Source organism: Melanotaenia boesemani, chromosome 6 (genome assembly GCF_017639745.1).
Source record: "Melanotaenia boesemani isolate fMelBoe1 chromosome 6, fMelBoe1.pri, whole genome shotgun sequence".
Classification (NCBI taxonomy): domain Eukaryota; kingdom Metazoa; phylum Chordata; class Actinopteri; order Atheriniformes; family Melanotaeniidae; genus Melanotaenia; species Melanotaenia boesemani.
In genome coordinates this window covers 25,191,123-25,263,211 of record NC_055687.1, presented here as the reverse complement: position 1 = coordinate 25,263,211, position 72,089 = coordinate 25,191,123, and the positions used below count along the sequence as shown (strand labels likewise).

Sequence of the window (72,089 nt, the reverse complement as noted above, 5' to 3'; positions counted from 1 at the left end):
TTTATCTTGAGCTAGAATATACTGGAAAGTAACTATAACATCAGGATCTTGTCTAAATTATACCCAGTTGGTAGGAACTACTTTTTCTTCCGCCTGCCATAATCATATCTGAAATAAGGCATGAGTCATATTTTGGCTAAATCGTTATATGTGTTTAACTGTACTCTCCTAGTATTCCTGATTGACTGTGCATCATTGCCTATAAAACCTTAAAATATTACTTAGGCAACTATGCTAAGAGGCTACCAATTTGATATACTTCACACAATCAACCACTCATTTGTTGCGTCTGACATTGTGGTCCACGCTCCTTACCAGTTGGTGTTGTGTGTGCTGCTGGCCAGTGCCTGTTTTCTGGCTCATCTACCTGTGCAGCTGAGTTATGTGATGGTACAACATCACAACATAAGAGGGGGGAAGAGGAGCAAAGTGTGACCACTCCACGCTGTGACAGAGAGGCACTTTAGAAGTTTTGGGGGCCATCTTCTTGCAGGGTTTATCACACACACACACACATACATACACACACTTTAAAGAATCAGATACATTTTGATGCACTGACAGCTCATCGGAAAAAAACCTCAAATATTCTGCCCTCTAAAACAAATCAGATCTCAAATGTCATGCATCCTTCACTGTGAAAATTCGCAGTACCTTAGTTGTTCATCAAGACCATTATTTTAACAGAATTTTATTAACCACAGAAAACCCATGTTGTTACATGTTCAGCGTAAACACAGCCCATGTTGCAACACCTGTCTTCCTCAGTCCATGTTACATGGACCCAGTGTGAGTTAGAAGTCTCATGATAAAGTAATGCAATATAAAACATGCAGGAACTGCTATGATATTTTGGGGCTTGAGTAGTTTGAGATGGCAAAATTTTGCTGATTTGGTAGCCTTGCTCTGTGTAGCTTTTAGCTAGGGTGACCAGACGTCCTCGTTTACCCGTCCTCTTTTTGAGAACAAAGAAATACATCAGGCCGGAATTTCAAAATCATCAGACAAGGATCAACATGAAAGGGAGGGTTCACTTTACTTTAGTTTAGTTGATTGTACAGCAGTACTGAGAGGAAAATATGCTTCTTACCAGATTGTAGGTCTAATTTCCATCTGCAGTCCCTACAACTCACAAAAATATATCATACACAGAAAATGCAAACCATATATACAGATAATAGTTTTTAAAAAAGTACATTGTATAGTAAAATACAGTTTAAAAAATAGAGAACATTCAATTAAAAAAGAAAATGAGTAATATAAGCATGAGTTTCCCATATTTAACCTTCCGTCCACCATACTTTCCTCATTGTCCCATGAAGTAAATACAAAAAAATATATTACAGGCTGGGACATTTACATTTACAAGATACATGTTTTGCACTGATGGCTTTGACAGCTTGGGGAAGAAGCTGTTCAGGAGTGTCCGGTATCTAGTAAACATAGAAAATGCTAAACTATAAATGTAAATTCATGGATAAACTACAGAAAAAAATGTCATGTTGGAGGTGATGCATTAGAAGCTCAGTGCATGACGTGCAAAGCAGAGTACTAGCCTGGTCTTTAAAACAATGGGCGCAATAGGCTGCACACATGCCAGATCTGTTCCCTCAAAAGCAAGGTACATAAGACATTTGCAACTCTCAGATCCACCTACTGAATGGGATGTTTGGTAGTTAAAATTTAAATGGTAAATGGTAAATTAAGATTTACTACAACAGTGTCTTTTTTATTATAATGATCAGTTTTATTGGTAAAATCAAGCTATGCCTTGGCCACCTGATTAAAGACACTTCTGACTCACCTGAAGGTTCCATGTATCAGATGTACGCACTTGCTCCACATTTTAAAAGGATGCCATAACAGGTACAAATTTACTTTAGAAACTTTAGAAGGTACAGTATGTAAAGTGAGCTTAAAATATATTTTATGGTGTACCTCACCAGTACACCACAAGGATGTGCGTCCTGATGCATTCATGGGACCAGGCTGCAGGCTTTCTGTCTAAGTTCCAGAGTAATTACTTACCTGCTTGTACATAAACATGCTTGTGTGATTATTTATATTACATTTATTTATTTATATACATTTTTAGAGTTTTACCTATCCTGTGGAAAGTAGAGCCAGCTGGAGCGGGCTTTCAGCTTACAGTGATTGGCATTCGCCAGTCTAAAAAAAATATATATCTTATAATATATCTAGAGAAAAAATATATACCATTTCACAGTATACAAAGACACTGGTGAATCTAACATAGTGTTTTAATAAAAAGAAAAAAAGAAAGAAAAACTCTTCTGTACAACTTAAAAACAAGTTTAAGAACATTTGTAAAAACAATGTTGGTGAATTACACAGATGGTTGGAGAAATATCCTTCACTGACACTGACATAGTTAGTACTCATAAGTACCATGAGTAATAAAAGCAGGACTATCTTTTAAAGGTTGTCTATGCAGTTCGCTGGAGAACATCTTTTTTAGAATATATACTGAATTCAGAGTTACTATAAGGTCTAGTAAATTTGATAAATCTGTAATTATTTGGTCATCTTGCAAGGCAGGTTGTTCGGTTTGAAACCTGCGCTCTTCATAACCAGTTTTCCTACATTTTGCTGAAGCATTGCTGTGTTTGCATCAGCACCACCTGTTCATCAATGGAACCTTGTGAAACCTTTTCTTGTGAATACGTGTGTCATCATGCATATTTACAAGAACAAACAAAACGCATATAAAGGCTTTGCAGAGATAGTGGGTTCCTGTTCAACCTTCAGCTTGGGTTAATTAGTGCATCCTGTCCCATGCTGACTTTTATATACCAAAATTGTAGTAAAATCAAACTTAAAAGTAATAAAATTATATGGTTCAAGTCTGTTACTGTGTCTTAAATGATATTAGAGTGGTGAAGTATTTATTTTTGTGCATAATAATAAATTTTCATTTTTCCTTTGATGAGGGACTTGAGATGAGAATGCGTATTGTTTTGTATTAATTACAAACCGAACTTCATCTGTTTTTCCATTTTTTCCCCTCTTTTGTTGATAAGGTAGCCTGATGCTTTCCTCCAATCCCCCACACACACGCACACACACTTTTGCATATTCAGTCCATGTTAAATTGATGGATTAAGTTATCCCTGGCTCAAAATCAATCGTAGCTTGCTTTTCCTTATTCCTTTACACTGGACCACAATGCCAGAGAAAGGGAGAGAGGATGCACTGAGACACTGATAAGGCTCAGTCCCATTATATGTCATTTTAAACAAAGAAGCAAAGCAGCCTGTGGAGACTCCCTATCAGCTATTAAACAGAGACGTAGCATGCAGCCTGAGATTGATGATTAGCATTTTCTCCTGGTAGAATAAAGATGCTGGCCTGGACCAGCGATAACAAGGGAGAGTAAAAAAGAGACGCTTCCTATTCCCCTCCCTCGTTTCCTTCTTTTTCTTCTAATATTCTTTCTATTTTCATGACCTCATAAATATCCACAGCCATAAGTGATCATGTCTTATAGCTTTTTTCTTTTTTGCTCGTTACTTTTTTTTTTTTTTTGCTCTTTTTTTCTCCCCATCCCATCAGCTTCTACACTACCGCCCTCCTTCCTCTGCCTACAGAAGCAAATAAATACATGGGCTGTGTTGCTGTCCTTTTGTCTTGCATCCTTGTGTAATCTGTTAGGAGTGGACAACTTGGAATCCCTTATGTCACAGTCGGAGACTTGTAAGTTCTGGCCAGATACAAGGCAGAATGACATGAAATGAAAGCAGGGTAAAGGAGGGGTTTAAGTAAGAGTTTGATGGGAGCATGTAGAGTCATTGTTTTCTTTGCAAGACCAATGTCAGCCATTGTGCTGGGACAGTTATAACAACATGGAAGAGCAGCAAGACTGCTTGATTTTAGACATGCAGAAGCCATGTATCTGCTTCATAGACTGCTTGATGGTGAACATGCTGACCCAGTAGAAAATCTACTTCTAAAAAAAGGTGTTTTTATTACTGTCATTATTGTTGTTGTTGTTATTATTATTATCATTGTAAATATTAACTGTTTAGTAAAAAGAAATGGTGAAAATACTAAAAAAAAAAATGACAGATTTTTAACCCTAACCCTAACCCTTAGAAATTTGAAATTATGATGACCCAAAGTCATTAAATAAAAATGCTTCCTGCTGTGAGTTTTTAATATTTCTCACGTAAATCCTATACAAATCCACTTTCTGCACATTTATGTAGCAAATATTAAACCATAAAGCAGATACTTAAAGCAGAATTACATTTACAAAACATATGGTGGTGCTGATTGGTCTTCCAGCACAGGACAGTTGCATTAAGCGTGGCAGGCTTGTAAGTTACCCATGACGAGCTTCTTCTATAACTCTTTATGCTGTTTTCACCATCATCATTTAAGGTCCCTAAAGCTCATGGACTCCTGTCATTCTCACCCTTTTATCAACTTAAAAGATAAATAAAAGAAGGATCTCTTTACAATTTCTTTCATTTTTCTTGCCGTTAGAAAAGTTAATGGTGCTCATTGTAATTTGCTTTATATTCTTATTCCCTGATTTAACTTTTGTGCTTATGCCTACACATTTCAATTTATTGCTTTGCATCTTATCTGTCTTGTGAAAATATAAACATGGCTATGTGTTTGACAGAGCATTTATAAGTTCTTTGAGGCTTATTTTACAGAAACAAAATATTGTTTTTATGGGTGTTTTTTCCCCCTTTTCTAACTTAGACACACGTGGTAAAATTATTGACAGTTAAATCCATACAAAGCACATAAAATAAAACTTACTCAGAATTGTTGCAGATGCAGGTGCAAACATACACATGCAGTAAGAGGCTTACACACACATCCGTGCAGCTGTGAAGGTTCATAGATATAGATGTGGTCCTCCCAGTGTTCTTTCCAGCTGGTCAAAAGAACATCACTAGAGCTCCTCCATTTGCTCACAGCAAGTACTGCAACAAGGGAGAAACAAATATCCTGCATGACATGTTTTACTGAAATCTAATGCATATCTGTTTAGATATTCTGACATGAACATTTTTAGTGCTTTAATTATTACAAGAAATCAACGGCATGTCAAGCCAAAGCAGAAGCAGCTACCCTGTTAGTTATGTGCCAATGAATGTTTACAAAAGCTGTTTGATTTACCAGTATGATGAATCCAACTGGTTAACCAACATATTTATCTAAACTACGTTGGGTTTGGGTCACACTGCTACAGAGATTTTATATGATTCCACAGAGAAGATAGGAAACACAAAAGCAGAGGCAAGAAAAGCTCCAACTTTAAGAAAATAACATTCAAATCCTATTACTTTGATTTCTTTGTCATCTCTAAAGATGGTCAGTTAGACCAAAGATTGTACGTCTTACAGAAAAGAAAGTGTCAAGAAAGTCTGAGAGAAAAAGTCAATGCATTCGGCACAGTGTTGGCAGATGTGGAAACAAGAAAAGATGAATTCTTCCAAACCCAAGATGTTTTTTTCCTTTTCATTCCCTGACAATTGTACCTATCAAGTACCTAATTATATTTTTCTTTTATCTTTTTAATCTGTTTTTCATGACAGGAATTAACCCTCGCTTTATCTCCAATGCTGTTGACTATTGTCTTGATTTGATGGCATAATGTCTGCACTGCTCCTCAAATGTGTGTTTTTTTTTTTTTTTTTTTTTTTTTTTGAGTCAAAACTTTTTTAAGAAGCTGATTTGTTGATGCTTTAAAGCGAGTGATGTCCTGTTATTTACATCACAGCTGATGTGATAAATTATTTCATTTACTCCAAAACACCTGATTCAGATTAATGGATCTCTTCAAGTGTTTTACAAACCCGTTAATAAGCTATTAATTAAGTACAGAAACACCTAAAACATGCAAGGCGGTGGGTCCTGAAGACCAGGATTAAGAAACACTGGTGTAAAGTATGCTTTAAAAGGAAGATTTTTTTTAAAAGAATCCAGGGGTGATTTGGGATTGGTAGTTTCATGCTTTTTTGTTTTATCTCTTTAACTTCTTTCAGTTGCTTATCGAATAACCTTACAGTGATTAATCACAACTCAAATTATTCTTCTAACTGGTACATAATGCTACTAATTTATAAAGAGGAAAAAAGATGCATTTTAACATTTTAAATCTCACTGAATCATGAGCTGTCTCATTAAATGGAGGCTAAACTTTTCATCTTTAGATTAGGGAATTTAATTCTTTGCTATCAGTGGCCAGACAGCAGCAGGAACTAATATCTTGCAGACAATAAAACAATTAAGGGGCATTTTTAGAATCATACATTTGAAACAAAATCTTTTTTGCAGTTTCTTTCTGACTGTACCTAACACAAAACATATGGTGTAGACCTCTGAAATGATGGGTTTGCCTCTTTTTTCAGTATAATTTTAAACAAAATCATATGCATAATGCATTATTCCTTTTAAATTATGGAGCACAACACCTGCCACACCACAGTGATTGCAGTGTTATCTTAGTCTTCCGAAACCAGAGGGATGCTTGTTGAAAGATCATGTTTTTAACTACAGAGCGTTGATCTTCAGAGCTACAAAAATGATCCCAGTCTGTAACTCCTACGATGCCATCCAGAGGAAAGTCTTTGGATTTTAAAAGCATCTCTATCTCAGATACACAAATACACACACAGACACAGGTCACCCATGTCTCATTGTCTTATCATGGGTTTAGCACTGAGACACATCACTGGTTTCTGTCTACTAACACTCCACCTTTGATGATAGCAAAACAAGGTATGTGAATTTCGAGTGTGCGTTTGTGTGTCCAAAGTCATTCAAGAGTTTATCTGTTTTCTCTTCCTGCTTTCCGTCATCAAGTCGCATTCCAAAGCTATGACCTCCGTCTTCATTTCCAGACCCTTGACCCGATTTATTGTCCATCTCATCACCTTCTGTGGCTTTCTTTCAAGTGCATAAAATGACATGTTGAATATCTTGGCAACCTTTCCCAATTTAGTTTTACAGTTGCAGTGAAATCATCTCCTCATCTGAGATAAAACTGGACTGTTTATTTAAAGGATACAACCCTTCAGGAGTAGGCACTCAGCAGCACTTACCACTTCTTTAGAAAGAAAACACATGCTTGTATAATCTCTCTATATGCCCTTCTTTTGTTTTCACCTGTGTAAAATTACAGTGGTACAGGTGTCCAGTCTGCAAAACAACGCTGACAGACAGGCATGCAAGAGGACAGCCAAGCACTTGTGTTCACCACAAAGATCTTGCTTGTCTTACAACTGGCTGTCCTGCCCAACATGTGGCTTTGGTTACAAAACCTGCTCCTCTAGCAGAAGCCCCCCTTGATCTCTGCAAAGAGCACAGAGGACGATGGAAGGTGCTTTCCAAGATGAGCAGCGAAGTGGCTTCCTTTTTCAAAGGGCTGTGGATGTACATGGCTCACAGATTCCTGTGTTAGCTATGAGATAGCGCGGCACCTGGAGAGGCCAGACAGGAAGAAAGGACAAAAGACGAGAGGGGAGAGATGAGGAAAAAAAAAACAGAGAGAAGCCGCTTACATGTCATGCCAGAGAGGGGACCAGCAGCTCTCTCAGATTTCAAACATTCGTTCTCTGAAATTGTGGTTTCAAACGGTTCCAATCTCTGCCTTCCCACCCTCACCCCTTCATCCTGCACCCATCGTCAGCAGATTATGAAATGTGTAGATTGGCTCTTTCACTAAAACCTGCTACACTGAGACAAGTTATGAATTCCTCTTTTACCTGAAAGCTTTTCAAAAAAAAATCTGTGCAGTTTTGTACTTTTGAGAGCTTTTTTTCCCACCTTTTTTTTTTTCTCTGAGAGCCAAATGCAAAAAGAAAGACAGAGAAAAAGGGAAATTTAATGTGTTTGTATTGCACAAAGACAAATCTTCTTGAAGCTTGGGACAGGGTTAAAAACAAAGGGCCTTTTGGTGATTGACACATCCAGAGAGTCCCCTGCCAATCTCAGGCACAATCCATTTCCTCAAGCCAAAGTGTTCTCTTTGTGTGTTGAATATGTTTTGGAACATGCCGACCATTGATTGACACAGGCGCAAGGGCTGGTAAAACATTTCTGTGGTGTGAAGCAAACAACAGAACGTCTCTCACTCTGCCTCAGATGTTTGGCCTGGAGGGGGGTTTGTATACTGATATAATAGCGGTACAAAAATCTGGACATTGCCTCCCGTGTTTTCTCCCCCTCATTTGCCTTTCCCTTTCCCTCATTCTAGCTGCTTTGGAACTATTATTGCCATTTGTATTTATGTCCTTGAATTTTATTTCATCTCTTAGCCTGGCAATGAGCTGTGGTATGTCTTTTTGTGCTTTCTTTTGTTTCGGAGTGGCCCACTTGTTCCTCCAGTTATCATAGTCAATATCCATGAGCTAATTCTGCCACATGCTTAAGGCTACTTTATATCAACCAACAGCATTCAGATGCTCCATTTAAAGGGAACTTATATTTTTTCTCACTTTTTTTTTTGAGAGGTGAACCAATCAACTTTTGGCACATTTCATGATGTTGACAATAACTCCTTAAATTCCATGATAACTGTCTCATTGTCAAAGCACATCTCATATGCAGCATTTCAGTAAACACAATGTAAAATAACTGACATATTTATGCTTGTGTAGGATGTTGAAGTTTTCCTTTACCCCTGCAAACAGTTGGAAGGCATACTACTGGCACTCAGTGCAAGTCACAACCTTGCACCTTTCTATTTCCAAATAAAAACAGGAAAAAAGTGCTGTGTATATAAAATGTCCTGATAGTTGTGTATTTCCAAAATGTCATATGGATTGATTCAACACCAGCATTACAATTTTAATCAGTGGTGTAGAACCAGGTGTTAAAACGCATGCGGCAGCCCTCCAGGCCATAAGAAATTGGACAAGGCACCAGGAAATTGTCTCTCCTCTAGAAACAAGTGTTTTGTGATTGTTTACCCCATGTCTTTAAATTGCATTTCTTCCTTTTTAATTTAAGCACCACAGCTATGGGATTGAACGAGGGGAAAAGGAGAGGGAAGGGGTTGTAAGAGAGAAATGGGGAAAACCTTTTCCACATGTTTTGTTCTCTTTCTATCTCTCCATCCTCTTCAGCATTAACCCTGTCTGATGTGATTCCTGTCAAATGCAAATGTCACGACCTAATATGGTCAGCCCTGGGGGCACTTTGACTACATGCTAGTCCACACCCAAATTAAAACATGAAGTTGAATAGGTGCATGTTTGCGTGTCTGGCTGCAAAACGTGCATGCTGCATGCTTGTGCATGTGTGTATATTTGACTGACTGTTCTTGACATTCCTGCAACTGTAAAGCGAGTAAGCAGAAACATGATTGTTATGAGAACAGGGATATATTCAGTGTGCTAAATAAAGCCTCCAACACACAGTCTAGTTTTTCCAGCTATGCTTGAGCACCTATGCAAACATGCAGTTCGATCAATAGGCTTGCAAAAGAGGAACTTTTAAAAGTGCTGTGCACACACAGTTTGACTTATGAGGAAACAAGATCAGCATGACAGGAAGGATAAATGCTGCTTTTAGACTTTGCTAAATCACAACTCCATTTGTATTTGCTGTTGTCTTCAAAATTGTTCATCTCCAGATGTTAATAGTTGGATTTAAAGTTGTCCAATTAAACTATACAACTTCAGCATGATCTGCCGCGCATTGTGCATGGGCTGTTGATTAGTAGGCTATATATAAAAATAAATAAATAAAAAAAACTTAAGCACTTAAACATAAACTAGGCATTTGTGTTCTGTCACAAATTACCAAAACAAACAGCTTTATACCCATTTTTTTTTTTTTTTACTTAGTTAAAGTTAGATTACTGCAGTGAATGCCATTAGTACAGTATTTACTCTTCATACCATTTACCATGAACATAGGTTTCTTGAACACATGGTTATAGTTACCAATTTCTGTTGTATACTAACTTCCTGTATGTTGCTGTCATGTAACTTGTATTGCCTCTCACAGTGTGATTGCCTTAATAAATAGCTTATTTTTTTCTTTTTGTTCATTCTTTGTTTCATTTTCATGTATGTATATATATATATATATATATATATATATATATATATATATATATATATATATATATATATATATATATGAATCTGAATATATATGAATCACAAAAGACAAGTATGTGTAAACACCTGCTGAGAGGGTTTAATATGATAGTGCTTGCTTTGAACTACTTTGAGAGTATTGTGAGGCTTTCACCAGTAGAGGGAAGCATATTATCAGTTATGCAGAACCATCAGCTGAGCACTCTAGACCACGGACCTCGAGAGCTACTGTCATGCAACTTTTAGATGCATCCCTTCAGAAAAACCCCTGAAACAAATGAATGGCTCGATACCAGGCCTCTGCAGAACTGAATGACATGTGCATGAGGGAATTCAGCCATTTGATTCAAATGTGTTGGAGAAGGGATGCATTTAAAAGTTGCAGGATAGTAGCTATTGAGTACTGGACTTAGGTACCCCTAATCTAGAGTTCGCAACTGATGGTCTGGACCAGGGATCACCAACTCTGGACCTTTTGGGTCAGATGTTTCCTGCTACAACATGCCTTACTTAAATCAGTGGGTCATTAAAAGGCTGGCTGTTGGAAAACAATTTCATTTGAACCTGGTGTGCTGCAGCAGGTAGAACCTGCAGGACACCGGCCCAAAAGGTCCAGGATTTGTGATCCCTGCTCTTGAGTACTGGTACTGGACGCAATTCTAACAATGCCAAATGATGGGACCTAAATGATCAAATACCCTGTGAATTATCAGTCATTCTCCAGGTACGGTCACATTTCGTCTGGAAGATCTTTGGAAAATCTATCTCATGTTGATGTGTTTTACTTCTCCATTATGTATAGAGTGTGGTTATTGGCTGAATGTGGTTGTAATGAAATAATTTAAATTAAATATTTTTGTGGTTTTTTCAGAGGGTGGAGTCAGACCACAAAAAGAGGTTGTTTGCAAATAAAATTACTAATATATGTTTTTTGAACACTTAATGTAATTTCAGACTTGAATCTACTCAAATGTATAACTGTATTTATTTGAAGCATTTTAAGGATAACTATTTCCCATTTTAAAGATGACTCACACTGTTTAACTGTTTTAATTAAATCTTTCAGTCAAGTTCTTATATGATATAATCATGAATTTTTCAATACTGGAAATGAATTGTGACCAAAATTCCAAAATATTATTAGTGAGACTGTGTTATATTTATTTTTTATGAGTTTTGTGCAATAATATGTGTTGTGACGGAGGTGATACTGAGATAGAGTGTGCTGGAAAGGACATATGACAGAGAATTTCTGAACAATGTTCACTATTAACTATGTATTAATTTTTTTTGTAAATAGAAGGGACTACATGGTATCTAAGTGATATAGGCCAAATGTAATGCATTTAGAACACTTGTCGTTGTCTTTTCCATCACAAAAGGTCTTTTCCATCACAATAAACAAAGTGATGGATATGACTTTTGTGGAAATGATAATGTGATTTAATCTCATATATTAGCATGCTAATGATTTCATTGTACAGCCTGCACCTGGGGTCCTGCCTGGTGTGGTAGATCAGGCCTCGATGGCTCTGGTGCTCAAGGCTTACTCCTGTGCTGCAGTGATTAGTGCCTCTGTGCTGTCCTTCAGTCCAGCCCTCTCTAGCATTTGGTAGGATTTGTTCATATCCGCCACTTCAACTAACTGTTGGTGGTACATCTCATGCAGGGGTTTTTCCTCCCTTGATGTTTCCTCCGACTCTTTCACCTCCAGTGACCACTGCCTGAGACATTCACTAAGTACCTCAACGCTTAGGGCCATCTTCCTGATGTATTCATGGAGCTTGGATGTTTTATCTTAGATAGTATCTCTGAAGCTCACTAGTCCTTGGCCTCCGTCTTTGCACTTAGCATAGAGCCCCTGGACACTGGAACACTGGAAAATCGGGTGGAATCCATGGTGAGCATCTTCCTTGTTTTAACACCTGTTGCCAGAACATCCTGTGTGTGTATGTGTGTGTGTGTGTTAAACATGATTTTTTCTTATTGTGTATTATCATATGAATATATTTTTTTAAATACAGGTTTTATATAAGTTCCATTTATGTGAATATGTCCAATACTTGGACATTATAAATACTCTAAATACTGAATTCATAATAACACTTTTAAATACTAAAAAATAAATAAATAAATAACACTTTTAATTTTTAAATAATATTTTAAATATAGTCATCCCATCACTGGCGTTTAGCTTACCTCACGTCACTTATTGAATTTTTACATCCCATGTTTCACTGAGGTTTACTCTTGCTCATTTTTAAAGATATAAACTTAAATTTTTGCCACTTGTAGTAATGCCATATGTGGCTATGGAAGAAGCAATGAATTAAGGACATATTTTACTGCAAACTAGGGCAGGTTTTAATCCAAGAACAGCAACAGTGTCAAAATATTTTTTTTACCAATCTTTAAAAACAAAGAAAAAAAAGAAATATTATTATTATTATTATTATTATTATCATTATTATTAATATTATTATTATTATTATTTCTTTTATTTTGTTATTGTTGTTTCTTATAAATTATTGTAACATTTTGTCCACACTTCTGGCTTGCCTTGTCGTAGAGAAATATTGCAAAACTATCCAGAAATTTTGAAATTACAATATTTGCGATAATTGTGAAGGCAGCACTGCTCGGGACAGCATGAGCAAGAAAGATGGTTGTGCGCGTGCGTACTGCTGGAGGAGAGAAATCATAGTTCCGTTAGCTTGCTGGGCTAGTGGGCTGGTCTGGTTGGGGAAGTGTGGAGGAAGGCGTTGAGCGCACTACAGGCAGACATAGATCGGCGACTTCAGATATCCTCAGCTAATCCTTGAGCTAACCCATTATCCCCCCATGCTGTCCAAGAAAGGAAGATAACGTTAATAGCCCAACACTGCCACCTCAATTAGCCACCATCCAAGACAGATAAGGGAGACGTTTCGCTCTGAGAGGCGTTCTTTTGGGCAGAATCAAAATTCTTTATAAATTAGCATCAGTGTAGCTACAGCTTTGACCAACGTTTCTTCTAAGAATGAGGTTGCCGAGTAGTAGACATTGTGCGATAGAGGGAGATGGAAAGAAGATGGACCAGGCTCCCCCGGTCAGAAACCCCTTTGTGCACGTCTTGAAATTCACCCCCATGGAAAAAGTAAAGGTATGTTTTCAGGAAAATTATTTTAACTCCGTGCACTTATAGGTTAACACGGTGTTTTAGTTTCTTTGAAGAAATCAGCAGTTAAGTGCGACACAGTGGTTGGGGTGTCATCATGTAACCAGGCAGTTTTCCCTGATTGCATGTTGTCAGCTGTGCTAGTATTAGCTAGCAAGCTAACATTAGCTACATACATGTTGCTTTTTCCCTGCCATCATTCTGTCTTTGCTACTGCTTTACTTTAATTCCTGCGTGGATTTCTATCGGTCTTAAACGAATAACACATGGGATGCTATAATTTAAATTTTACATGCACGTGTGTTGGGCAAAATCTGTCTCACTCACAAGCCCCATAATATCAAATAGAGTTAACAGAGCATGGCCGACTGTTCGAGATGGGCCTAGCTTGTTGCTTTTTAGTTGGATGTGTTTAGTGGGTTAATTGGAAGCTTTTACCGTGCTTAGTTTACATAGGGTAATGTATACTATTTATTATAAAAACGAGGTTCTCTAGCATCCCCCCCCCCCCCCCCTCCACCACCCTCCACCACACACACTCACACACATACATATACATACATACATTTCTTCCCACTCCAGCTTTGTTGATAACGGTACGCAGCTCTCAAGCAGGACCCAGCACGTGTGAATGGGGGGTTGGAAAATGGGATGGAAAACTGACAGTCATGTTAATTTTTCTAACTTTTTTACTTATATTTTCCCATGTTTTTCTAATCTTTCCCCCGTTGTAGTTTTAGGTAGTCCAATCACCAGATGAAATAGCTACAGTTTTGCAGCAGCAGGGTAAATACGCATCCGTTATCCGTCATTGCTGGTGATAATCAGATTTGAAGCTTTCAGACTCCCTTCCAGGAGATCTTAATTGCTAACAACTACAAGCCTGCAGCTACTGGTTTTACAACTTAGTACTTATTGCTCAAAATGAAACCCTTGCAAGGTTTGGCTTGCTCAAGCACCATGCTTAATATTGATAGTTGCATTGCAACTATTGTGGAAGTTGGAGTTGTGATTTCTGTGCAAGTATTACTCTTTTTAATTTTATTAAAGTATTAGAATTTAATAGTTTATATATATGAACATGGAATAACATTTTAATGTAGATGTTTACATTAGTTCTTTGGATTCAGTTCACAATCTTACAGCTCAAGGATAAACAAACCTGTTTGGCATATTCATATCCTGATTGTTACCTGCCACAGTAGTTCCTATAGATGTTGTATACTGCAGAAAACAGTGTGAAATGGGACACAACTTTGAGAGTTTAGCCTAATAGGAAAGCCACTGTTTTTATGACTGGAACTGCTCTTCGATAGCAGGTATGAGCAAGTATCTTATTACTTGTACAAATGGTGACCTAGGGAGGGTCACACACAGATCTATTCTCTTGGCTCTTTTTACAGAAACTGAAAAAGAAATGTTAGAATGGCTTGTGGCTCAAAATCAAGGCAAAGTGGTTTTTCTGGTTTGATGAGTAAGCTGATCAGAATCAAATCAAGAAAGGTAAAGATGTTGCAATACACTAAGCTAAACTTGCATATTTAAGGTTTTTATTTTACCAAGTGTTCCATAAAATGTGCAAAATAATGTCTGATTTTTAAAGCTTTCTCTGCAATAAACGGCCAGTTTTTACACACATTACCACTTTATTTTCCCTCACAGTGAATGGTTATCAGTCTCTTGGCAAAAGATTGTGTAATGAATAAGTTGTAACTGCACTTTATGCTTGTGTATTTGCTGCTGCAACCCATCATTTTCCAGTTTGGGATCCAAAAAAATCAATCTATCTATATAGAAGGAAGGTACTTCAATCGTTTTTGATGCACTGAGTCAAAAGTGGGTCGTGAAATAAATTTCCTTGTTTTGACTGAGAACTGTCATAGTTTTCCATACACAGAAATGTGAGGAAGACACTGTGAACGCAAACACTGATGCTTAAACCAAACAGTAACTGTTCTTTCAACCAGCTGAGTTCCCAACAAACTGATAAATACTCAGATTGTGTTTTGGCTGTTGCAAGCTATTTACACACTGCCTGTTCAAGGACGGACTGTTTCTTCCTTTGGTTGCACTGCTCTCGTGTGTTAAGGTTAGGGTTGGGTATCTTTTGAATTTCAACGGTACTGGTTCCTAACGATTGTTGATTCAGATTCTTTTAAGAGTCAGGGTAAAAAAGTTTACATGTTTTAACCTCATCATTCCCACCTGGTCGCCAGCAACCTGGTCAGCATTTTGTTCGATAAACTCTAAAACTTCTCCAATAACACTTGTCAATATAGGCATGCTATACCTTGTTAGAAAGCTTAGATTCTCTGCAATCGAGCCACATAATTTATTTTACAGTACTCCTAAACACCAAAACACAGTTAATGAAAGAAACACTATGGCTAGCAACACAGCTAACGGGACGTCCTACCTGTTTTGTGGTAATGATGTCACATTATCAATCTATTCCATGATCAACTGTATTACTTTTCCACAGAAGGGTCCAGTGTTAAAAAATATCAAAAATAGTTTGCTACAAAATTATTCCAAGTTACGTATTTTTCCAGTATAGTATTTCTGTCTGCAAATTCCTTCATATATAAAATCAAATTTGCGTTCCAACAGGCATTTGACCTTTCTGTGAACCCAGTGTTGTTAGGTGCGTTTGTATTCCTCACCTTTTTGGCCAAAAAAAAAAAAAAATGTCCACACTGTTTTATATGGCATTTTCATCCCAGGACACCTGGAGATGCATAACAAGTGCTCCCTGCTTGACTAGCCAAAATGCGTGCGCTCATTTTCTTTGCGGCCTGAAAAAGTCTGCGATGAAAGGCTGTCATTTATGTCAATCACAAGGGTAGCCAATCACTGGGCGGTAACTCAAACACTTCCGGTGGATTCTTCTTTGTTGGTGTTTGGCGGCTTCATCTTCCGGTCAGTGGACCAGGGGTCGAAATTAGGAATCAAAATTGAAAAAATTTGAACGATTCTGGGAGAATTGGAAAGTAAGTCCTGGTTCCAATTGATGCTCGATGCCCAACCCTAGTTGAGGTGCAGGACAGAATGCAGCAGGAGGCAACGTTGATGTTCCTCTGAGCTGGCATTGAAGGTGGGAACTGACCTATGTTTGAAGGAAGCGATGGCACAGCAGAACACTTCACTTTAGACTCAGACGTGAGTGATTCTGCAATACTGACATGATATTTGAAATTGTGCTCTGAGATGGCACAATACAGCTTCTGTTAAGTGTTAACCAGCAATGTCAAGCATTGGTTTAACAAATCTGTTTTTTTAGTGTTTTAGAATAATGATGTCCTACTCGCGTGGTAATGGATTGTAACGAGTGGGTAAAATTATTTCGATTACCTGATGCTTGGTGTTTGACCATAAAGCTGTTTCCTGAAAGTGCAGGCTGATGACAGTGGAACACAGCAGACTGTAACTAAATTAAGCTATCCTGCTTGCAATATACATTGTTTAGCAAAGTATACTAAAAATAATTAGTCTACATTTCTTTGATAACCTTTTTTGATGTGTTGTAACATCAGAGGTAGCTGCTCAGAAAAGGGGCTGTCTATAAAGTATGATAGTGGATATATGTCCCTAATAGCCACATTAGTCAATGCCCTAAACCCCGGATCAGCCGTGGAAGCTGGCAGATTCTCATAAAGAGGCTGTACTGTAATTCAGCGGCATGACCCTTCAATCCACAAAAAGCTGCTCATTATTATTTTTTTATTCTGTATTTTTACTTTGATGAGCTAGTTAATTGATCTACAGTGCTGATTAACAAAACCCTATAAACACAAGACTATATTGCATTGGATTTGTTACAGATTCGGGTATTTTAAACAATATTCCACTTCTTAATAGCCTTAAACTCTCAATGAGTTAAATATCAGAAGGCAAGCTTCCAATGCTATACAAATAAACTTCCTTTGCCTAATGTTATTAAGCTTCTTAGTTTTACCAAGCCTAATTTACATTTGTCTGTGATTTGCTAGATAAATCCAGTAAAGAGCTAAATCCGTTGATGTTGGCAACGCTACAGTTAATCAATAGCTTATTCTCACACAATATAGATCAGGGTTTCAGTGGATTGCCCTTTGGCATTTTTGTCATGAAAAGCAGGCATAAATTCGTGGGAAAAGATTAAAGATCTATTCAAGATTTTCAGCAGCAAATATCAGAGACATAAGAATTATGCAGAACACTTGTACAAAGGTATTTATGTGAGCAATATTAGTGACAAAGTTGAGTAAATGTTTCCTCTAGAATATAACATTTGATAATTTTGTTGACTTTTGTTCTGGTTGGTATGGTATTGTACACTATTTAGTGTTTCCATTATAAAAGGGCCCCCATAAACCAAATTAAAACATACCATTTCTGGACCCCTTTCAGTTGTAGATCTATAGGAAAATGGTGCGGTTTAGTGGTGGAGAGATTTATTGGTTTAAATTGGTGGCCCGAGACAGACGTTTGTGATGCTACTGCACCGGGAGCTTCAGTGTGCGTTGGATACAGCTGCTGGCTAAATGCACCATGTATCTTTCTTAGATCTCACTTTCTTAGTGTGTCTGCATCGGTTAATCCCAGGGTTACAGTGATTAATACATAGTTTTTCTATTCTGCATCTGTGTTTTTGAGGCACCTTGCATGCATCATCACTATCTTTTAGCATTTTCTTATGAAAACATGCGGGAGCTGGTGGTGCAGCAGCAGTTTGTAAACAGCAAACATTGAGAAAACGTGTTTTGTGAAACATTGTAAAATTACAGATGGAAACAGTATTAGTAAAATGGCCTGAGAGAAGAATTGTTTGTGAATTGTCCATGTGTGTTTTTTTTATTTTTTTTATTAAAAGACCTAAAAATAAACTGCTTAAATAAATGTACTGTTAAAGTAAAGAACAAGATTAAATACAAATGTAATGAACAGACATGTTTTATTTATTATTTATTTATACTTTTTTTTAGGAATTAAAGCAGTCCTCTGTACCCTGTTGAATTGCATGTTCTTATTAAGTTGGATTTATTAGTTTACTCTATAGAAAACAAGTATCAAGTTTATAACAAGCGGCAAGCTGCTGTGGTAAAATGTGAAGCCTATGCGAAAGTGCAAAAAATTGCAGTTCACCCCTCATCCACTAGGGGCTGGCTCCAAAACAGTCAATCCCATGTTAAAAAAGCCAACTTCACAGCAGAAATAAACATGTTTAAAGCCTGGTACGAAAATCCATTTTAGGATTAATAGGTCAAGTTTACCTTCATGACAACTGTGAGGGGGGTGAATTTTTTTCTAACTCATTCGTTTGGATGTTTTTAATCTTGAAATTCGGCATAATTAGTGTGTGTCCTTTTGATTGACAGGTATTCAATATCTGTGGCAAGAAGGAAGAGTTCAGCACAACCACGGTTTTTAGCTGGCTAACAGCGCGCCTTAGGCTTACCCCAACTACCTCCATATGCTGGTTAGCTACCGTTAGCTCCGGGTTAGCTCGGTTAGCTCTTAGGCAGCTTAGAGTTTGATGGGTGTCAATCATCCACCCCCACCTTCACAGTCCCCCTCTCAGCTCCACCTTTTTGCCCATTTTTGGATTTTCCAGGAATGACAACACACGTGACGCTACCAAGATGGCGACGTTGGGAACCACCCAATGAGCTTCAATTCAGCTCTTCAGAAACCTACGGGCGATGTCACAGAGGCCTTGTCCATCTTTTATATAAAGTCTATAGCTGACAGGTGACAGGGAGAAAGAGAGGAAAAAATATTTGCGATTTTATTTAGAAACCAGATGTGGTTTTGTAAATTCTTTTTGTGTTGAATCAAATCACGTTGTAGAAAATCAAATCATTATTAAATCGTTAATGAATCTCATGGCATCTTGAATGGGGTGAATCGTATCTCATCATATTAGCAGGGGGCTTCAGTATATTGTTAGAGTATCATATTGCTGGCAACTTATCGAGATGCATATCAAATCTGCCTCAGTGGTGGGGATTTACATCCCTAGTACCGTTAGGGCAGAGCTACTGGCATCATATAGCCAAATAGTCTGTTGAGCAACAAAAAACCATCCCTTCTCCTGACAAAAGCAAGAATGAGAGATAAACACCCTGTAGGAGTGTAGTTGTTGAACTTCACCGTTAATTAATAAAAAAAAATATGGAAAAAATACCAGCAAACAACAGTGAGGTCTGGTCGACTGGTCGATCACCTGCAGCAGTTAACACGCAGGTGATCTCAGTGACTGAGATGCAAAATGTTGGCCATGAGAAAGTAATCATCAGCATTTATTATTTAATGTGTTAAAGCAATAATGATTTAGCAGCCTGCACAGCCTTATTTTCAATAGTCTACCTCATGTTACAGTAAAGAAGTCTAACTTTTAAAATATTTTTGTCTATCCACATTAATGGACATTTATATCTGCCTGTGTGCTAGGGCAGCATCAGCCGGTGGCAGCTTCACATATATGTGAGCTTGATCTTTAGTCTGGATGCAGAGGTGAATATCTGCTGCAGCTGGGAGGGACTGCCAGGAAAAGTCACTTTAAAAAATAAAGAAATGAAAATAAAAATAAAGAGTCCCTAAAGGGGTCTGAATACTCACCAAGCATAGCGATGGCATCACTAATTTGGCAACACTGCAAGTTACCAGCTTTTTCCCTACTTGCACAGGTCCATATGGGGTCAAAAATTAAGCGCGCTGCTCCAATTTTACGTGCTTGTGGTATTTTAAGCTGTGCATTTTCTATACAACACCAAGTCACCGCAGAAGTCATTTCAGGTTCTCTTTCCTCTAGAACAGGTTTATACTTTGTCTTCTGATTGGAAGAACAAAAAGTCTGATATTTATCTGATTTACATGACGGTATGTCATAGCTGCTGTGTCCACAGCGGCGTGGACACTGATGCCACACGTTAAGACGAGTGAAAAATAAGACAAAAACATCAGCTTTTTAAACTCTCCCAAGGAAGATGGAAACAGCCAGAGTAATTCTCCTGTTCCAGTGTTGCAGCAAGAACATCATGTTCATCACAGGAAAGCGCACAGCTGAGCGTAGCTGTCACATTTAGTCATTATCACGTGTTCTATTCACACTGTAATGTAAGTTACCTGTTACAGCTACAAAGTTCATGAATGCACGATTAAATAGAGCTGATTTTAAGATTGCTGACATTTACATCCTGTTTATTAAGCTTGTATGTAAGTTACATGTATGAAATATAAGCATCCGTCCTTTCGTCCGTCTGTCCTTCCTTCCTTCCTTCCTTCCTTCCTTCCTCCCGTCCTTCAATTTAAAATGATTTGCAATGACACTTTAAGTACTGTATATAATTTCAGGATGACATCATGTAGAATAAATTAACATCTTCTAAGCAGTTGATTTGTTTAATTTAAGTTGGCTAGTTCTGTTTGAATAAGATTCTTCTTTGTTGGACCTACAGAAACAGTAATTGTGCAGCAGGGTTTAGTGTGTGATAATCAGCTTCCACACAGCACTGGTAAAAAGTTTCATTTGGCTCCGTCTTCCGTTTCAGTGTTTGTTTTTTAGCAGCATCTGATTTGATCTGATGTTTGTCGTTGCATGTTATGTCACTCAAAGGCAACAGCAACAATCAGCTTAAACATGCCCCTTGACCTTCACTTGCAAGAGAGTGCCAGAACTCAGAAATCATCTACAATTGTGTGCCCAAATAATTTGGTCGATCAAACCTTGATCTTCATTTTCTTATCACAGTGTGATACTTGCTTTGTAAAGCCTAGATTAGTTTTTCAAACTTGATAAAATATTTAAGCAGTACTGCAGGTGCATTCGTACAACAGCAAACACCTTTAAATTTGAAACAACTGAATAGAATCACTTGCAATGATCTGTACATCAATCATTTAAATATCACTCATTACCCCTGTTAACATGGATGACTGAACACTGATCACTTGTGCACTAGTAATTAGGATTTAATGTCGTCTGTGTGCCACACAGCGACTGCATCAATGAGTGTGTCCCTCTAAACGTTCTGCCACAGCTTCTCACTGTCTTTTAAATACGGGCCTATAAAATTGAGACTATGTGCAAAACAACTTGTTCACATTTGTTATTAAAAAAAAAAGTTACAATTTTTGTTTGCACAGCTTCCTCTTCCGTTTCTTACAGTGAAGAAATGTCAGCCTGGGAGAACAGTTTCATCTACAAAGCAACAAAGCTGAAAGCAACCCAGATCAGCAATACAATAACATAAACAACTATTCAATAAGTCTTTCTAGTTTGTAAGTACATTCAGAATTCAGTTCAGATATCTGCAGCGCACTAGTAATCAATGTCAAATATCAGCTGCCATTCCAGGTGATATTTCTGCTCCGTTGCACTATAACTAAATAGTGTCATTATTTCAGGGTTTTTACCTTGGTAGAAAAAAATGATCTGCAATATCTGGTGTGCAAATGAGTTATTTTGCAGTAACTACACCCTGTTACACTTCCCAAACCTAATATTTGTATTTGTAGACTTTTTACAGCAGATAAAGTATTGCTACAGCGTAGATCCTGAGACATTTTAAAGTAAAACTAAGGTGTTGCATCATTTCCATGAACTGTATGAATGATTGAGAAAGCCATCTGCTGTCAGGTATCAAGCTAATGCAGATGTTTAATCAAGTTCAATACCAGTAATGGCCTTTAGGAACCAGCTCCAAAACATCTCTGGCTTTAATAGATTCTTATTCAAAAATGTCAAATTATTCCCTCATGTTATTAAGTTATTGGAAGCTAGATTCACTCCTGTTTGATTAGTATGCCAGTGTGTGCTTTCTAAAAATAATTTCATAATTCAATAGATGTTTCCTAAGAAATGTACTTTTGTCAGCTCCAGCATTTTGTCCAAATATGGTCACTTCTTTCTCAAGAAAGACAACTTAGTGTTGGCTGAATGCCACACTCAAGGCTACATTTTCATCAAAAAGGGGTAGAAAATCCAGCTATCGCCTGTATTTCCTTCCCACCTCCACAGCTGCAGCTTGATTTTGGCTATGAGTTGGGCTTGTTGACAGTTATTGTCCTTCCACAACTAAATAATCGGTCATCGAGGCTCGAGGTAAATCTTGTAAATTCCAAGACATGGATTACTTGGAATGTCAAGGCCAGAATGTTTCATCCAAATAAACCTCAAACTTTTTTTCCTTCTCTGACATATATCTAATTTATTTCACTCGTGCATGCAACAGATTTGTTAACATGTAAGGCATCATGTTGTTTTTTTTTTGTTTTGTTTTTTTTAAAGACAATCTTTAGAATAAAGCAGATTATCAGAGTACTATGTATAGTGTGCCACTGTGATTTTTTTTTTTTTTTTTTTTTGCTGCTTGACAGTTTTCGGAGTTTGGAATCTACAGTCTCAGATGTCATGGATGTTACATGAGTAAATGTTGCATTTTAATTACCCATAACAGGCAACTCTTAGTGGATTTTGGGACTTTTCAAAACCATTTTTATCACTAATATGTTTTTTTTTTCTTTTTGTTTTGTTTTAAAGAATTGCATGTCAAATGTAAGGAACTTCTTTTTGACAAATGGTACTTTGTTGCAAAAACAAAATATTTTTCTTCCAGAGAAAGCACAGTTCTTTCTCATTGTGCTCAGTCATTAACTGGCAGAAAGCAGTGAACTGTAGCACCTTTGAGTGACCTGTTTGCACGTGTATTGTTGTTCTGGCAACTGAAAAAATGTGTGATGGGAATAAAATTCTGGATTGAATTGTAACTTTTTGTTTTTAGCTGTTATAGTTCATATAAATACAACCAGATTCAAGCTGTGGTTTACGTTAACAGCACCATCATTAGCATTTGATTTTTTTTATTTGATTTTTTTTTTTTTATATATAAAAATGAAGCTTTTTAAATTTATGACCCTTTATCCAAAGATCTGCTGTGTTTTTTTTTTTGGTGGTTGAACAGATTTAAACTGACTTTACTGTCTGTTGCTTTTCTCCTGATAATCGTTGAGATGATGCTGTCCAGTCGTAGCTGCTATCAGGACAAATATTGAGAGAAGATAAGGACTGTTATCAGGAGGTCATAAAAGCTGTAAATACTTATCATTTGACTCTGCTTGGCACAAGATCTTTTAATGCCTTTCAAGCATTAGCAGCATATGATATACAGTAGGGCTGCGTGATTAAACAAAAATTGTGAATCATGATTTTTTTTTGCTCAGAATTGAGATCATGATTTTTTCACGTTTTTTGCACAGAACTTTAACAAAACAAAAAAAAGACATTTAAATGGGCTTTCGTTTAGAGCAGGGGTGTCAAAGTCAAATACACAGTGGGCAAAAAGAAAAAAAAACTAACAAGTTGCGGTTTGGACTGGTTCAATGTTTATTAAAAACCTTTTTATAATTACCTTATTGCACACATTGAACCTGGAACTAACCAAGCCTATTAGTTCTTGCCTATAAAACAACAATAATCATTAAAAAAAAGCCTGTTCAGATCTGTTGCATTTATTTCTTATGGCTCTATATACACTTTTTCCCAGAGTAGTTTCAACTGAAAATATTTTCTACAGGCTTTCCTCATTTGAAAAATCAAATGCCCTGTTATAGCATGAGAAAAATGCAAACACTTAAACTGCACTAAACATCACTTTTGTAAAGGTATATATTACATATATAAAAATATATTACACACACACACACACACACACACACATATATATATATATATATATATATATATACTGTGTATATATATATATATATATATATATATTAGAGAGAGTGAGGGGAGCATGCAATTTATAAGGTTCAGTCCGGTTATTGACATCTGTCTTTGTTTCTTGCTCTGTACGGCTTCATCATGCTGTACTTTGTGGTGACGTTTACTGTGATTGTAGAGATTTGTAGTGTTGCCAGGGCAACCAGGGCAAAACACACTTTACTATGCAACTCACGAGGTTTGTCATCACCCAGTTTAAATCCAAAATACTTCCACACCGCTGCTGAATGCGAACATTTCTTGGATACGAGTTCAGTTTGGATGGGATGGGACTCTTGCGATTACCACTTGGGTTTTCGTCTCTATGCATTTAAATCTCCTACCCGCAGACTTTCCTCTGCTTTCACTCTCGCTCCCTCTTTCCAAACACTGGCCTGCAGGTGGGCTTCCTCCACTGAATCATGTGTTGCAGTGGCGCTTTACCATTGGTTGAGGGAGGAGGCAACGGCAGTGCTGCTTTTGGGGACGCTTGAAAAAATCCAAGAGGAAATTAGGAACTTTTGTTTTTGATGCAGCTTGTGATATATAATGCTTGTGTAGAAATGAGATCTCGATTTTTTTAACGATTTATCGCGCAGCCCTATTTCACAGTATATACCATTTATATGATAACATAAATATCTCAACTCCATACTACAGACTAGACCTGCTCTGCCTTTTATTGTGCATATTTCAAGGATAATTAAAAAAAATATATATTAAAGTAGATGCAGTACACTAAAAGTTTAACTGCATGAACATCTTTTGCACTAGTTGCTATTAGTCTGTTTTTCCCATAAGTTTAAATCATTGTTGTATTTCTTATATTTTCCTTGTTAAAATATTTGTGTGTCTGTGATGTTCTGGGCAATTTCAAGCTTTTCAGAGCAACATATGAAGCAGACAGCAGTAAAATGGAAGCATGGGTGAGCATGCAGAAAATGTGCTAGAGAAACTTTTTCTTTCTTTTTTTTTTTTTTTTTTTTTTTTTTTCAAATTAAACTTAAACTGTATAAGAGTTAAACTCTTAAAGAACAAAAACAGTTTTAAGAGTGAGGACAAGCACAGATAACCATTGGAGTGAAAAGTTGCACCTTATAAAGGGAAGTAGAACAGAAACCAACATGGTTAAAATAATTTTTCTACAGTTAGGGCTGGGCTATAATGAGACCTTTTTAGTTAATACATCTCAGAGCCACCTTTTCATCCTTCAGCACACTCAATCTCACCAGTTGGTAGCAATGCACCTCTAAGCTGGTTGCTAACTGCCAAGAAAACCTAAAAGAAAACTGAAAAAAATAAAATAAATACAACGACCTGCCAGTGAACTTGGGAAGGAAAGTGAAGAGAAATGTGTCAAAGTAGTTGACAAATTCCCCAGTACATAAATAAGATGGAAGTGGTTTGGATTTAGCAAGAAAAATAGATAAATACAGTCTGTGAACTGCAGTGGCAGTTGATGAACCCCAAATGGGAAATGCAACTAATTTTATTTATTTGTTTTTCCACTTGTGAAGTTTTCAGCCCAGTGACAATGCAGAAAACATACAGATGTGGGCTGATGTGACTCAGCTGTTCTCACAGTGCGAGTGTCAAACTGAAAGCATCTTCCTGTCATTTAAAACTGGCACCCCATATAAAAGGCATTCAAAACAAAACGAAGAGACTACAACAGCAGTTTCATACTTCACGGCAAGGGACATGATGCCCTTTACAGTTATTGTTGGGATACTTTTGAAAATGACAGTATCAACAAACTCAGTCATGATTTGACTCAGTCAGTATAAAAAATAATATTAATGTGATATATTTTTGCTGCATTGCCTGACCCTGTCTGTTGGGTATTGTTCTAGTCCTGTGAACAGATTGTACCAGAAGGAAATGCTGCATAGTCTGGGTTTATATGTAGCAGACAAGAAAACTTCAGAGTTGGATTTCTTACTTTAGCAAACTTCTTTCTCTCAATCTCTCACAGATTGCATTAATGACAGTCACTCTGTTCCCCATCCGTCTACTCATGGCTGCATTCATGATGCTACTGGCTTGGCCTTTCGCCTTCATCGCATCAGTAGGACGTTCCGAGACCACCGTCGAACCGCAGTGCCTGTGGAGAAGGTAGGTGCTTTGTTATCCTTGTGTTTGTCTGAAGGTTTTGTATTTTATGAGGCAGTGTATCTCTTCCAATGACAAGGTAAAACACTTTTCTCAGAAATAGTCAGCACATTTTCAATTTACAAGGCAGAAGTATAATGCTATGGGCATTTAGCCATATGATGAACAAAGCTGCTTTCAGTATCAAAAGAAAGTTACATGGCTAAAAAAAAATGCTGTCTCCATATTATTTTTCAAAAGGCAACACTGTTTATCAGGATTTTTCTTTTAAACTATGATTCATCTTTGCATCTTTGGCTGTAATTCTGCAGTGCAAAAGAAAAACTAAATAAAGTCTCACTTTAAAATGCTGCTTGGGATTTTATCATCTTGAGACTTTTCCTTGGTGGTATTCCTACAAAAACAAGATTCTAGTCAGTCTCAACTGGAGATGTTTACTTTTTTTTCTGCTTTTGAGTAGTGAACTGTAACTGTAAATGAAGAAGTAGGACTTCTGAATAAGCAGAACAAGGCAGGGTGAGGCGTAACAAACGGTTGAATACACTGATGGCAGTGTGTTCAGCTTTATGTGGTGTTTACATTGTTTGTTTTCCCTCCTGCCAACACTCATTTACCTTACATGTTTTCCACAGCAGCTCATCTAGGCTTTATCTTTTAATGTCTGTTATTATGTAGGTGGGCATGTGCTGTAATCCATCATGTTATCCAGTATTGTGGATCTGGACAATGCACAATGTTTTAATCTATAGTTTAAGTAAAAAAAAAGCCCCTCAAGCATTCAAAATCTTGTTTCCAGACTGGTGGATATCATTCTGAGACTCATCATGCGGGTCATGTGGTTTGCTGGAGGTTTCCATTGGATGACTGTGAAAGGGCAAAGGGCATTGCCTGCAGAAGCACCCATCCTCAGCCTGGCACCCCACTCTTCTTACTTTGATGCCATCCCAGTCACAATGACAATGTCTTCAATTGTCATGAAGGCAGAGAGCAAGGACATACCTCTCTGGGGCAGTAAGTAAAACGCCGACATAAAGTTAACTTTTGTCCTAATGACTTTCAAACCTGTGATCTAAGGACTTGTACGGGTAAAAAAAAAAAAAAAAAAATGGCACTCTTAATGACAGCTTAACCACATCTATTTATAACATCCAAGGTAAATGGTTTACAAAGCTGTTAAACAGCCAAACAGCTTCATTTTTTTTTATTCATGATAAAAAAAACTTTTATGTTTATCACATGGACAGTAAGGTGAATGAACTCTCTACCCTGCCTGGGTCTCGCAGTATCTCAGAATTTGTTTTAACCTGGATCTCCAACTCAGCACCTCTTCCTTGCTGTTTTCCATCTTATACAAATCCACACAGAAGGAACATTCAGATAGCACATGGAGTTAGTGTATGTACAGCCTAAAGCTCCATGCAGAGGTCAGGTAGGCCTTGCTCAGTCACAGACAGAACACACGGCACTCTGACAGCAGATCCAATTAACCAACCTCCACGTGCACTTGCCTTCCTTGTTGTCAGTGTAGGCATTGGCTCATATGTCCCTGCCAGCAGGACATGCAGTAGAGGTCTATGGGTGTTAATTTTGGTCTTCCCTTCTCCTACTGCTTTAGCTACTAAGTCAGCAATTTGCCACATTGTTACCTCTTGGCTGAATGCAGCTCAGTCAAGTTAAAACAGCAGTAGCTGCTTGCATTGCAAGATGGAAACCATACAAGGTCTAAGTATATTTCGTCGTAGACATATTGTCAGTGAAGAATATGCTGTCTGCCAAAAGTAGATTTTAGGTTTTATAATTTTAATTTAGATTTAATTATATAGCATAATTTAACACGTGTTGTCTTTGCAGCAAGCTGTCCTGAAAATGTTACGACCTGTAAAAGTAGAGTTTGACAGGTGTCTTTGGCCTTGTACAAGGAACCAAGCAGCAGTGCATGCCAAGCAAGTGGAATCCAGAATAAGCATTAAGACATGATCAGCTACAGTCACGTGTGCAGTGTGTCTCAGTAGAGCTCTAATCCTTTCTTGTCAGCAGGCAGCTCTCAGTTGGAATCAGTTTCTTCCTCTCATGTCTTCACCTTCTTCTTTCTTAAAATTACAATATTCTCACTTAAACATTGTTGCTTGCTCCTCTAGATGCTGTTTTTTCCACAGCTTTCAGGAGCATATATTTAGGGTAATTTCTGTGCGCAGGTTTAGAAATGAAAGAAAATGCTTGTACTCATAAACACTTGCAAATCATGAACAGGCTGTCTGGTTACAGTTCCTTTTTCATCACTTTGTAATTTTTTCCTTTTGTGAGTTTAAAATATTTAGTAGGTGTCACCCTGTGCAGAGCAGGGTTTCTTCCAGGATCTTTTTAAACTGTGGGGCAGTTTAAAACGACCTCCACTCCCCACCCACCTTTTATAAATAAAGAATTTATTTAAGGCAAACATAATTTAGCCTTCTCTAATGGCCAGGCTGAGAGCACTTGCTTTTACTTGTTTTTTTTTTTTTTTTTAGAAAAACTATAAGGCTCTGCTGTACAGAAAGTCAGCTACATCTTCCCTGCTGCTCTCTCCTGCTCTTCCCCTCCACTTTTATTTGCCCCACTATTCTCCTCCATTACTTTTGTCTATTTAGCAAACAGGCAACAAGTGTTATATTCTTTTATATCACTAATATTGTGCAGTTAATGCTGCATATATCATTTGTATTCCCCAGAACATGAGGGCATAAAGTCACAATAAATCACAAACATGGAACACCTTCGTTATTTTGTGTCACCTGACTCTTCCTCTGGTTCTTTACTCTTCCTTTGGAAATATTTTAATATTGGCTTACTCATCTGAAAATTTAGCCAAGAATGAGCCATTACAGAAAACTACCCAACATTGTTCTGTTTGTTTTTTAAACGTAACTGCAACTCGGTTGAACAGATAGTTTTAACGAACAGCTGATCGAGGTGGTGAGAAAGTATGACAATGTATCCATCACATTTGGTATTTAAAGACACGTACACATCCCGCCCTGCCACAAATGAAGTTTCACGTTAAATACAAACTAGCCAGGTCAGTTGTTCATGGCACATAAAGACGCAGTATGAATGGATCAGACCAAAACTAACTTTTTACATACTTACATACTCCACTTCTGGTGGAGTATGTAAGGGGCTTTACTCTGCTCTGTCTCCTCTTTGCTGCCACTCTCAAGCGAGCTGCAGTAGAACTAGACAGGAAGTTGACTCCAGTATTCCTTTTTCAAAATTATGGTCAGTACATGTGCAAGAATATAGATTTTATACTCATATGGATCCAGTTATACAATATAATTTACGTTTGAAACATCCGAAAAAAAAAATAAGACTATATACACCAGACCTCATAATGAAAACATTCAAAGAGACACTTCCTGCGGTCAGTTGTGAGCTGCTTTCATCATTTAAGTTTCCTCTCACATTAATTGACATTTGTATTAGAACTGCATAGCAGTCCATATTTCTCTGACCACAGGAAGAATGAGAGTTTATGGGTATTCAACCAAAGTAGACAGCTATTGATGCAATTCTCTAAAAAATAATAGTAAAAGTCCCATACCATTGCTGATGCTGAAACTTGTAGGGTGTGTGAAGGAATTTAGATCCTTTATTTACTATGTCATCTTGACTTTATTCTTTAATCATATCTGCTTAAGCAATGCAAGGTCCGGCTCCTCTCTGTCTGGTCTTCGTCCTCGAGCAGCACCACGCTGCAATTCAGGTCAACGTGCCACCTCGAAGGACGGATCCCAGAGGACCGTGACCTTGCATTGATAATGCTTTAATCATATCTGCTTAAAGTCAAAATAACTTTGTAAATGTACAGAATCTAGATTCCATCATCGGTGAATGTTGATTTGTTGATCAAAACACACAGAATTGTGTGGTTTTATTTCAAATTTTTTGGAAAATGTGACAGCTCAATAAGGTGGAGAGTGGTTATCTTCCAGGAAGAAGATCGATCTATTCCCCTTTAGTGTTTCTAAGTGTCCTTGGATAAGACACTGAGCCTCACATTGCCTCTGATGTGCTAATTCATGTTTAGTTGTCAATTTAAAAAAATGCTGCATCTCAAACCCATGTGCTGTGTATAGCATTTGTTTTTTAATGACAGTGAGAATGAGCATCATTTGTAAAGCACTTTGTAGAACTTGGATCGAAGGTTAAAAGCTATGATCTTAGTGTTGACTATTTATATTGCAACTGGAACTCCAATTAGAAAGGGAAGCCAGCCCTTTCATGCATTTATGATCAGCACATGAGCCTCATCTGACTCATGTGACCACCTCTGAGGGAACATGTGGGTAATAACACACAGCTGTGTGTTAAAATAGAAGACACAGTCACAATGACACGTCCACTTGTAAGTTTCGGTTGGTTTCTTATTTCTGTTCCCCATAGTGGCAAGTTAGCACAAGCAATGCCGTTCTTTTAGCTTTTTTTTTTACGTTTACAGTTTGTGAAATAAAGTGTTCATCTCCAGTTTTCTTTCTAAACAAACCAGTACTGTTTCTCCTTAATGATGGTTTCTGCTTTGTACCAGGATGATGGGATTTTTAATTTAATAGCACTGTACAGTTGTATCAATGCCAGCGTCATGAAAGATTTCTTTAATTCATGCATTTTCTTTCACACTTGACAACTGCATCTCTTTCTTTAAGGGCATCCATTAGCGAAGGGGCTGATGTAAAAAGCAACTTTAATCTTTTTCTGATTTGAGTTTTTCTTGTGTCTTGAACTGTTTGTGCTTCTGAAAGTGTTTACATTTATGATTGTTTATTTTGCAGCGGCTTATTTTTTCTCCTAGGCAATTGTTTCTGTTTTATATTTATTTTGTCCATTCTCTCTTTACTCTCTGCTTATAGCTTTGATAAAGTACATCAGGCCAGTGTTTGTATCCCGATCTGACCAGGACTCGAGAAAGAAGACTGTAGAGGAGATCAAACGCAGAGCGCACTCTGGAGGAGAATGGCCTCAGGTAATTTCCATAAATAAGGTAATCGTGTTGTGGATGCAAAAGTGCAATTGATTTTTTTAAAATGAATTGATATAAAATATTTTGCATCTCTCTTTGCCAAACTGGTTTGGTTCGGCAAACATGTTTTCAGTGTGGATGGACTGATGAATTATTATAAAAATTATTAAAAAAAAAAAAAAAAAAACTTGTTCAAACGTTTTAATTCATCACTCCTCCTCTTACCTGCAGATAATGATTTTTCCAGAGGGAACATGCACCAATAGATCCTGCCTCATCACCTTTAAGCCAGGTATCTTCATTTCTGCCACTGTTTATCCATTGTGCCTCCTTGTTTTCAGTATTTTTGTCATTTTTTGATTCATGTCCAAGTTGTCAAGGTTGAATTTTGAACTTAAAATTTGATCTAAAACGTACGTTCAGATCTCTTAGATGGCACCGACGTATGAAATGGGTTGAGTTGTGTTTTTGTTTTCAGCCAAAACTAATGATATATGCTGTGATTGTCCTGTAGGGGCCTTCATCCCAGCTGTCCCAGTGCAGCCCGTTGTGATTCGTTATCCTAATAAACTGGTAAGATTACGTAAGAACGTATTAATGTAAAGTAACTGCACAGCAGCTATTAATGTTTTCACAGCCGTTGAAGTATATTCAGCTCTTTGTATTTCCTCAAACTTTGTCTTTGAACAACTATCATCTTGTTTTAAAAAAAAAAAAAGCTTTCCAGAATGTTTTGTGTACACCTGCAGTATCATTTATTTATTTTTTTAAAACAAGTTTTTATTTCAGTTCAATAAATAAACATGGAAATTCCAGATGTGTGAAAACTAAACATCTAGAACATATACCAGTGGCCTCAGCTGGACAATAGGGAATTTTTCCCACTACTTTTAGAATTAGTTAAGTTTCAAAGGTCTTGTAATTCAGAACTAATTTAACCAAGCTTACTTAGAGCAATAAAAGGCTGCAGTGGAAGTTAACCTTTGCTTTTATAGAAATATTCATCTCTAAAAAACATATTTCTTTTATAGATGGTTAAGAGTAAATTAGCTTTTATGTGCTTTTACAGGACACAATTACATGGACGTGGCAGGGGCCTGGAGCGTAAGTCCTTGGATTCAATAATTTAATAATTGTTATTAATATCTGCCCGTGATGGACTGGCGACCTGTTCAGGGTGTACTGCTAATTGTTGGGATAGGTTCCAGCTTCCCCACAACCCTCAACTAGAATAAGCAGTATAGAAATAAATGAATTAGTATGTGCTGTGTATGGTGTCAAAATACAGTTACAATCATAATTAGATTTTAAAAGTAAAATGTGGTCCCGATTTTGCCCCATTTACTTGAGCTTAGTTAAAAAGTCCTTATGCTTATATTTATTTGTTGTTGATCACATTCTACTTGTTTCCAGATTTGAAATCTTGTGGCTGACACTCTGCCAACTACACAATGAATTTGTCATAGAAGTAAGTATGAAAGTATCCATGTTACATACATTAGTGTGACTGTAGATGATGTCCAGTGTAGCCACAGTGAGACATTTTTTGAGTTCTCAGATGTGTGCTGTCATCTTTTTTTTTTTTTTTTTTTATGGTTTAGATGAGTTTAACCTTTTAATCTACGGTCTTGTGTTTGTTTTTATCCTATATATGAATTATTCATTTATTTTTGTATTTTGTAAATATCTACTTTTAAATTTCTTGTCTAAGATTTGGCTCATAGTTGATATTTGATTTGCTTACAGTTCCTTCCCATTTACACACCATCAGAAGAGGAGAAAAAGAATCCTGCACTATTTGCTATCAACGTGAGACGAGTAATGGCCAAGTAAGTTTTAAAGTATTGATTCCAAGATGTCTGGGACATCATCTGTTCATGTACAAACTAAGTTATAAATGCAAAAGAAATGCTATACCCCACCGATGGGTTGCTATGGTCAGTTGGACAATGATAATCAGTAATTTTAAAAGAATCTTATTGTGGGTACTAAAATTTGGTGTTCAGAAAAAGTTATTAGATCACACACTTGTGATCAAAATCTGTCAAAGAATCAGCAGCGAAGCAAACAAGGCTGATCACTAAGTCCAAAGTGTTAAAAATAATCCTGTGCCGGTTCATTGCATTGCAAACCTGCCTCTTTGAATTCCAGTAGGCTTAGTAAAAGTCTGTCAAGTGTCGGTCTAAAAAGAATGAAGAACAAAAGTCGATCCCAAATGTTTCTCGTGTTTCTCAGAACCAATATTATATCGTTTCACTCATACACTTAAGTTCTGCACAGTGACTGAAAGCTTGTTGTCGTCTACTTTATAGCAGCCACATCGGCTTCCACATTTGCCCTGTAAGCCTTTAGCAAAGTTAGTATTGATTTGCACACACTGATGTCCCATCATTGTCTTCTCTGTGTTGCGCTCAGAGCCCTGGGGGTTCCCATCACAGACTATTCGTTTGAAGACTGCCAGCTGGCCATGGCAGAGGGCCAGCTGAGACTGCCAGTCGACACCTGTCTGCTGGAGTTTGCCAAGCTCGTCAGGAGACTGGGGTGAGTCACTTAAACTTTCCAATGTAATGCACCCATCAAAGAGAAGTAAGTAAGGAGCAGAATACTGAGCCAGAAAACCGCAGACTCGGCTCGTGGCAGCAGCATCCTTTGGCAACTGGTCATGTGCACCTACTGGCAGGTGACTCATGCTGGTTGGTCAGTTTCCTGGTTATCATGTTTCACAGTAGTTTGAGCCTTACACATGAATTATCTGTTCTAGTGGAACTCCACTCTGATATGTGGTAAGAAGGAACTACCTGCATGGAGTTTATTTACCCCCATAGTCTATGACAAGCTCTTGGAAACTGTCAGAAAAGAATGTGAAATCACGGGGAACAAAATCAGATGTACTACAGTTTTAACTTTTCTAAAGTTGTCCTAGCAAGCATTACTGCCTTGCAAGCACATTCTTCTTTCTCCCTTTTTTTCCTTTAATAATGGACCTTTTATTACATTATTGATATTATGTTATGAACAAGAATGCAGTTTCCTCCTGTTCATGTGGCAGGTTGAAACCCCGGAACACTGAGAAGGTTTTGCAGGACTACGGGAACAGAGCCAGGAAGCTGGAAGGACAAAAGCTGAGCTTGGAGGACTTTGCTCACTTCCTCGATGTGCCAGTTTCAGACATGCTGCGAGATATGTTTGCTCTTTTCGATGAGGTAAAAACTGATTTTTCACTCAGAACCGATGGTAGTTCAACAGCATGGTTTAGTACAATTTAGAATCAAAGTACCATATTCTTATACTGCAGTACATAATTAGATGGGTTGTGGTACACAGAATTTCCTGTAGGGTAGTAATCTGTAGCTGTATGTAAATGTTTTAATGTGTGGGGGTATAGTGGGACTGCAGTAACCAAATCATTAAAAATCTTCTTCCCTTTTTTTTTTTTTTTAACAGCACGAAGATAACAGGATGGATATAAGAGAATATGTGATAGCCTTATCTGTAGTATGCAAACCTGCCAAAACTCTGGAAACCATGAAATTAGCTTTCAAGGTATGTTTTGTCTCCAGTTTTGTGCTCAAGCAGAACGATTTTCTGTCATTGCTTTGATTCAGCGTGAAATTTACTATATTTAAATGCCACATATTGAAGGTTGTCTTTTTTAGAGTAGAACAATAATTCTTTCCATCGGTGCATACTCTATCGACTCACTTACATTGCATTTACATTACCTTGCATACAAAAATTTCTGGTGTCAGATCAGCCTTTCATAACATTAAATTGAATGTGCCTTTAAGGGAGTCATTGTTGCACGGAAACATAGTTTTGGATCAGTTTGAGTTATTACTTGTAGTGCTCTATATATTATTTCAGCTGGGTTGTGCCCTCCTGTTTTCTTTTCTTCAGATGTTTGAGGCAGAGGAGGACGGTGCCATCACAGAGAGAGAGCTGGCAGTAATACTAAAGACAGCTTTAGGAGTGAGTCACCTCAACGTGTCACGTCTGTTTACCACTATCGCCGCTGATGACACAGGGAAAATTACATTTGGTAAGTTACTTGATAAAACAATAATTGAAATAGTTTTAATTTCCTAAAACTTTGCCTGAATATCAAATTGGAAGCTAATTTTTTTCAGCCTCTCAACAGCCAGGTAGCTTTATTTAGCAGTTCTTAGGTGCAATCTCTTAAGAAGCTGTGACTAATGTTGCCTTTGTCTCTGGCACCCTCTTGTGGCCTTTCCAGACAAGTTCAGAGGCTTTGTGGAAGAAAACCCAGACTTTGCTGAAGAATGTCTATACACAGAGAACGTAGGCCTTCACAGTGGACCCTGCCATGCTCACCAAACACAGCCCAACCCATCTGCCCTGAACCTGCAAGGCACTGCCACGAGCAAAACAGCCAACGGTATCTGTCCTGACTTCAGCCCCCGAGACCAAGATGGCGCACCAGATGCACTCCTCAAGAAACACAACTAAAATTAGGTTTAAAACCTTAGAGGGAGCAAACACACCCCTCTCCTGGTGAGAGGAAGTTGTGTAAGGTTGGTTAGTTAGTTGTTAGTAGCTTGTCTGAACAGTAAGGGACTGCATTTCATCAAACACAATTACAAAAATGAAGACGTTTACCCTTTTTTATTAGTACTGTGTCCTTGAAATTTATGAGATTACTTTCAGCCTGTAACAGTTTATTTTATTACAAAGTTTTTTTTTTCTTCATTCATTTTTCCATAGGGTGAATTGTCCAAATGCCAAATGGCTTTTTCTTTTTTTTTCTTTTTTTTTTTCTTCTCCCCTTTGGATACAATGCTTGAATACTTGAAGGGCAAGCACTTATTAGGATTCCTGGGGCAAAAATTGTATTTTTTTTTTTTTCCTTGCGACATGGAACTGTGCATGTTTTTTAACACAAGGGAAATGAAGCAAAAACAAGCCCTGGATTGTGAAGTGAGCAAAATCTTAGTGAATTAAGTGTTTGAGTCTTTTATTTGTAACTTTTCTCCATTTCCTCTCTTAAATGGTAGCTGCCTTTTTGAATTGGAAGTGAAGAATGACTGGGCTCATGTTGTTTTGAGCAGTGTGTACGATTATTTATCTAAAGAAGAAAGGCCTGAAGAGACCTGTGACGACTGTTGGAAAACTTGAAGCACAAAGCTTAAGTAGCCACGTTTGAGGCTAACTCAGGCCTCCGCACGTTGATGGTATGACTGCTATGAGCCTGTTTTTTGTGTGTATGTGTGTGCGCATGTGTACAATATTTGATTTAGCTCAGGGTTCAGTGACAAAAATGAAAAAAATTAACTCCTATGATGTCATACTTTTTGACGCTCAGTGGGTTATGTGCATGAGAAGTCTTCATATGACAGTACTCTCCTGTGTGGTCATTTCTCATGTTCTTACACTTTACAACTTTTTTTTTTTCTTCTTTTTTTTTCAAATCAGAATTACACAACGTGGACCAAAAATGCATTGGGTGATTTCATTTGTCACCTGTAATGTTTGTACTGTTCTTGTGAGTCTGTGGTGTATATGTAGTCTGAAGCGAACAAACGGCATCATGTGAACAGTGACAGTTCAGTGGCTTTGTAAAGGCTAGGTCATAGCCTACTACTTCCCTTTCACCATTACACAGTTACGACTTTTGCACCATTCTTCTCCTGCTCATGCTTTATATCATTACTCACTTTTGTAAAGTCCCCCATGCAATATTTAAAATCTGCACACAAGAAACTGTGCTGTTTTTAAATGCTGAGATGTTTCAGGACAAAACACCACCACATTTTTTTTTACCTCTGATAGTATTTAAACCTCGTGTTTGTCACCAGGATGGTTTTATTTCAAGTGCTCTGCACATGTACAGGTAGCCTGCAGCCATAAAACGTCTGTATAATCAGAGATGAAGTGGGCCCGTGCTTTTCAGTTACAACTTAAAATGAAGGAAAATTTAAGAAAAGTTTTATCTGAAATCAGGCTAATAGTGGAGATGAATTCAGGTGGGTTAGGGGTAATAAAAGAAAATAAATTTTAATGTAAAAGTTTATTACGTCTAACATTTAGTCATTTATCTTACTTTGCAATAATATATTTTTTCTTTAATAGAAGAAACATTGAAAATGTTGACACTTATTTTTTCTCATTAGATTCACACACGATACTTTTCCTTTTTTCCTCTTGAAACACAGCTAGACTGTGTTGCTGCCTCAGAAAATTAACAGTGCTTTACATTTTTTCATTTCATAAAGTAAATCATTAAAGGGAATACCTCTCTTGAATAGATGAAGTGACACTCATTACAATCAGATTCTTTCTAATTTTTTATTATCACAGTCCCATCTTATTCATGACCATACATGTGTATGTATCCTCTTTGGCTTTCAGTAAAGCAATATTTCTCATTTCTTAAGCCTTCTCAAGATGAATGCTTTTGAAGAGTTCTAATATGTATTTTGAATATTCCAAATGCAGGACATTTTGTGAATTTTTGATATACGTATATGAATGATTTTTATTTTCACTGCCATGACAAAGATCTGTGATCTTCTTTGCTCTGCAGATTGTATTGATAGTAACAAATGAGCCACATTTTTTTCCCTTTTGTATAATCCTGCAGTTGTTTTGTGCTGTACTCCTCCTACACGGTGTAAAGTTTTATTGTTATATTGTTCTCGCTGAGTTGACTGCTTAGAAACAAAATGCAGATTTCATATGGAAACCAATAGCCTTGATAGCCTCTATAGAATTTTTATTCTTAAAAAAGAGAGAATGTACAGACAATCTTGTCACAGTCAGATGCTCCTCGGAGCTCTGATCTCCAGTGGATATTTTCCTAAGAAAAGGTGGTTTTCAGATGTTTTTTTTTTTTAAGTTTGAGTGCAGGTTGAACTATAAAGTATGAGTGTGTAAATGTGTCAGGCCCTGAGGTGATGTGCCACTACATGACGGGCTGCATCACACAAACACTCCAGACTGCACACACATGCAGACTATCATTTAACATGATACATGACAATCTTTTAGCATTGTCAGATTATTTTTCCCCTTCTGAACTCTGTATTTGTGCTTGCACTTTAGATTTTTTTTTATTTATTTTTTTTTTATTTTTTAGTCTTTAAAGACGTGTCACATTGCTCTGAAGCATGTTAAGTTTGTAGGTTACAGTACTGTAACAATCACTTTATTACTATAAATAGGTTAATGCTTTTGAAGAATAACAGAAGTGCAGAGGATGTTAGGGATCAGAAAATAAGCTGTTCCTTGCCCCACTTTTTCTTTGGCTAGTTTGAAACTTGTAAAATGTTTGTTAAACCTCTGCTTTGTCTCAGGATTGTGGGAAATTTAGTAGCTTAAAAATAAATTTGTGAACTTGTAGGACTTGGCATCAGCATAAAAATTTGAATGACTTGACATGTTTGCACCATGGATAGAAGTATTAAATGTAGTGATGTGATTTTTACAAAACATGGTTAATAATACAGTTCACTATGGATGAGGGAAAGCATTTGTTTTTTGTACATAGATGGAAAATCTGATCAAGAATAACTATTAATTAATTCTTCAAGAGGTGCCCCCCATGTTAAACATATAGAAATACAGTACCCCATGATATAGTTTTGGTTTTAACAAAGTTTAATTCCGCTTCATCGGCAAGTTAAATATACTTTTTTTTTCATTTTCAGTATTTATATTTCAGAAGAATTATTTGTTGAGGCTGGTTAAACATACTTGCCAGTTTAATTTCCCTCACCTTAATTTCAAATTTCTCCTTAGAGGAGAATCCGGTTTCATTTTTCTTTTTTTTTTTTTTTAAGTTTTTATCCATCTGACAAAATATGTAAAACTGCAAGCGAAATTTGTATTTATGCTATTGCTGCCTGCCTGTTACAGTTAGTTCAGCAGTAAGCCTAAGACGAAAGACTTGTGTACTCCAGGCGGAGCGATATTTTCTTTCTGATGGCTTACTGTTTGTGAACCAAGAAGCTGAACTGTATTTTTTCTGTAGCTTTATTCCCTGTATTTTTTCTATATCAAACAGGTTTTATTTTATTAATGCATTTTGATGAAGAAGAGTCATTTCTGCAAGCTATGCTGAATTTGTTCAGGACTGCTATTATGTAACTTGTTAATGTGACTCTTGGATGGAATTAAAGAAGAAATGTTAACACACATCTGTGTTAGTGTCACAATGTGCATTTGGATATTCTAGATGTGATGGGAGTAGTGAGAAATCCCCCCTACAGCAATATAATACAATGTTTAAACATTTAAGTTAGTCTTTTAAATGTCACTCTTATATCTATTCAAATTTACAAACTTTCCTAGGAAGGTGTTCCTCATATATGAAGACATATAAACTACAATATCTTTATTTTTAAATCTCTCTTTATTGGATTAATGTCTCCCTCTTGAGGCAACATGTTGAATTGCAATGGGTTGCAGCTCATGTCAGTTGCATTCTGCTGAGATGTATTATTAGTGATGTGAGATTTTACAGATGCCAGAATCGAGGTATGCGTTACTGTGTCTTGAGTAAATTCACCTGGAACACAGTAGAAAATTTAAATCGTTATCCTCTCCAAAAATGAAAACCACTTTCAGTGAAAACCAGCCCAGTTCAACTAGGATAAAGTCTGATGAGTAACTATGCAAAAAGAAGTTAAAGTGCTTTACAGACGTTTTAATAGAGGTGTTACGCAGTTAAATACCTCAGTAACCCATCAGCCAATTTTGATTAACTATTTCTATTAATCGTCAGTCAGGCGAATCTTAAGGGATTGCCCCCAAATTTACCTTAGAAAACTATGAGGATCCAGACAGAAGTGGGCCTCAAGATAGTATAGTATAAGGAAGAGTAAATACTTCACTATAAACCATATAAACCTTCATGTAATCCAGGACCTTCATAAGTAAGTAAAAATTTTTACCACAAAACAAAGGTAAGGCACGCTTTATGACTTTTTTTTTCCTCTCTTTGGACTACTCTTTGTTAGCTCACACGGTGATGAGACAGATGTATAATTGCTTTTATAGGACACCTTGTTAATTTGGTTTGAAATGGAAAAATTAGCAGGAGCTAAAGTGGACAGTGCTGCTCATGTTTTTGTGTGCCCATGCAATTGTTTAGGGTTTGAGTTGTCTTTCATTTGAGTGGTAATGCTTGGTAGACTCTTTTAGCTCAGGATCTCCTTGTCGTTATGGTATGTTGTGTTGGCGTTATTAATGATGGAGGTGGTTTGCCGTTGTAATAGGTGAACTTTTTATTAACGCAGCCTTCATGCCATCTCTGTTCCACACACACACACACTCTCTCTGCTGCATCATTATAACAGTGCATATCTAGACAGCAGCGACTTCTGGTGGTGGCACTGATCATAACATCCTCCTTTCTTTGAGATGCACAAGAGAATTGCATACCATTTTTTTAAAACACGTTTCTCTTTCTCTCTTTCATTTTTTTAAAAACCTTTACTAATCCAGTCTGTCAGGTTTCTTAATTTCCCCTTTTGACCTTCTCAGTTCATGTTTCTCTGGTGGAATGTTTGCACTACAGTCTAAGAGATGTGGTCCCAGGTGGTTCTTGGTGAGCATCTTTTAACTCACTGAATGCTTGTGGAGTCTTGAGGAGACTGCTACAATTACGCCTAAACACAGTCCATCCTCAGTTTTCGTTGTAAATGATCTTGGAGCAATTTCCTGTAGCACAGTCCCTTTTGTGTTCCACCCATTTGCATCCTCACATGGTCATTGCTTGCCAGTGGAGAGAGTGGTTTGGCTGAAACATCATAAAATCTCTCTTGAGTCATTTTCTGCTTTTTTTTAGCTTGTTCTCAAGGTTTGCATGTTTCTTTCTTGTAGTAGCACTCGAGTAGCTGGTAGGCGTTGTGCGCAGCTTTCTACCTATCAATAGTTCCACAGGTGACAGTGCACACTGAAGTGGAGAGGCACGGTAACTGAAAAGTGCCAAGTATGGATCCGAGCTGCTATCTGCTGTTTTCTTTAGCAGTTGCTTGAGGGTGTGGACACTCTTTTGCTGCTTGTCCATTTGATTGTGCATGGCGAAACTCATGCTGCTCTGAAAAATTTTGCCATTCCGTGCAACTGAAATATGGTCCATTATCACTCACTACAATTTGTGGGATGCCATGTCTAGCAAATATGGATTTGGCATGCATGATCACACATGTTAATAATGTGTTTGTGAGTAGTATTTCTAGAAAGTTTGAAAAGTAATCCACAACTACAAGATAGTCTTTACCTTTGAGATGAAAAAAATTCATCCCTTCTTTGTACCAAGGGGATGCAGGCATTTCAGATATCACCATTGGTTGTTTGCTTTGTTTATCTCTGTGTATTTGGCACGTTTCACATTTACTCACCAGTGTCTCAATAGGTGCATTTCCATTACCCCCTTGAATTGCGCAAAAACTAAATATTGCAATAAAAAATGGTAATGGAAGCACTTACATTTCAAAAAACCTCTTAAATATCGCTAAAAAAGTTCTTATGCTCTCATTAAGTGGTTTATCAGACGCATCGATATAAAAGTATATTGCAAAAGTGTAATAGAAACACTCTTCGCATTTACATGTCCCCAGGCGTGACGTAAGGGGTCATGTGACCAGTTCTTATCAAATAAAGATGCCCCGGTATGAGTAGACGCAGGAGGAGACTGAAATCTTTTTTTACAAACAATTAAAAAATATATATAACCATCATCTGACATTCAGTTTACAGGTACCAAAACACTATAGGATGGCCATTGTAATCTTTCAACCCGGATCTGTTTCTGTGCATTTGTGGTTTTACCTGCATTTCTCTTATGTCTGATATGCTAATAAGATTTGCTTTTGCACCAGTCTCCAGTCTCATCATGACTATGGTCCCATTAATCACCAGAGGAATAATCCATTTGTCATCATTTGTAATGCTGTTGACTTTTTCTCCTTCCTTTTCATTGTTAACGAGGCCACTTAAATCTGTGTCGTGCACTACATTTACATTTTTGCCTTTCTTTCCTTCCTTTTTTTCCTGTTAAGGATTGTTCGGCAAAATGATTCTTCCTGTGGCAGTCGGAGCATACTTTCCAAAACACTGGACATTGCCTTGGCTTGTGCTGTGATCCGCAGCGCTTGCAGGAAAACGTGACATCCTCGGTCCGTGGTGCAGTCCTGGTCTGTGGGCGACAGTTCCCGCTCTGATACGACACTGTGTCGAACTCCGCTCCCTCACTCACGGGTGGTGTGGCACTCGACATCTCACTGAACGTTTTCATATGCTTGTGGGACAATCACTTGCTTGGCACATTTTATTAGCCATATTAAGCGTCAAATCAGACTGATGAAGAAGTCTCTCTCTCAGCTTTTTGTCTCCAGCACCAAAAACAATTTTCCTTTAATGTTACAAAATTGCAGACGCAGGGTGCTCAAAAAAGCGTAAAATGTCTCGTTTTGAAGCTGCATACGACATCTAAACATGTATCTTTCATATGTCTCGTTCTTCTTTGGTGTGCAGTGAGCGTCAAACTTAGCAAGAACAATGTCCATCTTTTCTTTATCTTCAGCAGTATCAAACATGAACGTATTATATACTTCAATGATCTGTGGCCCTGCTAAGGCTAGCAAAAGCACTACCTTCCTCGTGTCTGGCTTGGTTTCCAGTCCCATGGCCGTCACATTCAAATGTACGCCAATTTTTGTCAACGTTACCCTACAGTTTCAGGCTTTCTGGTGGCTTTAAATCCAATTTGGCTTCTTCAGTGGTCGCTCAACTCAGTTCACTCCTGGCTGACCATAACAATTAGTGTGGCCAATAACGAAGATTTGTGAGATTCCCATCCTCTGTTACTCTATGTTCACTATGAGGATTTGTTGGCACATCATACTTACTTGATGAGGAAAACATTTTACATGCTAAACATCACCTTGTTAGCAGTGTCAACGTAAGCATGCTGCCATGCTAACTAAATATGTTCAAGCCAGACAGAGTTGTTAGCATGGTTATCATTGTTGGCATGATTTTTGTTGTTCTTTTTTTTTTACCAACTGGACCATTTTTGTAGAAAAGGAATTTCTGGAATTGTCATTTGTTTAACTGGACTTTAGTTGCTAACGTACTTGGTGAAGATACTTGTGAGTTATTTTAATATAGACTATTCCACTGAAGGATTAAAGTGATCACAGATCACTACTTAAATATCTTTAATATCTACCCTTTCGTACCTAAATTTCACTATAAATAATAAATAATAATTTATTGCTGAATGAGACTACCACTTTGGTGGTAGGCTGTTTGAGGTGCTAATTGTCTGAAATCAGTGTTTTTAATAATTAAAAATCTGTCTTCATGTTCTCATATCTTCTTTCAGAATACAGACAGTGCTAAAAGTTATGATGAGCTTATTTCAGCAAGATGGGCACAGAATAAAAAAAATATATATATTGTCAGGTCTCACACTTTATTACTGGCATTTTTTTTTGGGATGTTTGGATATTAGAGAGAAAACTTTAATCCCTAGCTCTGCTTTTGTTTTTACATTTCACTTCCCACTTCTGTCCATCTTCACCCCTTTGTTTTTCATCCTGCTTTTCCTTACCCATCCTCAGCCTCTGCTCTTTCACTTCCCTCTCTTTGCCTTTCCTCTGTCTGGGTCTCAGCTGTTGCATCTATGAAAACAAGACACTCGATTACGTGCAACTTGTCGTTTGTCGAAGCTCCATCCAAAACCTCATAATTCCAGCAGGGCTTAAATCGACCCAACAATTTCTGATATGAGGCCCAGGGCTTGAGTGATGATTGTTCTTTAAAGGTGTACACATTGTGGAGGCAGCAGATTTGGGGATTAGTGGCCCATTGATCACTATGATTGGCTTGCATACAAGAAGCTGTCATTCTGGACATGAGGGTCATCATTAATCTGTCCGTGGGGAGCGAGCTGATTGTGTTATTTGGTGCACTGATTCTGTTTAGTTGAGTTTGAAATGGAAAAGATCTGAGTGTCAGGGATGATTATGTTTAGGCTATTGGACATTACAGGAAATGGGATTTCTGGTTTGTCATGGTGTGTGGTTGGGTCCAGGGGGTTTATGTAGGGTGGAGCAAGTGAAAAGGTCAAGAAAACTGGTAATGATTTTATGGAGGGTGGCATGGAGATACTGGGAAGTTGACAACTACTTGCTTTATGTAGAAGGATTAAAGCTCATAAGAACTTATTCTGTCATCCCGAGTCATAGAATGAGCACTTGTGCCTTCCATGAACGTAAACCTATCTGCAATCGGTTTTAGTTAATCAGGAAGTAAACTGGATCTCCATACATATGTAGTTATGTGAAGAGTTGAATGTAGGTCAACCTGTTGCAAACTGCATGGGTAGAAAATTATAAAAATCTAAGGTACTTGTTCATATTTTACAAATTATGCTATCAGGGGTGGAAGAATTGAACTACAGTGTTCTTTGTCTACCCTTTGTCTCCACAGAAAAGTCAGTTAAAGATCAGCTTCACCCAGATTATATGCCATCAATGTTCCCCTATAAACCAGTAAATCAAAATACAGCAGAGCAATGTTTGAAGTGTTACAAATGTTGCACAACTTTATCATCAAAGTGACATTATGTTAAGCGGCTGGCATTCAAAAGTGGAGCTGATAGTGGTGATCAAGCAACAGACGATGTGCACAGCAACAGTGACGACGATCAGCAAGCTCCAACATCCAGGAAATGACTCACAACCTCTCATATATGACCTAAGATGACACTGTTACCAACATGCAGGGACAAGTTAATGATCAGAAAAAAAAAATCATTGAGGAATGTAGTGGCATGCTCAAAACTCTTTTTAATGAAATTATAGCTTACACATAGCTTAAGATAGAGAGCGAGAGTACACAGACCTTAGGTTTCTTCCCTGGGACCCCAAGACCAAAGACAAAACCAGACTGGAACAGGGGTCATTTTTAAAGATTTTATAGATAGAAGTAAGATATTTACAAAAGCAGTAAGTTCATTTTTTTAAGAGCAGAGGACCAGCCTCTGACTACAGCTTAATGATCAGAAGTTACTTTCTCTCTTCTACAAGACGTATTTTAAATTAGCTCTGTGTCCAGCCCTACTCTAATACAAAAGTGACGACCTTGTTCACTTGCATACACACAGTAAGTGTTAGCAGAGGTTTAGTAGAACATCCTGTCCTTGTATGGCTATAAAACCAGAGGTTGCTTCACCGAATTTCCTATACAATGATGTGTCCCCATCGACAGTTTCAATGTCATTATAAGGCCTGGATCCTTCAGCACTTTTTCCTCTATTAAATTATATTCTTTTTTAAAAGAAGTCTATGCCTATTATATTAATGTTAATAGTTTCCTAAATGTTTAACCACAACAGCAGCTTAATGATTACATTGCTGTGCTGCAAGAACAGTGTAATATGGCAAGGGAAGAAGCAAGTAATTTTAGAAAAGAAGTATAAAGAGTATGTTTGTTAGGATCAATCATCAAGGCAGATGAGTCACTTAATTTTTATGAGTTAACATGGTCTGTATATAAACTTACTTTTTCTTTCCTGGCTCCCCATGGGCAGACAAAAATCAATAAAAGCCAAACTCATGTAGTACCACAACTTCCTTTTCACTGGCATGGGGTGGCAGGGGTTTCTGATGTTGACCTTGTGCGACCATCTAGTTTTATTTCACCAACAAGACACCAGCCAGGTGACCAGATCTTATCCGATCAGGGCTTTCCTCTGAAAGATGATTTTGTGGCTTTATGTGGTACAGAACCAAAAGCAAAACACAACTGTCAGATAATCAGAATTCATGTCGAATGGGGTCATTTTCAGATACCATTCTTACAGTGACTTCTCATTCACATGATTAAGTCACTTAAGAGTGATGCAAATGAGGCAGATCTTGCCAGTATAGATCGTCTCCTTACTGTCTGTGCCAAATTAGTTAATTTGGGACAGTCCAACAGCCACAAGCTTTGCTTCATATCTTTTTCTAGCTTTGACACTGAGGCTATCCATATAACTTTATATTATAGATAATTTCCTAACAAATACTGACAGAAAGCTTAAAATTATGAGAACAAGTTGACAAAGGTTCACAATCTAATACAGACACTGGTGCTGTGGCCAGTTTCCCCACAGAGATCCGTTCACCCTCCAGCTCCTTGACCATTTATCAGGCTGTTCTCCCTGCTATGATGAACCCATTAAAGTGAGTTAAATGATCAGTAAAATAACTAGCGAAGAACTTCAACATTGCTATTATATTCTATTTTAAAATGACATGTAATTTATGAGACATTTTTTTCTTCTTTGTGCATCACAGTATTTGTTACTGTTAGCAACATAAGAATATAAACATAAAGAAAGTAATTTTTTTTGAGTAAACACTTCTTTCCTGTGTGGAGGGACAAGCCTTCAACGGAGCTGGAGGAGGAACAGATCTCACCAGGGTAGCTGCTTATGATGCTCAAGGTTTGTTTAAACTGGCAAGCTATTCATGGTCACCTGGCTACTGGTTCGCTTCGCCCATGGCTAATTTAGTCATATTGATATTGATATTAATAGGAGATGAGCTAATATGATAAGCTACTATGTTTATAGTAAAATGTAGCTTTATTTAACTGTATTGACACTTAATGTGTCTAAGTACAGATATGGTATATGATCAATACTCACTTTCAATCTTGAAGGAATTCAACAGTTAATGAGTGAAGTGTCAGTGTAATCACTAGCCTTGGGAAGTCCAGTAGCCAATGCTACTTAAGTTTGGGGTCACTGAACTGTCAATAAAAAAATACAGTCCAATGGTAAAGGACTTATTAGAAGACCCTCCTACCTGAGAGGCTTGTGCTAGAGATGGGATTTATATAATGGTCATGTGACAGCGATGCCCTGTCACAGACATAATCTGGCATGTCTCCAGGCCGGCGTCTGATTTTCTGTTGCCACGGTTACCGACTAGCATTTAGCCAGTGCAATAATTTACAACAATAACGCTATTTGACCAGAACTTTTTTTATAGGTGTCCTATAACACTTTTTAATGGACACCCTACAGCCAGTCAGAATCAAGTATTCACTCAAACCATGGTATAATCGACTTTAACAGGCTGTGCGCACTCTAGCCGTGTAATTAGGGTCTGCCAGATCATCCCTTTTTTGCAAGGTAACGCAAAACTTATTGCGAGGTAATACAAAAGAAAAACCAAAGATAAATAAATTCCAGTGTCCCCTAGGGTCCTCCATAATAATTTGATTGCAGATAGTAAGTTTTACTTTTGAAATTACTTTTTACACAGATTTTCTTTTAATTTATCAAATTTGTCATTTTTGCTTGGTATTGTGTCTTTCTTGACCTTTTTGGCACAAATCTAATCCCATACTTATACTAATACTAATCCCATCTCACTATGATTGATTACTACTAAGTTTTGGTTGTGTTATCAAACTGCGTTTACTGATGCAACTGGGCTGCCTCGCTTATTTCTATTTGAAATGTCTTTCAGGTTAATGATGTACTTTCTTTGTTTTTTTCTGTTTAAAAATATTAAACACATTAATGTTCTACATTTGCTGCTTATTTAGTCAAAAAATATGAGCTGCTCTTCATAAAAACCTAAAGGTTTCTCAGATTAGAAACGACTTCACAGATGAAGGTAAACAATTGCTGTTTTGTTCGGGTTAAAATAAGTCAATTGCCCATAAAACCAGAAAAGCCTTTAAACTTATTTAATCACAGTTCCCACAATATTGTGCCACAAACATGATGATTAGCAAAGTTAAATCTGAATTAGGTTCTCTATTATAATCAATACATAAAAAAGAAACATTTAAATGAATTTTAATATTTGAGTCCCAAAAATTAGCTTTTCAGTTATTCCTAATTTCAAAATGTTCATAAAGGATGCTGTAAACCAACCATTCATAAGAAAATTTCATTTTATTCGCCATTCTGACATTTCACTTTTCCCTTATGAGACTAAATCTACATTTTTCATATGTAATATATTAAATTATTTGATGAATTTTGCAATTTTTCAGAATACCTTCAGAGTCCTAATTCCATAACAACGAAAACAAGACTGACTAATTACTGGCTTTAAGCTTCTACCAATATCCCTAAGAAAGAGAATCCATTTTATACTAAAATTAAATAAAAACAAAACATAGATTAAATAAAAATGCCTCTTGAACATCAGTGCTGAAGGTGTGTCTCTATGCATATGCGTATAACCTGACAGATGAACATTAATATGGAAGAAGACTCATCCAAGTAAATGCTTAAATCAGGTGAGAAAATGCAGTGATGGCTGAGCGAGGAGGGGGAACAGATGAAGCTCATGTGAGGAGAAAGGGAGGGAGGAGAGTGACGGTGATGGGGGAGTGTTGTTGATTGTTTCTCATATTTCAAGAGAGGTCCCGCAGACAGATCTCCATACAAGACCACAGGGTGCTCTGGTCTCTGTGAGTTTGCCTCTGAAGCCCAGGAGGGTGGGAGGACTTTCTACACCCCATCACAGATTGAAAGTTCCTGTCATCTTTTTTTTTTTTTTTTTTTTTAAACTGCCCGTATCTGCATCTGCCATCTTACTCTGTCTATATTTCTCAATCTCCTGTTTTTCCTAAACATCGTTTCTTTAATCAAAGTCAGAGTCCAAGTTATTTGCACAAATATGATCTACACCAGTTTGCAGCACACTGAAGAACCTCAGCGTTGGATTTAAAACATCCAAACTACCTTTTGGTGGAGCTTTCACTTGTGACTTTTATTTTCAAAAGGTGAGTGAAATTATTTTCTAGAGTTTTTGTTGAAAAATTGAAGAAAATTTTTGTTGTTTGTTTCTTGTAATCATCCTAATTTTAGATTTAGGTGTAAGATAAATGATTTATGATAGATTTTTCCATAAATAGATAACAACGATGTTTGAATTAAATGTATTCATTTTCTTTTTTTAAGAAAATGCTGCCATAAAAAAACTAAATGAAACAAAAAATTTTTTCTTGGCCTAATTTAAAGAAAAAAGAAAACTGCAACATATTGTGGTTCGACTGCATAGACAAAGGGGCGATCAACAAGTGTGGGATGACCTTCTACAGATACTGCTCTATCCCCTCTTATTCTCCTCAGTCTGACGCCCATCACCCTTTGCTTTTCTCAACTCTGTTTGCTCACTCTACATTTCATGTAGCAACTTCAAAGCTGGAAAATATGAAAGCACGAGCCCATATGTATTATGTATTATTTCATGTTATGCATTTGCCAATAAACTTCATTGGGTTACAGTAGGGTTTTAATGATTTTATTTGTTAAGATTTTCTGGGAATGTGTTGCATCCCCAGGGAAACTTTGTATATATGTAGCAGTAACCTAATTTCTTATAAAAAGAATAATAAATTTCTTTTCCTGTGTTGTCAGTATTCAAACCTTGTCAGCTTTACATGCTGTCATTTTCTCTTCCACAACCACTAACATCTCATCTTCCTAAAGTTTACACTCCCCTTTAAGCTGACAGAGAGTCCCTGTTGAAGTCATGTCCTCAGTTGCAGCCCATGAAAAACCCTCCACCAACACCATGGGACCTAAAGAGGTTAGTATGCGAAACATACAGACTAAGAACATTCAGCTCAGTTTGACTGAGAAAAATTAACTGAATCAAGCTGTGGTATTAGATTCTTGATAGGTACATGCATACACACACACACACACACACACACACACACACACACACACATATATATATATATATGTATATATATATATATATATATGTATATATATAGCATTTCATTTGTAAAATAATACAGGGGATGTAACAAGAAATGTCTAGTGCATGAAGTGAAGGTGAAAGGCACCATCTGTTATGCGTGGGAGATCCGAGATCCGAGAATGAGGTTGAAACTGAGAGATCATAAAAATCTGTCTGTGTTATAAGATTAAATAGATATAATACATGGGGAAAATACACATTTGAATGGGAAGTTTCCCAACAAATCAGAAGAGCAAAATTTGTGTTGGTGGTGCTGCTTTGTTTAACATTTGAAATTCTGCTGCTATCCTATGCAATCTATTATAAATCTGATTCCTCAGGTGGAGCTGATCCTTGTAAAGGAGCAGAATGGGGTTCAGTTTACTTCTACCACCTTAGTGGCTCCGGCCCCATCTCAGACCAACCCCAGCGGTGAGGGGGAAAGGGAGACCTGGGGGAAGAAGATTGACTTTCTCCTGTCCGTGATAGGATTTGCTGTGGATCTTGCAAATGTATGGAGATTCCCTTACCTCTGCTACAAGAACGGAGGAGGTGAGACGAGTGAAAACAGTCCTTGGGGGAGGGGTCTTTCCTTTAGTCCTAGTCTGGAGTGTACCTGTCTGCTGCATTAAAATAAACACAGGATAATTACTGTAATATCTTTGAAAGAACGAAAAAAAGGCAAAAAGGTAAAAAAAAAAAAAAAAAAAAAAGTTGCAAAGGAAGCCACATGCTACAGTATTTTAGTATACTCTTTGTTTTATCTTGCACTTATCATGTAAATGCACACTTGCATGTCAACAGTTTTAACACATGTAAAAATTGCGAGTTTAGGATCCTTGCGTGTGATGGTTGATGTTTGTGTGTGTGCGTGTGTTTTGCAACCCTTTGCAGAGATCAAAATAGGGGAAAAACCACCACAGCTGCTCTGCATATATTAGCTTTAACAATCAGTGTCACTAATTACAGCTGTTTAACATAGAGCTTTCATTATGTTTAAGAGCTTTAAATGACACTGTAGCTATAAATAAAATGACTATGGTCAAGACTGACAGCTAGTATGTCACAAAAATCCAACCTGCATGGGAGAAAATATCGCTGTGTTTGATTCTAAGCAAGAGGTCCAAATGTTTTAATTGCCTTTCCTCATACTCTAAAGCACAGCTGTTTTTTTTTTCCACTGAAATTATAACAATAATTTCCTGTGTTAAGCCAAATAAATCAATATGGATGGGGCAGTTTTACATGGAGTAATGAAATTAATATCCATATTCCCTCTCATCTTGAATTTATACTCTGTGAGCTCTCTCACCATTAAATATGAGGCAACGCTTCATGATATATTTTGCCTTTAATTAAAACATGACTCATCCCGTTTGAATTCTAAAATGCAGGATGCACACATGATAACTTTTAATATGATTTGCTCACACTTAAGAGATCATTTAAAAACCACTGATGCACGGTTAACTGTTTGTTACACAAACTGATACAGAATCAATGAAGCTGGGTTTCACTTCCATAAAGTTTACTTTATATAAGAAATTAACACTCTTATAGTGATAACTGAACAAATGTGTGAATTAGTAACAAAAATGCCGATTTGATCATTTAATCCATGCCCATCACTACTCCAAGCCCATGAGCTGCCATGAATTAGTATTCTGATTATTTTGTTATTGGTATTTTTATGTTTGTTATTATTGTAATCAAACATTATAATAATTTGCTTTTAACCGAGCAACCAATCACAGTTAGTGAATAAAATGCTTTTTTTTTTTGTCTTTTTTTTTTTGGTATCTTTGAGCTCTGTGTTACCCTGTTCTACACTAAAAAAACATGTATCTTGAAATTACTTACCAAATATGTATTGTGTGTAGGTGCATCATTTAAGTTTTGATTTTTGTGTGCATGTATGTGTAGGTGCGTTCCTGGTGCCGTACCTTTTCTTCATGGTGATAGCAGGAATGCCTCTTTTCTACATGGAGTTGGCTCTGGGACAGTATAACAGGGAAGGTGCAGCAGGTGTCTGGAAGATATGTCCCATATTTAAAGGTAAGAAAATCCAGGAATATATCTGAATATATATTCAGATAGGCAGACAGAGTCCTGAACAGGGTGGCTGTAGTTCAGGAAGTAAACTGGTTGTCCTTCCATTGGATGGATACTGGTTTGACCCCTAAATTCCCTGGTGCTTACATCCAAGAATCCTTGACCAAGATAATGAACATTGGATTGACCCCCTCAGTGTGTTCAACGATTGTAAGCTGCTTAGGATTAAACAGTCTGGTAAATTACTTTAATATAATGTCCACACACATTAAATTCTCCAGTACATGGGGAGAATTTATACAGACACCACCTAATAAAGCCCATTAGACACTTCTGATGGTAACACTCTCCTGGTCATATTGATTTAACATCAGTTTGATAAACTCTAGTCAACGTAATATCGCAGCCAGATCTGCCCACTTCTTAAATTTCAGTTAAATTTTTCCTCTTCAGATTTCTCCCAAATATCTAAGCAAATATCTTAAATTGTGAAATTAGTTGGTAATGAAAAAAAGTCTTCCTCACACGTGATCACAGGATTGCTTGCAGATTTAAAATGAATCTGTCATGGTGTAAGTTGCATATTTTCCTATATGCTCTTCTGCTTTAATGGCTGTCTGTCTGACAGAGTATACCCCCCTCCCTTTGCTATTTGCATGTGCTTCTGTGCGTGCATCTGCCCACATGCCTGTCTGTCTACATGCCAGTCTCTTTTGTCTGCTTGTCTTCGTGCAGAGCTGCGACAGGCATTATTTATCCCTCCCAGAACATCAGGTTCTGTTGGCACTCAGATGGAAAGCAAATGGAAATTGGGCTTTTAGACTCTCGTCTTGATTGTCCAATTGGGAAAAGCTGGCTGACACTTTCTCCGACTACTTTTCAACACATCGTTAGGTGCAGTGCAGGAGAATGCCATCCAAACATACACTAATGGAGAAACAAACATTAAGACCAATTCTCGTTTCCGTGCACATCACCGGTTGGAAAATAACGATACACTTTGCTCAGTTCAACCTTTTATGCTTTAATACACTTTACTCTTATTTGTGTGTTGTCATCCCTTTCTCTGCATTGTAAATTCTGCTTAGTTTTGGAGCAGATTTGTTTGGTTATTTAAAGAAAATAACTTAAATCTACTTTAAAGCAATTTACTTTCAGTTCAAGTCTGAATCAGAGCTAAAACCTGAAATATTACAAACACCTCCAGGCCATCTGTTGCTACACAACGCTGTCTTGTGTGAAACCATGTCCTTGTGGGTCTGAAGGTTGTCCACAGTTTCTACGTGTCTCTCTGTGTCTTCTTGCCTATGTGTGCCTCGGCGTGTGCACCTCCTGTGTGTGAACATGAGCCGTCTGTCAGGGACCACACTGAGAACGTTGACGTTTTAATCACACGCTTCGCTCTTTCTCAGCTTCTCAGCAGGGGGATAACAGTAATTATTCAAATACACACACGTGCCCATATTGACAGTAATTATTCTGATCAACAAGCTGGTTTCCTCTCAGGATCAATGCATTTGAAGAAAAATACTGAGAAGCCAGGATGGGGAGATAGCATGGCCACATGTGGTGCTAATAAGACACATCGCTCCCTGGACAAATATCACATCCACATTACAAAGATATCAATAAGGCACAGTTGTGGTCAGGCTTCTTAGCAAAGGTCAGCAGTTAAATTCATCCTTAGAAGAGTGGACATTGTCTCAGATTTATTGAAGGGTAGATATTTTGATAATTAAAGCATGGCGATGTTTAAAAGTTCAGTTTATGTTTCATTGAGACCGCGGGCTGATTTTTTTTACATGTACACTCACACTGAGCAAAGGATTATGCTTTCTGGTGTGTGAAGCATTATTCAGTGGACAACTTTTTTCAGCTAACAATGGTTTTTAAAGATTTTTTTTGTTGTTGTTAGAACTATACCACACCTATCAAATAAATAATTTTATTTCGTGTATGGTGTATGCAAGCAAATTAGTTAAGTGGTAGAATGTAAAAATGAAGTAGATCATGCACTAAGAGAAGTCAGAGATTTGATCCCTTGAGCTTTAAAATTTTAATTTATAACCATATTAATATTGTGAATTCAAAGTGGAATATTTCTCAATGTAATAACAGAGGAATAAATAATTATACTCAAAGCTGTACTGAAGTACATGACTGAGCTAATTATTTTTTTTAACTTTCCACCAGTAGGCATGTTTTCAGACACAGAGGGAAGTCCAGAAACCACCGAACACAGACTGACTAGATCACTTAGAAACTTTCACTGTTTTTCTGAACCTACACTTTATTTTTGCTTGGAGTTGGTGCTTTGTTTCAGAACCAAGAGATTGATGCTGCCATCACCATGTTTGTCGACATATAAAAAGGATTATTGATATAGGTGCGTGCTGTAAAAAACTAAACCAATAATAACATACTTTAAAGTGGGTTATCTTTGAACATCACTAGGTCTTAGTTAGAAAACATCTCTGACTTCAAAGAATCACATAGAAAAGTATCCACTTTGATTAAATATTAAAGGGGCTATTCATCTTATTCCATACATGCTCCATACACAGAGCCTTTGTGACATAAGTTGCATCAGCTGTGCCTGAGGGTCCACTGGGTTCCTCCACTACCAACTGCATTCACCCCCAAAATTTGTAACTACACAAAATGTGCCAGCTACGTTTGTCTAAATACATCTCAATTAAGAAAAAGAACATATCAGACAAATATAATGAAAAGCAGAAAAACATTGATACTTGTTTTAAGTGGATTTACTTCTCTAATTTACTCAACAACAATTTTATGCCCATTTATGGGAAGCTTTAGTGCAGCTTACCCAAAAATTGGTACAAAAAGAACTGCACGCATCTGCAGAGGTTGGTTTGTATGCATGGAAATCAGGAAGCTGACTAAAATCTGTAAATATTGCCAAGTCATTATGATGCAATCCTGTCTGCCAGAATGCTGATAGTTATTTTAAAAGATATTTCTTTATCAAGTTAATATTTAGCCTCAATTACATCAAATTTTGTCTATCGTGGTTACTTTCTTAACTATATTGATTTGTCATGATTAAAAAGGTGCGCATCTGTCTGTGTAAGGTCTGATGGCTTATGGTTTGTGTCAAGCCATAAGACCGAAAAAATTTGTCTGTAGACTTATAAAGTGGGACTCTGTCAAGGCACAAACATTGTATGGGAAAGCATTTGAGGAAATGTATGCAGCACCTAAAGTTTCTCAAAAGAGCCTCAAACATGTAAGATATAATATTTTTGATAGCGGAGGTTTGAGATGCCCTGCAGATTATCTAATAGTCCCAAATAAGATTCAGAGCTGCTCAGTGAAAATAGCCTTAAATATATATAATATACCTTAAATGATACAGACGTTATATCCTACTTATACTAGACTACCTTTTGGGTCAGCTGTGCCAGAGTTTTCCATCCAATCCATGTATACATTATATAGTACATTACAGTAAAATACTGATACCACTTCTTGGTATGCCAGGACTTTAATAACAGCACTTTGGTCATTATGGTCCTTTGCTTTGTTTTATCTTGTTTCAGTTTTATTCACATTTAACAAATTTGCTTATGCGTGTGTCCTACGTTACACAACTCTGCCAGCTTGGTGGCTATACTTCCATAGCTACACTCCATTGTTTCAAAATGCCGACTCTAAGTGATGCTGAATGTCATCCATGGAAAATATGCTCAAAAGTATAAGCAAGGACCTTGATGTCCTTCTGATCCTCTTAGCTCTTTTTTTTAAACAATCAAAACACACAGTTAAGTTTGTAAAAGTAAAATAAACATGTTTTTAGCTGCACATCAGCATATATGTTCAGATTGCTACAAGTAGGTTCCACCAATCAGAGCTCTTCAGCAAACAACCCTATTCCTAAAAATTTCAAGGGATTCTGAAAAGCCATACCCATCTACTAGATGCTTTTCTTCAGGGAGTTTGGTGGAACATTTTATACCTGGATAATGTCTGTGGAAATGCACCAAGGATTTTTTTTTTCTTTCTTCAAAATCCCATGTAAATAAAAAGGTTCCTACAATAGAAAATGGGCTGTTGTTGGAGGTGGGGAGCTTGGAGGTTAAACAAATGAACAAATTACCAGTTTCACCATCACAGGTCTGTGTATCTGCATAGAAAGGCATGATTGTAGGTAATGAACTGCCAACAAATATGAAGTGTAAACTAACCTTTTCTTAGGTGAACTTCAGATGCCCCAAGTGCCAGTGAATGCAGCATGTAATATACTTCTCTATGTTGTTCTATGTCAACACAGAAAAATATCATTGGCTCTTTGTTTTTCCAAAATTTAACATCTGATGGCCACTTAAATTGTATTAATCAGCTAATTATTTACAAAAATATATGCCTTAAAAAAAAAAAATCTAATTTGTGCCCCCCTTTTCCTGATCAGTACCCCTGCATGGCCCCCTCATCAAAACGTCTCTAGACCCACCCCTGGATATCTAAGTATAAATCCTTTTTATCACCTGTCCACCACCTGGTTAGAGAAGGGTCCTGCTCTGATTTGTATTTATAATTGTATTCATAATTTCCCGTTCACTACATTTATGGCTCTTAAAAGGTAAACCTCTCTATCCAACATCTGCACAGCACCAGTAATTTAGAGAAGACACCCCTTGTTTAATATTGATACTAGATATCTAAACCTGATCTATCTGACTGTATTATGACCAGCAGATATTACAGCTGTGTCACCAGCAAACCTCAGCTAATAATGAAAATAATGTAAAATAAATGCAAACAAAAGACTATTTGTTAGGAACAAACTACCGTTTTGTATCAACATCCTGCTGTTTTCCTCCTCCTCAACACAAGCTGAATGATAGACAAACAACAAGAGACACACTGGGACAGAAAAGTTGATCAGCTCATCACCGGCAGTCATGTCATGATTCAAGGAGCAACAGGAGAGGGAGGAGGTGGTGCACAAACGCTTAAAAAACAAACAAACAAACAAACAGCAAAATAACTGTGGGTGTTGGACCCTCTTACAATGAAAAGTGTGGGTTTCAAAACATACACACCCATGGTCCCTAGGGTTCCCTTTGTTCATAGTTTAAAAGTAACTTGTCTGGCTTTTGCTGGTGTATCCTTCTTGATCTTTCCTTTAGAAAGAGCTTTATTTATATGTTCTGGCCTGTGGAAAAACTAAACAGCCAAATTTGATTAAACTGGGAGAAAACTCATTAGATCTAAATTATTTAAACCTGCGCAACAGGACATTTGTCCTGGTTAAGGATGTGCTTTTCTTGTGTGCTGCAGTAGTAATATGTTACAGTCTGTTTTATACACTGTTTTAATACTAAGACTCTATCTTCTCCTAACAGGTGTAGGCTTTACGGTGATCCTCATTTCCCTTTATGTTGGCTTCTACTATAACGTCATTATCTCCTGGGCGCTGTTCTACCTCTTCTCCTCATTCACCCGCGAACTACCCTGGGTCCATTGCAACAACACCTGGAACAGTGCAAACTGCTCAGACTGGGCTGACAACAGCTCAATCGGTGACATTTACAAAGCCACTCCAGCTCAGGAGTACTTTGAGTAAGTTGGCCTGGTCTGCTGCTCTACCTGAACAGGTACTTGTTAATTTTAGGTGTTCTGTAGCAGGGGGTAAGTGTCTTATTCAAGTTCAGCCTCATATTTTTGAAAATTTGCCTAAATAGTGTTAAATAAAAAATATATATATTAATATATCCAAAAGCCAACATTGCATGTTTTTCTTTTAGGAGTTTGGCTGCATTTAGCAGATTTTGCCTTCATCTCTGGCTGTGCAGGTGTCTCCTGTTTCAACAAGTGTAGGGAAGTGAAGGGTTGTTCTGTTATGACAGTTTAGCTGATGATAAATGAAAGTGCTGCTGTGCTATTTCCACAGAGCCACCTGCAAATGGCGTGACCACAACTGTTAAAGAGTTAGTGTTCACATTTATTCCTATCTTTTAAACTTTATCTGAAATGATCATAATCAAGGCATCAAGACTGTTCATTTATTGTGCAGTCTTTTAGGTGATGCATGTTAAGTGATCTCAGTGGAAAACAATATGAATACCATTGCTTCTGAAGTCCGTTTTATGATAGATATTGAGATCCAGATTCAGGTGTATATCTCGAACCCTGCTGTTTGTACTGAAGTTGTTGTGCCACCTGCTCTCTGTGTAGCTAATATAACTTGACAGGTTTTTACCAAAGTTTGATTCTAACTCATCAATACTTGTAATTAGCTCATACCTGCATGTTATACCATGGCAAAACAGGTTCTCAGCAACTAGGACAAAATCCCTTCCCCTGCATGTGGTCACGTAATGTATCTTGTATTTTGGTGCATACTGGACTTTATATAACATTATGTCTTGAAGATCAGACTTGCAAATATACTTATATGCACATGTTGCAAATATCTAAATCTGCCATCCTAATTCCAGCTAAAAAGTGTTAAATGCAATTATACATTTTAACGTCCCAATGTGAGGTGAATTTAGGATATCTTTACTTTGACATCTCTGCTACTTGCCTGGCAACACTGCAGAAATTGGCTGTTAGCACAGAGAAACAATCTATTGGTCACAACAGGTACAATAATGTGATTAAAGCATTTGACGCTGGGGTTTATGACTTTTGCACATTAGTACAACAATTTCTAAACAGTTCCTTTAACTTCAGGGTTTTACATCATGAGTCCTTTGTAGTTGAGACAGTGCTAAGGGCAAGACATCATTTGTAGGCCTACTGAACTGAATGTTCTCTTCCCAGACGAGGGGTCCTCCATATTCAGGACAGTAATGGTATTGATGACCTGGGCCGTCCACGCTGGCAGCTCACTTCCTGTTTGGCTGTGGTGATTGTTTTACTCTACTTTAGTCTCTGGAAGGGAGTCAAGACCTCTGGCAAGGTAGTTTATGTAGCACACATTAGCCATGTTTGTTCACCTCTTATGAATCACTAACTGTGTAATGATAAAATGCATTTCCTCTAATTTTTTAATCCAACTATTATGTGTATAAACTTGTGTGTATTTCTTTTTTCCTTTCTGTACATGTGTGGCATTCTGTATGTGCAAATCGATGAGCGTGTGTGTTTTGTGTGACTTTTCAGGTTGTGTGGATCACAGCCACCATGCCCTATGTGGTCTTGACTGTGCTGCTGCTCCGTGGAGTCACTCTGCCTGGAGCTATCGATGGCATTAAAGCGTACCTCTCAGTGGACTTCCTGAGACTCTGTGATGCCAAGGTGAGTGCTAACCAAGGAGAAGGGGATATAAGTGAGCTGAGAGCGGTGGGGGTCCAACAAAAAAGGAAGACAGGACAGTGGGTGTTGGAAGCTGCTTCTTAAGACATGCCTTGACATTTTGAGTTTTAAGCATTATTTCCGTTATTTAGCATTTACATCTAATTTGCTGATAAACTTAAAACTAAAAGCAAATATATTTTGATACCACACCCCATATATATATGTGTATTAATATATATATATATATATATATATATATATATATATATATATATATATATATATATATATATATATATATATATATATATATTTATATATAACTTACCCTGAAAAAATAAAATGGGGAAATCCAAGATGAGGGAAAGTAGCTGCAATAAAATTAAAGACTGAATGGAATTGAAGAACAATTGTCTTTTGCAGCAGATGCTGCAACTGTGATGCTGCGGCTTTTCTTAAAAACTGATCTCTTTTCAGATACGTAATGCTGAATAATTAAGTAACCCGAATTACCTAATTGTTGCATTTATGTTTAACATCTGAGACAGGTAAATCCGTGCTTGCTGTATGGTGCAGACCAATTTGAAATTAACTGAAAACTACGTTGAAGGCATTTTAAAAAGAGAATATTGTTTGGTGTTTTACAAGTGAAACTTGCTGTCACTAAGTGTAATATCTTGTTTAACTTAATAGTAGGCTTTTAGGAACTGAATAAGTAAACAGGCAGAACCAAGGGGATTCAGTTATGGAGAATGATGGAGAAAGCATGTCGGAGAGCCGTCAAGAGATGCATGGGAGCAATTGGAGAATTAGATTAGATAGATGCATGGAGCAGCAATTTGCAAAATTACTCCCCGTATTCACAAGCGTCTTTCATCTACTGCCGTTGAATGTGTTTCCTGCAATTATCTCTAATAATGGCTTTTTTTTCTCTCCCGTGCCTTTTGTTTGCCGCTTCACACAAGTGTGCTTGTTCTGTCGCTCCCCAGGTCTGGATTGAGGCAGCAACGCAGATCTGTTTCTCGCTGGGAGTGGGGTTTGGTGTGCTAATTGCCTTTTCCAGCTACAACAAATTCAGCAACAACTGCTACAGGTAGATACACATTGTGAAAGGCAGGAGGGGATTCATGGAGGCAGAAAGAGGTGGGGGAGTTACTCGCAGAGCAGACATGCATGCAGCATAAGCAGGTGAATTACAATAACCTTTGAAGCTCTTTCGAAAGCCCCTGTGTCTTTACACCGTGCTGTGCAACAGACAGCCACAACACCAATCAAAACTGTGGCATGCTTTGAAAATCATCAGCATCCCCACAGGATGCTTTTATCTAATCTTTTGCTTTTTTTAATGTTTGTAATAACTGACACATGACTGATTTCACCTCAAGGATTTTTCCACGTGCTAATCTTTTGTGGAACACTGCATGAAATTGACACGCTCACTTTTGTTTAGCACACTTTTATTTATGCTTCTCCATAATTTTCTCTAAATACTTTTTAAAAACTTTACTCTAACCATGCACAGAGTTACAAATAGCCAGTCAGCAGCACAATATAAAATACTGACAATCTGACAGAATAATCTATAAAAACAAAGTCCTCTGAACTGTTATCATGCTTCCCAGATTAATTGTAAATCCACAGGAAAAAGGGCCTTAACTGAGTCCTGATAAATACATTAACATGTAACTTATTTTGATATTAATTGTGAAGTTGTTGTATAATTAATTATCCTCTACATTTTATTTATTACTCTTTACCTTTTTATTATTCAAAGTTGTTTTTTTCATTGTATTTCCTTGTTTCAGAGATGCCATCATAACCAGCTCCATCAATTCTTTAACCAGCTTCTTCTCTGGCTTTGTGGTCTTCTCCTTCCTTGGTTACATGTCCCATAAGCACAACGTGGCTCTCGATAAAGTTGCCAGAGATGGTATGGCATCGTCTGAAGCTCAGAATATCAAATTGTGTTTTACAGACAGACTAAAGTAATACTGAGCCCCATTTGTTCTCACATCTCATGGCATGTCAGTGATATGTTGTATAGAAGAATTGATTTTCTTTCCATCACTAAATTTAGAAATGTATTAGTTGTGCTGTTGTTTACTCATTTTTTGTTTTTGTTTTGTTTGAATTTTGTGCTTTCTAGGCGCTGGGTTGGTGTTTGTCATTTATCCCGAAGCTATTGCAACATTGCCCGGATCATCAGTGTGGGCAGTCATTTTTTTCATCATGCTGCTGACACTGGGAATAGACAGTGCTGTGAGTATGCACCCACACAAAAAACAACATCCACACGTTATTACAACCAGAAACCACAAAGCTTTTCCTTAATTGTGGCATGTAAAGATTGACAATGACTGTGATGTCACAACTCCAGTATTTGTTATGTTTTAGTTTTCATGTATATTAAAGGTTCCATATTATGCAAAATTTACTTTTTAAAGGTTTTCTAACAGTCATATGTGTCCTCATAGTCAGTGTATGAGGCCCAAAAATGAGAAAATTCTGTCACCTCTTTCACTTGCTTCCTCCACTTTTTAATGAATGTGTGCTGAAATGAGTGAGTCTAAAATCTGGTACACACATAATGATTTTTTTAATCTTATGAGATTTTTTAGCGGGTAGAGACCTCACACGTGGAGATAAAAAATCAGGCATTAAACAGTTTTGATCACATTGTGTGTGGTGTGCGCCGACAATCTAATCACAGAACAACACACACATAATGATGCTGTCCCGCAACTCATCTACAATCTAGACCTTCAAGCCAGGAAAACGTCAAAACGTAGAAGAAGAACCATAGTAACAATCGGAAAAGACAACACACAGCATGAAGGAGGATATATAGGATGAGGGATTGATGATGGTTTTGGGACTATTGTTAACAGAAAAAAACAGAACTGAAAAAAATAACAGACTGGAGACGGCTAAACAAGGACTTTATTTACTTTATTTACTTCCTGCCAGCTCGCTCTCTGATTGGCTACATTCCGTACCACATCACCATCCAAGCAGTCAGAATGCACGAGTCGCTGGCGTTCCTCAGAAATCAGGTCTGAAATATCAAACATTCAATATTCCCAATTGTCGGCTACAACCCGTTTTGGAGCAGATTATCGGAACAAATCGGCTTCTAACACACCACAGACCAAAGGATAATTGGACAGGGAAATCTCACGATGATCGGGCGTTTGCTTCCGAGGTTGGGAAGAGGCAAAATCAGGACAAAAACAGTTAAAAATCATTTTGTGTACCAGGTTTGACATCTTTCCCTTTGTGACCTCCTGAAGGGAAAAACCACTCCCCTGGGTAGTGGATACTGCCGCCCCCCCGGGTCGCTGAGCCTCTCCCAGAGAGGGGCGTGGAGTGTGTGTGAACAGGCACCACTCATGAACATTTTTATGGTTCAGACACAAAAACAGCCCATTTTCAGTAGAGCTCACTAGAGCCACTTTATGAATGGCTGAAATGAAGGACCAAGGCTATATTTGGGGTAATACACTTTGAGAACCATGTTGTTGGACCTCTGACACCCACATGCAAATGTTGGAAAAAATGTATAATATGGGACCTTAAATGTTGAAATAATCCCTTGCAGACAGTTTTTTTCTTCTTCTCTTTGTCTTTGTCCTCTAACTTTACTCTCTAACTTTGTTTCTCCATCTGTAGATGGGTGGAATGGAGTCGGTGATCACAGGGCTAATTGATGAATTCAAATTTCTTCACAAACACAGAGAGCTGTTCACTCTCTTCATTGTTGTTTCCACGTTTCTCATATCTCTCTTCTGCGTCACAAATGTAAGTCAGCATCATACTAGGGCATTTGTTACTTAACATATTTTTTATGTGATAATGAGTAATATTCATTTCTGCATTTGGCTATATTGAAATTCCAACAAAACTTTGACTGTAACATTGTAGTCCTGTAACATTAAATGACAAGTGTTTGAAGATTTATTGATGTTTGTTCAAATCTATCTGTAATGTTCAAACTTTCACTGATAGATTCCTTTCTTTGCCTCTCAGGGAGGAATGTATGTGTTCACTCTGCTGGATCATTTTGCAGCAGGAACATCGATTCTCTTTGGAGTGCTTATTGAAGCCATCGGCATTGCATGGTTCTATGGTGAGAAAGATGGAGTAGGGAAAAACACTTGATTGGTTGTTTCATGGCCAACAAAGCTGATGCTTCATTAAGGGTCTGATGGAAAATCTGTTGGTGTAGCTGTTCTGTGCCTCGATACAGCAAAGTTCCATTAAATACAGAAATAGTGCTTTTACAAGGTCAATTTCAACTAATAGTTTTGCCTTCTTATGTCTTTGCCCCAAACCTGTGTGTATGCATTTTTAGGATACATTATTATGTTTACTTTTTCGAAAATTCTGTCATTGTTATTATTTAATTTCTATATTTGTTTCTATTTTCTCAGCTAAAAAAAATCCATGTTCCTCTGCATCACTTCATGCATGATGGCTTTCCAACTTATTTTGCCCATGATCATCTGACACCATCAGAATATCTATTAAACTTCCTGGCTAGCTTAATGCTGGGCATTACTTTTGGTAAAATATAAAAAGATGGAAAGTGTTTGTCATTTTTCTGGCTTTTATTTATTTAATTCTCTCTTTATTGGTGTTTTGGGTTTAGATTAGCAGGGTTTTGTGCCACAGCTGATCAGTGGCAGTAAACAGTGGGCAGCTACTCAACATGCAGTAATGTTTGGCATACTGACGATCTTCAGTTGAAGAAATAGTGACAGTAATGAACCTTTTCATGCAGAAGCAACACATAGTCAGTTTGGCAATATAAAGAATTGACCTTAACAGTTGGGGATTTGTATGTTAGGTTTGAGTTATTTTATGTATTTAAAAATGAACTAGATTTACATTAATGTCTTAGCGGCCCCATCAGAATTCATTCCTGATTCCCCAAACTGCGAGCATAACTGGCTAAAACCAGACACTGAAACCTGACCCCCTTTTTGAAACACCAGCAGCACAAAGTAAAAAAAAAAAAAAAAAAAAAAAAAAAAAGGTCAAGCAGAACAATTGACCTCAATATTGAGTTTTTTGTCTTAAGTCTACTGAACCTGACTGTGGCGAGGTGAATAAAGAACTAAATACTAAAAAGGCCCCAGGCAAGGGTTCAGCTTATTGCTCCACTTTGGTGGGTCTTGACCTTGGCAAGCCAGATAAATCAAGCCTAAGGCCCCAGTGGGCCTTTGTGGGCCTGATTTTTTCCCCATCCTTATAACTGCTGACAGGAACCCCTTGACCTCTGGCTGCTGTGGTCTTTCGTTCTGCTGTCCACTGCTTGAGTACGTTTAGTTGTGCTGGAAGGCATTTCTCAGTGGAGAGGAAGTTACCAAGTGAATCAAAATTGTACAGTGAACAAAATGAGACAAAAAATCCTTATAAGGTAAAAAATGGTGCAGCAGCTCCTCACATTTGACTCTGTAAGTGGTTTAAATAATTTCCGTTGTCTCATTGGTTTAATTGTATTCATTGCACTGCTTTAATGGAAATGACCCCACTGCTTTGGTACTACTCTTACACAATATTTGTCTCTGTGTTCAGCAGAGGCAGAAAGAGTTGTTGTACTCCTCTGTGCATGGCCTTTGCAGTATATTTTCACATAGAGATACTACCAAGCATTTCTCTTTTTTAGGAGTGGATCGTTTCAGTGATGATGTTGAGGAGATGATTGGCCAGCGACCAGGCTGGTACTGGAGGCTGTGCTGGAAGTTTGTCAGTCCCTGCTTCCTCCTGGTAAGGACTACTAATCATATTACATCACATTGCATTCATTAAGTGGATGCTTTTATCCAGAGAGAATTCACAGAATGATAACAGAAGTATACATGATGTTGAAATGAGATTATAAGTGTTTTCCCATGTTTTTTTTTTTTCCTATTATCATGGCTACCTACTTTTTTTTCTTGTTTCTCATTTTATTTTCTTGTATCAAGTTTATGGTTGTGGTTAGCTTTGCCACGTTTAACCCCCCGAACTACGGCTCCTACACGTTTCCTCCATGGGCTAACTTGCTAGGGTGGTGTCTGGCCATGTCTTCAATGACCATGGTGCCTCTCTACGCCATCTACAAACTCTGCACACTGCCTGGGAAGTTTTGCAATGTAAGTTTAAACTAATTACGCTTATCCAACGTTTGCTAAAATGTCAGTGCTACTCTTTTGATTTATCATTGATACTGTGTTCTGCTTGAAAAAGGACTTACTTTTCTTTAACAGAGACTGGCTTATGCCATCACCCCTGAGACAGAGCATCATCTGGTAGACAATGGGGAGGTTCGGCAGTTCACTGTAAGTGTACATTAGTTTTATGTAATTCTGCAAATTGTAGTTCTCTTTGGGGACTTTTTTTTACTATCGTTGTGCTGTACAATGTTTTTTTTTTTTTTTCATGGCCCTGTTGTGTTTTTGTCTCACAGTTGCATCATTGGCTGGTGGTCTGAGAGCTACAGAGAGTGAGATGGAAAGAGTGAAAGAGATGTAAAGAATGACAAAATGGATGCTGGGTGGATGCAGGCATGCACAACAAAGGTCTGAAGAGCTAATCAGAAGAAAGCCATTTAAATAATTCACAATGACAGTGGTGGTTGGAGAAGCTTTAAAGTGCCAACAAAAAAACAAAAAAAAAAACAAAAAAAAAAAGAAGAAAAATTAACAGAAATTGTAGTGTTATATTTTACAGTGGATGTGTGAAGCTGTGCATTGGCCCTCTCCACCGTTTGCTGGTGAATGGGATTCAGTCAAACAGTTCATGTGGTGTTCCACCAAAACATGCTAGTTTATGCTTCCTAGATATCAGTGTAAGAAATATTTCTTAGATTTTCTTGCATTGTGCATTTGCAACAATGATCAGTAAAAGCCACAAGTGAGACAATACAGTGAATTGATGTGGCAGATGAAAATAAATAAATAAACATGGGGGGAAAAATACACAATTTACTACAGTACAATGATATTGTGGTGCTAGAGTTTTGTGTTTTTTCTTTTGTCTGTTAAAAAAAATCATTGGTAGCCTTTATTTGTTATTGTTTTCATAGTCTGGGTCAGTATTATGCTGTCAGAAATTATTACAGTGAAAAAAAATACCACGTTTTACTGAATCCCACTTCATATCAGGTCAGTTTGGTTATTTCTTTTTAAAGACTGTTATAATGTTATTGCACTGTCAAAATACCTGCAAAACACCTAAAACATTTTGTTTACATCAAAATAGCTTACCTTTTTCCTCACTGATTCAGCAAAAATCCATAGAACTGACTGAAAATAAATGTTTTATCAAAGAAACAGATGAATATCGTGCAAAACTGATGACAGATGTTTTATTTTAAACCTATCCACCATGTTTTAAATGACACTGTAAGCACACAGGTGATTGGACATCTAAAATATGCTAAAATTATTCTAATAATTATCAATAACAGTTGCCACTGTTGTCACATCAGCCTAAAATGTAGACTAAGACTTATTCTAAATTTTCTTAGAGGGATAACTCCTTAGCCCTCAAAAGGTCATTATAAGAATGTTTTAAGGACTACATCAGCAATAACTTGCAACACATTTGAATTACACTACAATTACTCCCTGGAAGAAAAAAATCCTTTATCCCAGTGAAGTTCTGGAGTCCTGGAAGAATTCAAATGAAAATAAAATAAATAAAAATAAATAAATAAAGGTCTATCTGCATTATGATAGCATAGCTTATCATGAGCACACAGATATGTGAATTTGAGAAGTTTCATATATATATATATATATATATATATATATATATATATATATATATATATATATATATATATATATATATACATATATAGCTTATCTTGTTCACACATATTTTTGTGCTCCAATAAAATCCTAATTTGTCAGTGTCATCTGATGAAATCACTATTAAAATAACTTGAAGAGCAATGCTTGAAGCAGAAAAATTAAGAAATACATTCATACAGTGTTCCAGCATCAGGCATGCTTGTGTAAAAACCTAATTACCTAATTAATTATGTGTAAGGATAACCTAATGAAGTGACCAAGTTCAGATATGACTAGACTGCACATGAAACAGTGCTGAATGCAAGAGACATGTTTGTCCACATCTCTTAAACATAGTAATGTTCATAGTTAGTAATTATGGGTTGGCAGCGTATTCAGAGCATTTTTTTTTGCAGGGTAGCGTCTAATTGACATAATGGATATCCCACATACTTAGTAGTAAGATTTTTAATGTCTAACCCTTAAGGAATATCACATTAAAAAAAGATGAAGTGATTTTTGGATGCAGCAGCTGTCTTTCACCATCTATCATGAACAAAATTCAGCCAATTAGATGAATCCTCAGTCAATCTTGGCTCTTCTTTCAGTGATTCTTCACAGTGCCATCCTAAATCAAGAGCCAGCATTGTTGGCTGTCAGCATTTGATGGATCCAAGCCACTATACGTTGGTCAATGCATATACTTGAAGCTTAGAAAACAGATTTTTTTGTACATGCAATCTTGCATCTCTCAAGAGAATACAGTCTTTTTAATGGTAAGTAAAAGGAGTCCTCACAATGATTCTCACCTTGACCATTTGGGAACTCAGCCACACTGCTGGTTTAGTCAACCAAAGAACAGTGAAATTACAATATTTCTTCCTCAAATAAAACATTTTCCTAAGAATTGTCCTCATAATCCACATACAAACAGCTGTAACAAATTAGTGCCACTAGATTTTGTTTGTCTCTGTTTCAAGTCATGCCGTCACATTTTTTCCAGAAAGCATAAAGCTTTAATTTCACTGATTACAGAATCCTGTTCTGTATTTCAACTGTTTAAAATCGCTGCTTTTTATCAGACTGCAAATGAATAGTGTGTAATGTTAAAAAAAAAAAAGTAATTTAAATTAAATATCTGTGTAAGTAAATGTAATGTAGAAGGACTTGTATTGTATTGTACTGTAAAATATTGAATTACAAGATCAACAAGTGTAATATATACATAAATATATTTATTAGCCTTAAAGATCTTAATGATAATTACATAGAATTTCCATGATAATGTTGTTTTTCTTAACAAGCTCTTTAGCTTAATTTAGAAGCCTAACCCGAATGGGTGAAGAATGACCCATTTCCTCCTCTTATGGTACATGTAACACACAGAAGGGTTAATTCTGTCCCGAGTTGTATGCCTGTGCTGCTGTACTGTGCCTTGTGGTGTTTCTGACTGTATGATTTTGTTTTGTACTGTCAAATAAAGTATAATTAATAAAATAGTAACATTTAATATCTACATGCATGTTTTCCTTTTATTTATACTGCAGATCTTTCAATTAAATACTGATTAACAAACAAAAATTAAAATGTTTTACTTCAGTAGACTTTGGTCAGTAGCTGTATGAATACTTTTTCTCTGGTACCATCATAAAGACCAAACATCCTGTTTAAAAGTTTTGAACTAAAGAGGTGAAATAATGCAACCTCATGTTATGCTTAGTTTCCAGAACAGGATAGGATAGGAGCCTCTAGACATAGTTATTTTATATTAAAGTGGTGTCTTCCATTTAAACAAAGGAAAATCACAAGGACAGAATGAATATGATGACAGCTATTGACGATTAGTCCTTCAAGGATTGATCAGCATGACCTTGAATAGTCACTGTTCATTACAGTAAGAAGAGAATCAAACATGCTGTCAAACACACACACAGAAAAGCCAATGTCCACACAGGAGCATTTTAGGATGATTACTGTCTGAAGCACTGACTAAAACATCTGTTCTAATTGTGGATGGTCACACCATTCCTCTTGAATTAGATGGGTTTTGGAGAGTTTAAATTATAATTTACTCAAAAACACAATAAGTGACTTTTATGTGAGAAACAATAATCTAGCCTCCTGTCGGTCTGACTATGATGTACGACAGTGTGTGATGTACCATAGTTTGTCATCTTTATATGGTGATTTGTTAAATGTTAATGTTATTCCTGTTGATGAAAGGGCTTTTTATTCATTCTATCATTGCTCCCTGGTACATTTATATTTCGCAGTAATTATCCACTCCAGAATGACCCACTATAGTTGTAACTGTATCTCTCACAGAACACACCTCATCAACAGAAAATGAACAGTGTGCTCAACCAAGAGCAGAAAATTGCATGAATACCTGTTGATTTCACTGATTTTGTGCACTTTAAAAAAAAAAAAAAACATTTTCTGTTTAATACATCTCCATTTGTCTGCCTGTTCATGCGACCTTGCCTTCATTTATTGACAATGGAAACGCACCACAACAAATGTTTGCCATGTGGATTTTCCAAACGTTGCCAGGCTAGGGCAATTGCTAGGCAATTTTGACCATCCCAGGATACGGTTTAAAAGGTGCCATTATCACATCCAATAAACAACACCAATTATGTATAATTTCATGTCTTGCCTCTGATGTTGACACTGAAAAGATATACACAAGAAGAGGTGGAAGCAAATGGAATTTTATTGTTTTGAGGTGCACTGCGCTGTGTGTGATTTTGTCTTTGTCTTGACATTGTGTCAAAGAGGATAAACACAACCAACGACAAGCCAGTGGTTTTAACTGGAAGCTCTTTGGCTGTCAGAACTAATAATGAAATGGAAAGTGAGTGGTAAGATTATGATTTATACACCTACAGCAAAGCCTAGATATGTGTCTATATTTACAGCAATCTGAAATGTCCATAGCAATCATCAGACACATCCAGTAACATGCTCTCTGCACCAGACTCTAAACTGCCTCACATGATTGTGAATGTTTTCTCTTTTGCTCCATTTTTAGTAGTTAAGCTGACTTAGTTACACAGAACTGCAAAAAAGGCAGAAATGACGGGGTGAATTTGTACCAAGCAACTCTTATTTTATTTTTTACTGAAGAATATGGTTTCTCAAGTGTGTGTGTATTTATGTGTGTGTGGTCTGTGTGTTATTTGGTGTACACTCCCATCTACTGGCAAAAGAAATGTATCACATATCACTCTTTGTGCTGCATCAGGTCAAACCATTTAACAGCTAAATTCATAATGCTCCCATTAGGGTTGTCTCAGATATGACGTTTTAGTAAATGATTACTTATCATGAACATAGATGCCAATTAACTGATTACATTGTTATAAGTTTGTAAATGTAGAAGTTTAATTTTGTTTCAAAGAAACTGGGGAAAAAAGCAAAAACAGTCAATATTTCTGACAGCAAACCAAAAACTGTTTCAGTTACATTTTCATTGTGACCATTTAGGGAGTCACATACTGTCCATACTGTCATTATCTGCCTTTCTTTTGGACAGAATCATCCAGGATAACAGGATATTATTTTGATTTTCAGTGGCTTCACCATTATGATGTTTTCAATGGAGAATACTTTAAATTTTGCATTTCCAGTATTTGCTGACCTTAAACCTCTAATATTTAATATATTATCTCAAAATCAACACACTGAAAGAAAAAAAATGGTAAACTCTGTTATGGACATGTTGGGTCAAATATTTATATTACTCAAAGGTAATATATTGAAAACCATGTCGTCCCAAAGAAAAAGAAAAACTCACAATGGTCACGGAAATAACTTGAATCTGACAAAAGTAATAATAAATAAAAATTCTATGAAATTTAACCAGTGAAAGTCAGACATTGCTTTCCAACAATGCTTCAATAGAATTATTTAAAAAAATAAACTCATGAAACAGGCCTGGAAAAAAATGATGGTACCCCTAGAAAAGACTGAAAATAATGTGACCAAAGAGACATGTTAATCCAAGGTGTGTCCACCAATTAGCAATTGTACCAATTGTAATCAGTAATCAACTAAATAAAGGCTCATGAGTAAAACCATTTTATAAATTGCACTGGCAAACCAAGGTCCAAAAGCAATAAGCAAACAGTCCAGATTTAGCAACATAGATTAATAAGAAACTTTTCATGCATAAGGATTTTGATTAAAGATACCATGATACCTATTGTCCATTAGGTTATTAATTTATATTCTTGACAAGAATAAAAACAAATAAATTAATTAATAGAAAATACTTTCCCTATTGGTGCAACACTTAATCTTAGTTAACTAAACAAACATTTTTTTTCACTTGGCAAGCCAGCTGGTTTAACTTAAGGCTGCTGAGGAGTTGTTTGATCTTTAAACATCATCTTCTCTGATCTCAGACCTTTTCATATCGCTCACCCCTTTTATTATTTAGACTACATGTAAGCAAAGCAAAGCAAGTATATTTATATTGCGTGTTTCATACACAAAGGCATTCATTTAAAACATAAGAAACATTTCAAGCAAAATGAAAAACAGATTAAACAGCTGAAAACTAATTAAAAAATTCAAGAAATAGCCTATATTTACTGTCCATAAAATGATAGATCAATTAAAAGCACAGGATAAGAAAAGTGTTTTTAACCTGAATTTAAAAATCTCTACACTTGGGTCTAACCTCTATTAGGAGTTGTTCCGGCTGAATGCTACTCCTCCTTATTTACTCAGGACTCTGGGTTCTACCTGCTGACCTAAACCGATAAACCTGAGAGCAGTCTGGGTTATTTCATTTAGGTTAAAAATCACCCCAAAAGGGGAGATACTCCAAGTGACATGGCCTCATGCTGATTGGTCAGTTACATACTGGCAGGCCAAAGTATTCAGAAAGCTTAGAGTGGGTAATTTGTTTTGTTTTGGTGTTTGTTTTATTGTTTTGTTTTGTTTTCCTTCTTCTCTTGTTGCTCTCCATGTTTATAAATAAAAGCATCTGATTATTAAACATGACAGATTCTGGCAGACTGAGAAATGCTTCCTGCCAGAATCTGTGCCCCCTATATAACTTTTGTAAATGAAGACCAAACTTCCTCATATTATCTGAGGTGATCAGGTTTCATATAATGTTTCTCTTAATAAAAACATCTGATTAT

General features: G+C 37.1%; 2 protein-coding genes and 1 long non-coding RNA gene across 4 annotated transcripts; 2 read left to right on the top strand and 1 right to left on the bottom strand.

Moving 5' to 3' along the window:
• The first annotated feature begins 12,797 nt into the window (after positions 1-12,797).
• Positions 12,798-39,248, top strand: LOC121642317 (lysophosphatidylcholine acyltransferase 1). Its single transcript, XM_041988986.1, has 14 exons — positions 12,798-13,230; positions 25,965-26,104; positions 26,898-27,112; positions 30,988-31,100; positions 31,329-31,389; positions 31,612-31,670; positions 32,167-32,201; positions 32,511-32,565; positions 32,844-32,926; positions 33,513-33,638; positions 34,147-34,300; positions 34,542-34,640; positions 34,995-35,136; positions 35,332-39,248. The coding sequence occupies exons 1-14, from the start codon at positions 13,108-13,110 to the stop codon at positions 35,562-35,564; spliced, it is 1,638 nt and encodes a 545-aa protein (XP_041844920.1). The 5' UTR covers positions 12,798-13,107; the 3' UTR covers positions 35,565-39,248.
• A 9,261-nt stretch (positions 39,249-48,509) lies between these two features.
• Positions 48,510-66,882, top strand: slc6a3 (solute carrier family 6 member 3). Of its 2 annotated transcripts, XM_041989018.1 has the most exons (16): positions 48,510-48,863; positions 49,573-49,672; positions 50,173-50,383; positions 51,755-51,886; positions 57,253-57,469; positions 58,676-58,814; positions 59,018-59,152; positions 60,142-60,245; positions 60,958-61,082; positions 61,299-61,411; positions 62,822-62,950; positions 63,179-63,278; positions 64,821-64,921; positions 65,122-65,289; positions 65,404-65,475; positions 65,604-66,882. In XM_041989018.1, the coding sequence occupies exons 2-16, from the start codon at positions 49,616-49,618 to the stop codon at positions 65,625-65,627; spliced, it is 1,827 nt and encodes a 608-aa protein (XP_041844952.1). In that variant the 5' UTR covers positions 48,510-48,863; positions 49,573-49,615; the 3' UTR covers positions 65,628-66,882. The 2 variants fall into 2 exon arrangements, with proteins under 2 accessions (XP_041844952.1, XP_041844953.1); XM_041989019.1 differs by lacking the exon at positions 48,510-48,863 and having other exon boundaries at positions 49,570-49,672.
• On the bottom strand, positions 55,025-68,421 carry LOC121642336. The gene is made up of 3 exons (XR_006010869.1): positions 67,085-68,421; positions 62,454-62,457; positions 55,025-55,034 (listed from the first exon to the last, which is right to left on the bottom strand). It is a non-coding gene; the product is annotated as an uncharacterized LOC121642336 (long non-coding RNA).
• Between the last annotated feature and the right edge of the window lie 3,668 nt (positions 68,422-72,089).

Excerpts from the sequence above, each read along its gene's own strand:
- LOC121642317 (XM_041988986.1), top strand. The coding sequence starts at position 13,108 with ATGAGGTTGCCGAGTAGTAGACATTGTGCGATAGAGGGAGATGGAAAG. Across the intron at positions 31,671-32,166 it reads TTCGTTATCCTAATAAACTG|GACACAATTACATGGACGTG; the intron begins GTAAGATTACGT and ends GTGCTTTTACAG. Across the intron at positions 35,137-35,331 it reads CACAGGGAAAATTACATTTG|ACAAGTTCAGAGGCTTTGTG; the intron begins GTAAGTTACTTG and ends TGGCCTTTCCAG.
- slc6a3 (XM_041989018.1), top strand. The coding sequence starts at position 49,616 with ATGTCCTCAGTTGCAGCCCATGAAAAACCCTCCACCAACACCATGGGA. Across the intron at positions 57,470-58,675 it reads CCAGCTCAGGAGTACTTTGA|ACGAGGGGTCCTCCATATTC; the intron begins GTAAGTTGGCCT and ends TTCTCTTCCCAG. Across the intron at positions 64,922-65,121 it reads TCAGTCCCTGCTTCCTCCTG|TTTATGGTTGTGGTTAGCTT; the intron begins GTAAGGACTACT and ends TCTTGTATCAAG.